Here is a 72,089-nt window from a genome sequence, read left to right as displayed (position 1 = left end):
TTATATACCTTCGTTATACCTTTCTTCCTATCGTCGCAAATATAAGATACAATGATACAATTTTAAAAAAAATTTATAATTCTATTATATAATCATTAAAAATTATTATCTTCTTGTGAAATATAATACATATAAGAAAATAGATGTAAATAAAAATTTAGAAGTAATACAAACAATATAAAACAATATATTTTATTAGATAATGAAAAAGATATATTTTATCATCCATTAACTATATTATTAAATTTTGTTGTAAATATATATTTATTTTTAAATACTGAATGAAATTAATTCGTATTACAATATGCGGTACAATATGTTTTAAATAATAATTCACATTGAGTCAAATACAATTTGATTCCTGATTTATTTTTTGTACACTGAGAAAAAAATACTGTTACTTCAATTAAATGTGGAATCCCGGGGTGCCAGAAACATAAATAGTTGATTCAATTGTATAAATAGTTGATTCAATATTTAAATAGTTGATTCAATATTTGAATTATTAAAACGACTACACTATAGTTGAATCAACTATTTATACAATTGAATCAACTATTTATGTTTCTGGCACCCCGGGATTCCACATTTAATTGAAGCAACAGTATTTTTTTCTCAGTGTAGTTATATATTTTAATTTCATTGCAATTAATCAGTTTACGAAAAAAGGTACATTAATTTCTTTTCCAAATTATTTCAATTTAACTTTTAAATTTACACTGTGTGTTATTTAATAACCTTATCTGTTTACTTTTTATAATTAGGAATATTCTAATTTTCTTCCTCTTTACAATAAATCGCAGCCGAGTTTCACGATGAATCGCTTTAAGTGGAAGCCGCTGCCTGATTAAAAGTTTTTCTTTACTTTTGCTTTGTCTTGTAATTTCTTACGGGTAGGCGAAGCTTTGAATCGAGGGCGATTTAAATTTTGCTATACAGCAGATTCATCTTCCATTAAAAGAATTCATGACGTACTTATAATACCTATTAGTACCTATTTAAATTGCAAAAATAAAGCAATATCCTTAGGATTGGGAAGTCGTCTTTTGTAAATAATAAGTACAAATCTTTAATGTAAAAATTATGGAAAGATGCAAAGAGAGAACGATTAAAAATCCCTCTGTGTGTGTGTATATACATATATCTCGAATATTTATTTTGAAAATAAAAATATTGAGATAAAATATTAAGATAAAAAGTTTAAAGATTTCTCGAGATGTAATAAATCTTTGTAAATATAATATATTTAGAGAGTAAATATATAATTGTTTCAATACTTCTCGTAAAAGTCAAATTCAGTAAATAGTAAGAACAAAAAATTACAGAAAATTTGATGATTTTTCTGTTAAAATTATTTTTGAAATAAAATAAGCTTATTCTATTGAGCTCGAATAAGTTTATGATTCGCTAATAAGTTTATTGTACAATGTTTATTATTTTGTACTTAATCAAAAGTATTTGTATGTTATAATATAATCAAAATTTGACAAGAGATTTTTTAATTTTTTCGTGTTCTTTTATGCCACGTTTGTTTATTACACTATTTTTATGTTTAATAACATTTTTATATTTTAAATTAGTACTTATTATCACAGAAAATAATTATTATCATTATAATATACGAAAGAATAGCTGAGAAATCTCTCGCCGGAATGCATTCGCCGATTGTTATTCGAGAAACGAGGAAGAATCTTCCTTTCCTCCACTCTAAATATTTCTGCCGTAAGAACCGGGAAGTCATTAACCTCCTTTCGCCTTTAATATGCTGCCACTGTGTCACCATTCCGCCGATGACGATGCAGTAATTAAAGATCGCTGCGAGTGAACGAGCATCTAGAGAATCCGCCCGATGTTTCATTATGTCAACTACTGATATACTGATACAGTCGTGCGATTATATAACATCCGGACGATATACCGCCGCTTTGTAATGTCGAGAAATAAAATAGGATAAAGTATTTTCATCTCATTACGCTGTTACGCAGTTACGCTGGTTTCCTTTTAAGAGACGACAAACGTGACTGATAATTATGATTTATATAATCCTCGAGTTACGATTCGCGAGTGATTATGCGCTTCTCGAAATTCTCGTGAGAGAAACTTTATTTATTATTTTCGCGTCTATATTATGTTTCTCCTCGTTGTTATTATTATTAATATATGTTAATTAATTTTAGAACGCATCCAAGCTAATATAGAGATATAGTTTTAAACAGTTGCAACTATGGCAGTAGGTAAATTATGTGCGACGGTGCATCCATTGAGAGGCTCGCACAAATTGATACATTTTCGCCATTCAAATTAAAATTGAAGAACTTTGCTCACAAGTACAAGTGCTCGGTGAAATGCTTTTATTAGACCTCTTGATATTGATCTATTCTAGTCATAGCTCTAGATATAACACGCTTAGAAATACTTGCTAAGAAATCTCTCTCTCTCTCTCTCTCTCTCTCTCTCTCTCTCGTGTTATAGCTACTACTATAGCTAAGGGCGATTGCATTATATAGGGGTTTATCCGCAAGTAAATCCTCTTAATGGCATCGCCTGTAACACACATATACCCACTGAATCATTTAGATAACTGAAAGTTCCGAGAGGCCTTCGCGTATTAATATCCATCGTCTCGTGCAAATACGTTAACAAGTATATATTTTAACGAGCGTATCGCGCATTCAAGTTTAAAGTGAAAGATTAGGTGTGTTAATCTTTGATCATTGGCTTTGGTGACATCCCACGTGAAATTTTCATGAAATTCAGATTGCATTATCGCATAAATTATTGATAAAATGTATATCGTGCATTAATGCAAAGAGGTGTTAAAGTAAATTAAACAAATTAATACCCTAAATTTCGTTCTTTCAAAGACAAGCGATTTATGGTTATATGCGATTAATGACAATCCTTTGATCTTCCTCGCCGACTAAAACAAGTTGATTAAAATAAATTATTCATTTTGGTAGAATTTATATCGGTCCATCGCGGAAAGTAGATCAGACAAATCGCACTCGACGCATATACAATTGCCTGTCGTTTTACAGAGGTATTGAGTGTCATCAAAAACCTCGATGTTATCAAAAATGATGCTGAATCGAACGGTGAGGCTTATTAAACTGTTATCATGTGTGGCAATCAAAATGGAGTTTTAATCCTCAATATCATCGACCAACATTATTCCTGCAATTAATATAAAATTCGCGCCCGGACCAATAAACGCCAATCATGGATATACGAAAATTAACAGTGATCCGTGCAAAACTGTCGCGAGACAATTTAGTGCGATTTAGACTAAATTGTGCGGAAAATGACGAAATGTTTGCAGGAATGCTCAAGAGACTTGATTTAGAAATTGAGGAGGATGAGTCTCATCCTAGAAAAAAATATCCACAATAATTATATGTGTATGTGAACACACAACTTATGTATAAAGAAATATATTTAATGTATGAAAAAGACCTTTGAAGAATACACTTAAGAACAACAATGATAAAATAAAAATAAAGAATTAATCAAAAGAAAGAAAGGAATTTAAGTATATACGTAGTAAATATACATGTACATACACATTTGAGTCATTTTTGGCAGAAGTGACATACAGAATGGTGCTATACAATTTATTATTTTCGCTAACAAAGAAATTGTCGCATCACAATTGTGTATCCGCTATTGTATAAATAAACTTGGACCAGCGATACAAGTAACGAAAATCACAATCACGTAACCTGAAATAAAAAATAATTTTCTAAAAAGATTTTGAAGAATACTGCACTATTTTTTTAATTACGCAACAAAATATCCATCAATAACATCTGTAATTAATTCAAAACTCACAGAATTTTAAAGAATTCTGAGATACTTTTGCAATATCCAACAATACCGGATATCAATCACCACAATTACGTAATTAAATCAAAATATGAGTACGTATCACGATGGTGATTTCTAAGGTGGGATAATCGATCTCCCTCTATTCGTGATGATAAAAAGAAAGAATAATTTATCCAACGATGCTCTCCTCACCACCGCGGACTCTCGAATGAAGTCCAAAACGAGCGAGGGATTATCCAAGAGAAACCGTTCTCCGTAAATAACGTAAATGGTGAATCAACCATCGACGCATTCACCGTCACCATGTTGAACGTAACGGCGATGTCGACAGGCCTACTCCGAGTAGAACCCACGTCTTCGTCGGTCCTCATCAACAACACCATTACCGCCTCCAGCACGACCATAACAGCAATCGCAAATGTATCGTCATCAGCGGAAAATCCGACGGTGGAAAATCTCCCCGAGAACGTAAACGTGCTGTTGGTGGCGATCAAGGGAATTATCATGGGTACCATCATCACCACGGCGGTATTGGGCAACATGCTGGTGATCGCCAGCGTGCGGAGGCATCGCAGATTACGCGTGGTCACCAATTGTTACGTGGTTAGTCTGGCAGCGGCCGATCTCCTGGTGGCAATGTGCGCCATGACCTTCAACGCCTCGGTGGAGCTCTCAGGAGGGAAATGGCTCTTTGGGCCGATCATGTGCGACCTGTGGAACTCGCTGGATGTTTACTTTAGCACCGCTAGCATCCTCCACCTTTGTTGTATCAGTGTGGACAGATACTACGCCATAGTGAGTCCGCTTGAGTACACGGTGATAATGAAGCAGAGTACTGTGGGATGTATGCTGGGTAGCGCTTGGGCCTTGCCGGCGCTGATAAGCTTCATTCCGATCTTCATGGGATGGTACACGACAAAAGAACACCTGGAGTACATGGTGAAGCATCCGGAGGTACGAAGGAGTTCTTTTTTTCCTTAGGCGTCTTTAAAAAGTGTTTAATTTACAAGTTATGAATATGGAAATCGTTGTTAGCCTTTTAACAATGTAATCTACCTTAATGTAAAAGATGGAATATTTTAAAATTTAAAAAAAATTTAAAAGATGAAAGACTTCTAATTTCAATAATAATAACGAATTAACTTTCTCATTCTTCTCAATAATTCTTTTCGTGCAATTTTTTTAAGTATCTACACTTTTTATTATGTTATTATTATATGTTATTAGCTTTTTAAAGATTAATTATTTATAGACTATTGTATCATTAGAATATTATTATCATGACTGAATCACTGAAGTAATTCGCGACATTCTCGGATATTTCAGAGCTGTGAGTTTCGAGTGAATTTACCATACGCGCTCATCAGTTCCTGCGTGTCCTTTTGGATCCCAGGCCTGGTGATGATTATCATGTATTACAAGATCTATAAAGAGGCGATTCGACAACGAAAAGCGCTCAGCCGGACATCCAGCAACATCGTCCTCAACAGCGTGCACCATCATCGCTCATCTACCCGGCACCATCATCATCAGCAGATGTTGCTGCAGGCCGCTGCCGATACCGGTGAGCTAGCCTTCCACACGGCACACTTCGCGGTGCCCACGGAGCTCCACGCCGTTAACGGTGAGTGGAACTCCGTCCATGTACGTGTGTTCAATTATATACTATCGATTATAAGAATGAATAGCAAAGGCCGAGATAAAAAAACTCGAGACTTTAACGAATTAACAAATATTTAAACACGTCGTGCGATATCTTAAACAAGCTTCTGATAATTTTAGAAAAATAATTTTTATTAGAAAGGCTACTTCGTGCACGAAAATATTTAAAACATTTCATACGGAATAGAAAATACGTAGTAAAGAATACTAGGTTTTTATTCAACAATCTGCTAGCTTGCTATATATATATATATATATATATATAGCAGTCTAAAAGCTACATATAACTGCTGTATATGTAATTATAAATTCAAATTCAAGTTCAAGGTGCAAATGTCTTGTCAGCACACAAATTTTCGAACTCGACTCGTGCGACGAAATGATAAGAATTAGCAAGCGACAGTTACACTTTGCGTCACTAGTTTAATGCAGTAATCAAGACTTGAAACGCATATTCTCGCATCGTGCGTCTGTTGGCGCGGTCGTATATTTCGACAGAAATGGTAAATGCTCACTCGCGTGAAATCCTCTTATCTTCTTAAGCTATTATACGAACGCGAATGTCCCCTTCACTCCCACGTATAGAATAGCGAGCAGAATCCGCTATTTCTACTGCAGTATCTATGGCGTATTTTGCGCGATTACGCAGCGAAACGCGTTCTATCACCCTATATAGAACCTCCCTAATAATATTCTCCGCGATCCATTTTGGCGGCGACATCAGTTTAGTCCTATATCCGATCGATAACGCGATTTGATAACAGTATGTTCTCGAGTACAATTATTGAGAGAGATATAATATATTATTATGCAATAATAATTTAAAATATTTACAAAATGTTTTCAATTTAAATTCTATAAATTAAATAATATATATTATTTTCATAGATTAGTGTCTAACAATAATAATCTCAATAATCTTTTAGTTTATAATCTTGTAACGAAAGTTGTAGAATTCTTCGAACAATTTTGTATCACTTTCTCCTTGGCACAAAAATTTTGGAAAACTAATTAAAGATATATGTAGATATAGCATTTTCTGACATTTTTCAGAACATGTACGTTTGGTCGCTTTGATCAACGTACAAGATTTATAAACTGATACGAAATCTTTAACACGATTCATTATGTGATGAGAGCGATTTGCAATTATCTATGATTGGCAATCGAAAACGGTAGCGAGCATTATTCACGCGGGAAAATAGGATTTCGTGGTCCATTAATAAAATCACCGTTTCAGCTATTCTCATCGTCAATGAGTGTCATAACATAACAGTTCGCGGAATAAATGGATTCGATAAAACCTCTACTAAACCTCCATACTTCAGAAATTTTCAAATTTCCAAAAATTAGTTAAAATTTGAATTAGACAGGAATTTCTTATTAAAGAATAACTTATCCTATTTTTTAAAGAATCTATTGTCTTTTTTGCGAAAACATTAAAAATAATAAGTTTATTAAGGAATTGTTAAATCGTTTTAACTTGAGAATTGTTTAATCATCTTAAATATTTTATAGTCTAATTTTATAATTTTTTATTTATTTCTTTTACATTATTAAAATATATTTCTTCAGAGTTAATAAAATTCTTATTAATTAAAGTAAAAATTTGAATCATAAGAGAGTAAAGTAAAAATCAGTAACAAATAATATATACTTGTTAATCTCATGCGCGATTTTAATAAGCTTGACATTTACTTGTATCAAAATTGATCAAAATTGATTTAAAATACAAATTTAAAACATTATAAAATTTGAATAGATAAATAACACGAAATATTCCTCTAATTAATGAAATCGCGTGCAATTTCGATAATTCGAATGGTCAGATGTGCACGTGTGCTTGTGCTTCAAAGAGATTGCATTCCGCGAATATGCAATACGCTGACATATGTATATGTTTTGAAAAATAATGCTGAAGTTGTTTATTGCTGCCAACATAAACACACGTGCAGACAGTCAAGCGTTTCCACACTTTTTCTACTGTCAAAACCATATTCTAATTGTAAGGCAATTGTATGCGTTGATGGAGGTACTTGCATTTCAGAGAGACTGAGAGAAAGAAAGAGAGAGAAAGAGAGAGAGAGAGAGAGAGAGAGAGAGAGAGAGAGAGAGAGAGAGAGAGAGAGAGAGAGAGAGAGAGAGAGAGAGAGAGAGAGAGAGAGAGAGAGAGAGAGAGAGAGAGAGAGAGAGAGAGAGAGAGAGAGAGAGAGAGAGAGAGAGAGAGAGAGAAAGATTCACGCCTTCCAAAATTCTAAAACTTTTAAAACATTCTTATATTAATTTCTTATTGAACTGGCTCACCGTTTTCATGCAACTATAGAATTTTATTTTATTTCTTCAGTTTTCACTTTTATTGTATTTTATTTTTTGAACGATTAAATATTGATTATATTTTAATATTTTTTACTACTAATATTAAAAAATTATATATGTGTACATAGATTATGATTATTCAAACAATATATAATTATTTATTTATAACACATAATTATTTAAAGAAATATACAAATTAGTAATTAACAGTATTTAACATTGAAGGGATTTCTTAATTGGATTTTTCAATTAATTTTAAAATAATTTTAGTTTAAAGTATTTTAAAAAATTCGGGTTTTTTTAAAATAAAATATAAAACTATTTGCTATTATTCAGTTGAAATTGTTTTGCCAACTGCAATCATTATTACACCAATTGGCGTGAGTTATCAGATGCTCTTCATTTTAAATTGTTAAAGCGAAATATCGGTCGATCGTTATATTATGTAGCCGCGAAATATCGGTGAAAGTTGCGCAATAATGTTGCCGTCCGCGAATTTTGTTACCGCAGTTGCGTATGCCTGTAGAAATTGTTGTTGAATTACAAGCGCCACGATTCAATAGAAAGCAAGACGGACAGACAAATTAAATATGTAGCTGTATTTTTCCTCCGCATTCTTATGAGTTTCCTAATTCATTTGATAAGAGTGTAATCTTTCATTTTCGTTACTTAAAATATTGAGTACTAATTTTTAGATATTCTAGGTAACTTTATTATTTTTATATATTTCGAGAATTTTTGCTTCGGGAAATTAGTTTATTTAGTTAAAATTATTCATATTTTAATGAATATATTGGATGTATGCATCTATACATATTTTAATAGATAAAGATAGAGAAAGGAGGAGGAAAGAGAGAGGCACAATGTTGTCTTCAGATTGAACTCCTGCGAAAGGAGTTTGAATACACAGAAGGAATACACGGGAGAGTAATCAACAGATTTGCATATGGCTCCGGTCCGTTTCATCGGGCGTTTTCATTAGCGTAGTTTTATCTGTCGACTCGGACAGTCTGAAAATTCAATTAAACCCCATCAAGTTAGCAGTGCGTCCGTGCCAGCAGTAGGTACCTTTCCCTTCTCACTCACGAGGAAGATAAAAATTTCGTTGAGCTATTTTCGTTGAGAAAAAAATAATTGATCATTCCTGGAAAAAAAGTATTTTAAAACTTGTACAAACGACTCGTTAATCGAGAAACGTGTCAGGATAAAAATTTAAAACGCAGTTAATTCTCAAAAAGCAGAGAGCAATCTATAAAATAAAATAAAATAATTTATTATTCAGATATGTGAAAAAAGCAATTTTATATTCCATACATTTTATTTGTACAGTTTTATATCTTTTTATATTATTTACTTTACTTTAATTCTCTCGACAATTATATAGAATAAAAAATTATACAATAAAATAAATATACGTATAATGAAATATATATAAAATAAAACTGCAAAATAATAAATATTGTAGATTTTGGAAATGAAATAAATGACATTGAAGAATCGCGAATCTCATACGAACAAAAATTATACTACCTTCACGAATCCGTTTTATTAAACGGAATTCTCAATGGGAGTTATTGCATCATACATTGCAACGCTGTATATATCGAGAACCTCATCTAATGGATCTAAGTAAGATCCACACACGGAAAGCGGAAGGTATCGTAAATATTATCGACGAGAAGAGAGAGCCAATATCCCGCCTGGCAATTTCCGAAATCGGAAGCTATTTCCCGGACAGAAACCCGAACTAAAACCACTGCTTCCTCTCTTCCCACGCTCTCTCTCTGCCTCTCTTTCTCTCTCTCATTCTCTCTCTCTCTCTCTCTCTCTCTCTCTCTCTCTCTCTCTCTCTCTCTCTCACACACACACACACACACACACACACACACATTTGCCGAGCAATATTGCGCGAACATTATGGAACAAGCCTCATTAAATTAGTTTCGGTGAGGTATTAATTAGGTCGCTAATGCGTTATTAAGGACGTCAATTGTCATGGTAATTTCTCCATCGGTGACGTAATATGCCGAAGTTCGATGAATCAAATGCAGTAAATTTAATTCAATTTTACGATCCAGTATTCGCGTTCTGATTGATAAGAAACAACAAATTTCACTTTTATTGCATTTTTGGTAAATCATTGGTAAAAGCTTAAAATATAAGTAAACAAGTTAGTTTTGTTGTGTTTTTTATCATTACTAATTATACAATTTGGAGCATATAAATTAAACATATTTATCTTATATATGTATATTTATGTTGCCAAATAATCTTTAGTGTTCTCATTATTTATTTATTTCCGTTATTTTAATTGTAAAAATTGAATGACTCTTATTCCTATTATTTTATTTGACTTCGTAATTTCTTTCGGTCTTAAAATTCTTTATTTTGAAAATGTATGAAGATATATACAACCTCACATTGCGACTTTCTGTGCTGAAAGCTTTGCGTTAGTAATTCAGGACTTAAAACGAGGTGAATCTCGCGAAAAGAACGAGCTGACGTAACGACGGGAATAAATTAGGGAAGTTGCGTAATAAATGTAAATACGCGTGATTATGCTAAGTAGACGTGCAAGAGAGAAGGTGAGAACTTAATTTTGCCACGAAGCAGAATTGCACTTTAATTCTGTCGCCGGCACGCGACTTGACCCTCGCCACGCGAGACTTAATTAGATAAACATAATTTGCCCACACGGTATGCACTATGCAGTTGCCTGCCGTTTCGAGTTAAATTTAACCTTTCCCCACGGACAAACACGCCGAGAATAGCAAAAATTTGTTTCATTCTTTGATTTATTTTAAATAGATCATTTTTAATAATTGTATTCTTCTTTAATTTCTGGCTCTTTTTATATAATTTTGTTTTAATTAACTTTTTAAAGATAATCTATGCCTCCGTATTTTATATATTTATCGAATATGAAATACATCTCGCTAAAAACGAGAATTTCCTCTGAAAAAAATATTTTACAAAAAAAAGAGAATTATTCAATAATCTTCAATAGTCTTCGTGAAAGACTATTTGAGGTAGCTGTAAAGAGGATGAAACAAACCATTGAGCAAATCCCTTCTCTGATCAAATAAACGGTGATTGTGTCAACTGTAGGAGATGCAAGCGGAGCTTGCAGGTTTGTGGTATTTGCAAACCGGATTAATACACGTCCAATTTCGCTTTTTGATGGAGAATTTGATTTACAATAGCGCTCTTGTGTTGCCTATAACCGACAACTATAATCCACCACTATGACCACACATCGCACTTGCTTGGAGATATCTTCAGGTGCTGTTTGGCGGTATACTTTCTCAATATTTACGCTCGTAAAGTGTCCGGTCGAGCGAAATCGATATCGCTGATTGTGGATAAATAACAAGGAAATCCCATATAATCTGTCGGGAAGTGTAATAAGAACGCCGTTATGATGCCTCGTAAATAATTTTTTTTTGTAATATATTATTTTATAGAATATTAACAGAGTAGATTAAATGATCTCCGCGATAACAGCTGTTCACGGCAGAAAGTAAGCACAGTGAAAGAACTAGTTAGAATTATGGAAAAGGGGCAACAAATGAAATTTAATTCTACTACACGTGACTTTTTTAAGAACGAAATTTTCGCGTATTTCTAAAACGAATTTTCAAAATTAAATAGAACTCGACAATTTAGTTGCCGACAAAACCAGGCGAAGACAAACGCAATTTCAATTCTACGAGGAGCATTTTAGTACACCCGTATATCTCGCCACACATTCTGTGAGTGGCACATATATATTAAACAATGTACATATGCCTGTGGGGTGTGTATCCCGTGTAACTGTGCCTTTTGGCAAGCTAGATTCCGCGATTCGGCACAGCGATAAGTTTTGCCTCGAATCACTTTACCGCGCGGTGAATGGAAGTCTGATTAGGAGTCTTCAAAACTTCCTTCACTTCAAACTTTCGGTGGACGATATACGTCGATATCGAGGAGAACGTATTAGGAACAAACGCGGTTGATTTGGCGATTTCCTTTGACGTCGAAGTTCGCGCAGATGCAAGGTGCGAGCAAGCAACATTCTACTGCTTGCAAGGCGTCACAGTAAACATACGATATTTAGCTCCTATGTTATGCTCTGTATTTATATTCCTGTAGTATTATATAATTTAAATTTTTAAATCTTCGTATATTACGCCGATTTATATATTTCCGCATATACTATGTGCATATATATATACCATTTGAGACATTTAGGATGACTTCCTCGTAGTAACGAAGAACAGTAATGAAGAAACGTATCGGAATTAATTTGTGACGTGCAGCAATTTGAGATTACATCACACAGACCCGAGAGAAAATTCAGCCTCTGTCTGCCTGGGCGCAACTGTGCACCACCAAGCACTTCTCAACTACCCACCCTCGATCGAAGCCCGGAGACCGATGCAAGCCGCGCGCGCGAGGTTAAGGGCGCTCGTGCATCAATGCCGCGCAGGCGGTTGCATGCCTGTAAAAAGCGGTAGTTTAGATAGAATCTCTAGAGGAGGTGATGGCGGTAAAAGCGGTGGCAAGGTCCACGTATAAACGACGCGTGCAATGAGCTCCGACAGTCGTGACCGAGACCGCGACCACTCTCTCCTCTTTTTGCTAGTTCGAAAAGAGTATAGTGTGTGCCTAGGAAATGATTAAAAATAGCTTTCCTTATGGAACTTTCTTAAACGCATTCAAAAATATTTGTAAAATATTTCTCTCTCTCTCTTTCTCTCTTTTCTTTTTGCAAGAAGGAAAGGACCAGCGATTCTTTCGATTGTGCCACGGCATTGTCACTATTGAAAAATTAATCAGTATCGATGGAAGTGGAATTGTATAGATTTGACCGGATACGCGCGCGCGCGATCTAAATACAGATTGACTCTCTGGAAGTTGATCGGGGAGATCTATTAATAATATCTAGGCAGCCCCGGATGAATAATTTCTCTGACAATATCCGTGATTACGGTTGCGAGCGAAATTCACCATTAAAACATTGTCAAGTTATAAGCAAATCTCATGTGACATATACAAACATAATGTATAAATATTGTAAATATTAAATTAGAATATAAAATATATGTATTTGTGTAGCATATTCAAAATTAGATAGATCACGTATGAGTGGAAGTCAAAATCAAAATCAAAATGCAAGTAATTTGTTACTAAAACACTCACTTACAATACTGCAGAATACTAGTTCTTAATTGAATACTAAATATTCGCGAAAATGTTTGTAGTTGCTTCAACAACGAATTTGCCTTTTTATGTAAATCACATTTGCACGTGTAGGTTCTAGCAATTTTTTTCGCGGGGAACAGGCAGGAGCTATTCGACGTGACAAACGACATGAAATAACACGGTCAGTACGGTACTTCCAATTTTCCAGTAGCCAGTCGGAAACTTGGCTACCGTACAGATGTCAGAGTACAGAGTTCCCTCCGAACGAGAGTAGTTATCGACGAACGAGCGTGTAGAACAATGCTGAAGTTGGCGTAAAAAAGGGAAGCAAAAAAGAAGAAAAGAAACAGCCAACAAGGTCTTCATACAATAGAATAATTTTTAACAAGTTTCTTCTTTAATCAGACAGAAGTTTAGCGAAAGACAATATCTTGCGGCAATAAATAATAATAACGGATATTTTTTTCTAATATATAATGTAACATGAAGATAATAGAATTAAAGAATTTATGAGAAATAGTTATTCTTTAAATAAAACAGATAATAATAACAGAATAATTATAATAGATACTGATAATAAGATTTGAAGATTGAATAAAATTCGAAATACATACCGTAAAAATGTATATTCTGAAATTTCTTGACTAAAGATGTGTTGCAATTTGGTTTTATCTCTTTATACTTTTCTAATTAATTCTTAATAATTGTCCTTTTTCTCATACTACGTGTATTGGATAATAGTTTTTTCCGTAAACGCGAATAACGAATACCGCGGAGAACCATCAGCGACAATACAGCAACGAAACGCAATATCGAGTTCTCATTCCGCAGTCTTTGTTCGCTTTCCGCGAATAAAGGGGAAACGAATTTGCTTGGCCGCTTTTATTTATTGTTTATACGAAAGAAAAAAAAGAACGATTAGGAAAGAGAAAGAATAAAATAGCAAAAATTTTGCTTCTTTTTAAGAGGCAGATTCGAGATTCGGGATAAATATTATTAAACAATATTTATTCGATAACATTTATATTTTCTTTCATTATTAAATAATCACGTCTCAAATTAAGCTCCCATGTAAAACTTTGTGTGTGTGCGTGGGTTGAGGAAAGTTACTTTTTCTTAAAACATTATTCGAAATTCCACGCCGTAATATTTGTGTTGATAGTTCGTAATCAATACGAGCAAAGATATAAAATAAATCACTGAACATTTTTCGTTTTTAGCATAAAAATCACAAAAAAGAAATATTCTTATTAAAAATCATTCAGCATTATAAAACCTCGACTCTTATTCTCATATGTGAACGCGAGGAAAATTCCTCTCTCTCATTGTTTGCGGACAAATAAACGTGTGAAATGTAAGATAAATGGTCGGAGGATGTTTCTAACCGCGGAACAAGAGATGAAGAAAAAGACAGAGCGAGGAGAAAGAAATAGAGAGACAAATGAGATGCGTTCCGTGTGCTCATATCCATCGCGTGCCAAGTTCAGCAGATCGTCATTGGTTGGTCTGTTTGCCAGCACGGTCAGCCAAGAAGAGAACTTGCAAAAATTGGCTCACGCAACCTTAACCTTCGACCGCGAAAGTGCTTTCGCGGCCATGGCTGTTGTGACGCGCCGAATTTATCGTTATTGTCGTTGCGAAATTCAGCATTTCCCTTTTCGGGATATGCATTTTGAGATAACGGCCGTGATTATCGGTATAAATCGCGCGGCCGTTTATTTCTGCAGTTAAAACCGCATGCAATTGTGAAATTCACGATAAATTCACAAGATTTATTTCATTAAAATAAAATTCGTAAAATCAAAACACCTTTTTTCTAATTTTATAGAGAATATGTATCTTTATTTTTTATTCCTATTTATAGAAAGCAAAATTTTTATTTTGTGTAAAAAAATAGAACAGCTATTTTTATATATAATTTAATGTATATAGAATAACGATTTTATTTTAATATAATTTGAAGAATTACTAAAATATTTTATAAGATATTCTAAAATTGAGAGAGAGAGAGAGAGAGAGAGAGAGAGAGAGAGAGAGAGAGAGAGAGAGAGAGAGAGAGAGAGAGAGAGAAAAAAAGAAAAAAAAACATAAAAAAAAAAAGAAAGAGAGAGAGAGAGAGAGAGAGAGAGAGAGAGAGAGAGAGAGAGAGAGAGAGAGAAATTACGAAAAAATTACTTAATTAAAATTACTCAATTAAAATTATTTAATTAAAATTCGAATTAAAAAAAAAGAAATCGTGCAATCCTATCCTATATTAAATATCTAAAAAAAAGGCACGTTAAATCGATACTCGCATCTCTCGAAGTCTTCTCGAAAGTCTTGAAGTTTATTGTTGACTCTTTTCCGCGATGCTGATTCTCTCGCTGCGCTAACTTCGTGAGCGGCTGTCATAGCATAATTTTGACAGTTGTGTATCTGTTGCTAATTAGCGCGCGCGTAGCGCGCGTCTGTGATGTCTATTAAGGTAGTCCTTTCGCAGCACCTAGTCAAGTAACAGTCCGTCATGAGGTAATTAAAAACAAACCTAAATCGAGTCCAACCGCACTACTATTGTAATATTTTTTTAATTAGTAAATAATTAAATATGATTAAATCGTGCGTGTAAAATCATATTTTATATTATTACAATATATAATTATTGGGATGTTGCAATATGTTTGTTTTCAATTACCTCATGACGGACTGTTACTTGACTAGGTGCTGCGAAAGGACTATACCTTAATATAAATAATACTACATTTTCCCGTAAAATTTAAATACCGAGTAAAAGCAGAAACACAAATATGCCGAAATTACTTTTGCAAGATATAAAAGTTGACCTACTTCTCTTCGTCCAAATCAAAGTGTGGAGTTTTGCGGATATTCTCGCGAGTGTTCTCGAGCGAATTTCGAATGACGAGAATCAAATAGTGCAATAGAATGAATCGATTGCGCTGATGATGGGTAAACACGGAGAGCGAACTACAATAGTAATTGCGAATGAAATCCCTTTGACGCTGTAACATTCAAAATTGTTCGTGTAAGGAACGAAACCATCGTTGACACAAATCATCGCGCTAACTAAATTGTTAAACAACTCATTATACGTTAAACAGATATCGTTAAATTATTATATTAAATAAATCACGTTAAACGAATCACTACGTTAAATAAATCGTTAAACTAAATGAACCTCTAGGTTAAACGAATATCATTCCTGTCTCATATCTCTCCTAAAGCAAAATCGCTGTAAAGAGGAAAAGTGGGTGGAAAAAATTTAAATTGCTCAAAAAGTCCATTCTTGAAATAGGCCTCATATGTTATAGCATATATTATACTACATATTAAAAGCTGCAGATCTCGAGTGGACATAAATTGCGGGATATCTGGTACGCCAATTAATGCATATGCATTAACGCACGGTTATTTCGCAAAATGTCGGCGTCGTTGACAGTTTCTGCACGTTCTATCGTTCTTCATTGTACATCGCGTCCCATTGTTCTTCTTTATCGTTCGAAAGCTAATTATAATCGGCCTTTGTTAAGCGCATAATACGGGAATCTGCGCGGGCACACCGCGCGCAGAATTTGCATAGTCGCAACACAAACCAAATTCATTTAAGCGGGCACATATATGCGCGCAAGCGCGCGAACTACGCGCTCGTTTGATCGATTTCCTTTTCGCGCCAAGTGTTTCAATAACGTAAATTTAAATCATGGATAAAATCAAGAGGATTCGAGTGTGCGTGTTTTGTTCCATTTATTGACGTTTTGAGTCTGCAAATCCACGGCAAATTTAGCAGTTTTGAGTAAACAGCGGAATAAACGCCGATGTAGTTATCGTTTTATTATCGCGCGATTCAACATCGGATATAATTGTTTGTTTACGCCCGTTCGTCATAATTCGCGATTATTTTAGCTCAGGGAATATTATATTGTACATATGTATACATATATTTATCAATCTGTATTATGGCTAAATAAACTCTGAGCTAATTGACGAGGAATTTGCACGAAGTTTATCGATTGACGGATAATTAATAATTTAATTAACAAAAATCAATATTTATTACTCATTAGTAAGATATTGATAAAATATAAAATGTAAAACAAGGAAAACACGCATCCATTTTAGACTATGATACATATCAAAATTCAGAAAAAAAATTTATGTATTATTTGTATGTGTGTTCTATATAATGTGTTTTAAGTATGTGTATATGTATGTGCGTATACTCTTATTTTTTTGTGTTAAAGAGAGAGAGCATATAATCATAAATAAGAATTTGTTATAGATTATGGACCGTCTAAAACATCTGTGTTTCAAAGCATAAAAAAATAACTTTCAAAATAAAAATAAAACTTTGAACACTACCCAACAGAATCTAGAATAAATATAATCTGTTTTTTTTTTCCGAATATGAAAAGTAAATAAAGTATTAAACAAAACAAATCAAAACAATAAAATAGTCAAGATTTATGTATAATCTTATATCTTTATTTTTGTTTTCAGTTGACATTTAATTAGCAATTTTATTTAAACTACAGTTATGGTGTGCGACACTTAATCTGTATTTTTAATCGACGGGATTTTATTGAGGCACTACAATTATATGTATAGATTTTTATTATTGAAAAGCGTATTTACGAGCGCAGCGGACAAACACCCTGAATGAAGCTTGATTAATAGCTACTGCTAATTGGTTCATTTGTTCAGAGATATCACTGTCTACACTGCAGGACATCCTGCGCTCTTTGATTTTCACTATTCACACATCTGATGGTAATTTATTTGTAACAGTTCGTTGCATTTGTTTGCAGAACGAAATTTTAACAAAACGGTTTTCTCTTACAATTAGTGGCTGATAAATAATTAATCAAAGTATTCTTACGATGCAAGATAAATGGAAAATAGAAATAAATGACGAAGTAAAATAGAATATATGACAAAGTAAAATAAAATAACTAAATAAGCATACAAATTAAAATGAAGTAAAATAAAATATTATAGTACTATTACTATTATAAAGTTCCAAAGTAATAGATATAAAATAATTATTAGATACTATTAAAAAAATAATCAGAATACATTAATTATCTTACATTAATAAAGAAATTAAAACGAAAAACATCATTCGAGGAACCACCGAAGATATTACGACACATCCTGTATATAGAACGTCATAACTGTGTTACACGATAAAAAAGAAGTTGTCGACTGTAATTTTTGTATGCTAAAGCAATGTAAGAAAGTTTTCAAAGTGCCTTCCGCAAATTCTGAATGATATAATGCAGGATGTTTCAAAGATATCCTAGTAGTAAGGTATTTCATTGCGCACACACAAAGTAAATAGCATCAAGCGGTAAGCACGGAATAGCGAATCGTAATCCACGTCGAAATATGCAAATGGTTTCTTCTTTGCTGTTACATTGCAAAGCGCAGTCGGCTGTCTGGCTTTTCCTTCGCTTCAATGTGCGGAAATCCTTTTGAGAAGGAAAAGCCCTTTGTATCTCATAATTTTAATCAGCATTCCCGTATCGAGTAAGTTAACTTTGATCAAAGTGCTTCGCGTCAACCTTCATCACAATTCTGAAAGATCGAAGAATATCTTATAAAGTGCAGAAATTTGCAAAATTGTCACGTGTTGTAAGTTATCTTTTCACCTAACTTGCAAGTTTTAATTTATTCCAAATTTTCTAAAAGTTCAGATCGTTGTTTTGATATTTATTTTTATTTATCATAAAATTAATCAATGAATTCGTGTATCGGAATGTTTCAAGGTTTTAACGTTAAAAGAGAGAGAGAGAAAGAGAGAGAGAGAGAGAGAGAGAGAGAGAGAGAGAGAGAGAGAGAGAGAGAGAGAGAGAGAGAGAGAGAGAGAGAGAGAGAGAGAGAGAGAGAGAGAGAGAGAGAGAGAGAGAGAGAGAGAGAGAGAGAGAGAGAGAGAGAGAGAGAGAGAGAGAGAGAGAGAGAGAGAGAGAGAGAGAGAGAGAGAGAGAGAGAGAGAGAGAGAGAGAGAGAGAGAGAGAGAGAGAGGGAGGAAGGGGGAGAGAACGAAAGTGACTTTGAAATATTTAGTAATATTCGACGGCACACATATCGAACATCGATAGAACGTTCATTTTAATGATACCTCAATTCAATGACTCATCAGTTTTTATGCGTAGGATGAGCTCAAAGATGAATTTTTCAGTCGGCTTGTCATGGTCGATTTAAGCTTCACGTGCCGCTTCATGTGCCGCACCATTATTCTTTCATGACACGTGCGTGAAGTATAAGGATTACATGTGCTTATATATATACTGATATCCGCCATTGCAAAAAATAAAAAAAAAATCGATTGTTGTAATTTCTTTACAGATTTTTTCTCGTAGATTATTGAATGGTAGTTTCTATGCTACAGCAAATACAATTTTAGCATTTAGAAATAATTATTTTGTTTCATATTTTTTTTATTTGACTGATTATTTTATAACATCTTTAAAATATTAAACATGGATTCTTTGATTTTGATTTTATTTCTCAATGAAAAGATACTATATAATTGTATAGAACTAATAAAAATATATAAAAAGTATGTTTATGTATTCATATATCTGCATATTACACATTTTTATCAAAAATGTGGATTGCAAAATAAATTTCTAAATAAATTTCCAAATAGATTCTAAATTAATCAAAGAATTCATAGATTAAAAGCCAGCTTTCTGATTGAAATTATACATTGTGAATGAAGGAAATAATGTAGAAATACACAAAAGAGCACACGAAACTGAGTCTTTGCACTCTAGCGCCTTTTATTTTCGAAACAAGTGAGGCCAGGCGCCATAATGGCGTTTCCATAATCATATTCGTTTCCTCGAGTTGGTGAAAACGCTTTCGTGCAGTGAATGTATATCCCTTCGCTTCTATACTGAAAGCTCTCCGAGAAGGAAAGCTTTAGAAAACCGGAAGCTCGTTATTCGCCCTTGACTGGATCGAACAAGAAGTTGTATTCTCGTCCACGGTCAAAGATCATTGCCTCTCTCTCTCTCTATCTCTCTCTCTCTTTCTCTCTAAATTATGCTCTAAATATTCTGTTATTTCTATTTTATGTCTGGATTTTATTAATTGTTGTATTGTCGCAGAACAATTCGTCTAGAGACAAGAAATGGAGGAAATTGTTCGGCCATTAGAATATTGCTTGTCAATTGCAATGTACATGTCATCTTCTTAGATCGACATATATAATAAAAAATTTTAAATATATAATATACGAATATAAAAATATAATAGAAAAATAAAAAAAAAGATATAGAAATGTAATTCTCTTCAAATTAATAATTTAAATATTTATAATTAATATAAAAATATTATATTATTTAATTATATAATAAAAAAGAGCAGTTAATACAGTTTAAATATTCTTAATCATTTTAAAAATTCCATCAAGTCATGTGAAGAACATTAAACGCTGCCCCTGAAGAAATACCTTGGAGATTACAGAGCTAGGTAGATCTTGAGATTTCGGTCCCGTGATCCTTGAGAGGATTTCTGATACACTGAAAATAGGACGACGTCCCAGTCTCGTAATCTCTGCGGGGTTTTCTTTCCCATCTACTATCAATCCCACTTTTTCTTTTCATACGTCTGCGGATAGGCTTTGTCTCGATGGCGTGTGCTCGGTTTCCAAAGGGGGTATAAATTGCCAGCTTAAAGATACGATCCTTGAAGCGAATAGGAAAGACCTAGTTTTGCTGTTAACCGAGACTTAGATAGGGTGAAAAAAAAAGAACAAAGTGAGACAGCGAGCTTTGAGCGAAATATTTATGAAGATTACTGATTGTTAATACATACATGTTGAAAAAGGATTTCCATTTCAAAGTTTAGAAAAATTGAGTTTTAGGAAATTTTCAAGGATTTTTAATGCTCGCTGTGTCCGAAACTGAGATTTTAATTTTACGTTTTGTGAAGAATTTTAATCACTCCTGATTTCAATTTGCATTTATTAATGTGTATGTGTATGTGTTCGTTAGCAATCAAAACAAACATTAATAGATATTATTAAGTTAATATTATCCGTATTATTTATTAATATTGTTGTTAATATTATTGTTCTAATATTAAATGGATATAGATACAAACAATTTATTAATTTTATCAATTTATTAATTTTTTACATTTCTCTCTCTCTCTCTCTCTCTCTCCCCCTCTCTCTGGCTCGTTCGTTCGAGATAAATCACATTTAGAACGCAGAAAAGGGGAGGACATTAAGGGCGAGATTATATATAAATATTAATTAAATTTCTTATTTGTATGATTAACATTTTATCCGAGACATTCATTTTGGAATAACAATTTATCATTTATTCATGTTTAACCTAGCCCACCACCTGCAAGCGATTGGATTACTTTGGTCTGAAAAAATATAATATAGTATTATAATGTAAAAATATTTAAAATATTTTATGACAGTAAAATTATAATTTCATTAAAATGTTGTTACACTAATTATAAAACAAATTCAACATTACGATATCATCACATATCAATGCTGAAGCTCTCTCTCTCTCTCTCTCTCTCTCTCTCTCTCTCTCTCTCTCTCTCTCTCTCTCTCTCTCTTCTCTCTCTCTCTCTCTCTCTCTCTCTCTTTCTCTCTCTCTTTTATTTTTCAAATTAATGTAAGACTTATGATTTTATGTGTGTATTTTTAAAATCAACATATAAGTACTTCTGTAATTTCAGAATGCAACTTTCTAAAATTGTAGATTTCTTAATTTTTATAGTGGGTATAAATATCAAAGAGAGAGAGAGAGAGAGAGAGAGAGAGAGAGAGAGAGAGAGAGAGAGAGAGAGAGAGAGAGAGAGAGAGAGAGAGAGAGAGAGAGAGAAAAAAGTGCGTGTAAAAACAAAACATCAAATCGCGTTTAGAAAATTAAGAAATTAAGAGTACCCATAATAAACTTCAACGTTATATATTGATTTCCACTGTCAAAAAATATTATTAAACTGATATTAATATAATAAAATTAAACTTAGAAGTAAACATAATATCAATTGCTTACGTCGATAGCTTCTTCGGTAACTACGGTTGCCATCGAGGTTGCCATCAATGCTGCAATCATCGCAAAGATGGTTATCAACTTTATAATCTTCATATCGAGCTCAAATTAAACAAGTTGCTGTATATTCACTTCACAGCGAAATGATTTTATATTAATTCGAAAACGTTTGACTTTATATATATAGGTATATTTATCAGATCGTGAATTATCTAATCTAGCACATGAAAAAACAAATTATTACTTCTGCATGGGAAAATGTTGGTTTATTATTATTCAAAGACATCAAACACATTGTTGCACCTAATAATGCACATAAAACATGACTTTTATATTGAATACATGTTTTGATGAACGTGTCCGCTTTCATATATATCTAAATTTATTTATTTCTTTATCAAAGTTCGTGCGGATTATATCAAACACGGAAGCAGTAATAATACATAGTTGTCTTAAACACACAATCGACAGACATGCAAAACACATAAACTTGTATATTCTTGGCGCACGAAATTTTTATCAAACAGTCGTTATAACTTTAATAGTTGCGTAGGGGCCTTTTAACTCTATTTTAAGACATTCAAAACGGCATATTATTTCCCAATGCTTTTAAAATCCAAAATAGACTTGGAATAGTATACGAACAGATTTGAAATATAGATTGCAATTATTATAGTTTAAGACTTTAAGATATAAGATTTAGTTTCGAGAGAAAAAAATTTCAAGAACCAGCAAATATTGTAATATAATAACATATATTCTTTACAACAATCTTATTTTCTGTTAAACTATACTCTTTATACATAATATTCATATTTTTGATATTTTTCTTCTGTTTTTATAAAGATCTATAAAATTCTTGATACAGTATATATATATATATATATATATATATATATATATACAGGGTGTCCCATTTTAACTTGGACAGCAAAATATCTCAAAAACTAAGCTCCACATACAAAAATGTTTCAGACAAAAGTTGTATGGTTTCAAGGGGGACATAAGATGGTACCATTGGTTTGACCTTGGATGGTCGTTTAAAGCTCACGTAAACGACACCTTTAATTTCTTAAATGGAAACCCCTATTTTTCAATGCATATTCTTGTAGCTAATCTCGAGAGCTTTTCAAAACACTATAATGAAGTATTTTTTCATTAAGAACTTTTGGAATTATGAGGCTTGAAAGTTCTAATATTTTGACATAAAATACAAAATATCTTGTAAAACATTAAGTTTTCGGTAATGTTACCTTAATACTTTTATGCACAGAATAATGAGACGAATCAATTGGTATGAAAAAAGGCACAGTTCCTTTAAGAAAAAATATGTAATTTGCAACACGCATTTGCATACTTTTTCTTAAAAGCAACTATGTCTTTTTTTCATACCAATTGATTCGTCTCATTATTCTGTGCATAAAAGTATTAAGGTAACATTACCGAAAACTTAATGTTTTACAAGATATTTTGTATTACACGTGCATGGAAAGTAGCACTTTCCGTGTGTGTTTTCTGTGCGGAAAGTAACGATTTGCCAACATCTACCTACAAAATATTCCACACGTCATATCCAAAGTCATAGTCAACGGGAAAACCGTGCGCTAAGACTCATAGCGCACGGGTTCAAGCCATACCTAACGGGTATCAACGCCATCTCGCAGCACACACAGAAAACAACTACCGAAAATACCGCCACTTCGCCTCTTCCCAACACACACCTAACCTAACAGCTACTCATATGTCACTCTACTGTACATACTTGTACGCATAACCTTCCCAAACGGTACGAGTACGGGCGCGTCCTCCCTTTCGTGTTCTCTTTCGTCAGCGCGGCCGAGTCGCGGAGTCGCCGAGTGCCGAGTCTGAAGCGCGAGTCTCGTATCGCGGACAACCGCGTGCAAACTCGCGCCGCTATTCGTTTTTCTCGCTCGGGCATCAGGGCATCAGACCCGTGAGGCCCGTCAGCCCGTGGCCATCGCCGCTGCCGCCGCCGTCGTCGACGCGACGACGACGACAACGACGACGACAAGGCCGACCTGGCCGACGAAGTCGATTTCGACAGGTAGTGGATAAACGTGACTGTGCGCTCGCGCTCGCGCTCGCTACGAGCCTACGCGATACGTGCTATTTGCTCCTGTAATAAATGTCGGTTAAAGTATGCGGGGGGAGGGGCTCCGCCCCTCCCCCCCACGCCCCCCTCCCCGCCTGCGCCCAACTCGGGGGGGCTTCGCCCCCCCGAACCCCCCGTATGTCATTTATCCCAACTCGGGGGGCTTCGCCCCCCCTCGTTGGGGGAAAAAACTCCCGATTGCTCGTGCGGGTAAACGCACTCGCCTTCGGCTCGTGCGACTACCCGCACTCGTCTAATATACGCACATTTCCACTCCCTTAACCCCCATCCCTACATGCACTTGTAATACAAAATAGTATGTGTTACACGTACGGAAGTTGGCTGTTAGTCACGAGCGCACTAGGCGCACTCGCCTTCGGCTCGTGCGCCTACCCGCGCTCGTGACCAACAGCCAACTTTCCGCACTTGTAACACAATATACTATTGTAATTTATGTCAAAATACTAGAACTTTCAAGCCTCATAATTCCAAAAGTTCTTAACGAAAAAATACTTTATTATAGTGTTTTGAAAAGCTCTCGAGATTAGCTACAAGAATATGCATTGAAAAATAGGGGTTTCCATTTAAGAAATTAAAGGTGTCGTTTATGTGAGCTTTAAACGACCATCCAAGGTCAAACCAATGGTACCATCTTATGTCCCCCTTGAAACCATACAACTTTTGTCTGAAACATTTTTGTATGTGGAGCTTAGTTTTTGAGATATTTTGCTGTCCAAGTTAAAATGGGACACCCTGTATATATAATGTTAAAATTATTGGGAGCACTTTAGAATAAATGGTCAACGATCTATACGAATACAGGATATAGAAGGTTTGGGATGTTTCCTGAATCACGTACAGAAATCTCTCGATTATGATTGGCTGAATAGTCATGAGTCATTTGTTATATACCACAAATTTCGAGTATCGACGCCTTTATTCTATGGCTGCTGTTCATAGTCTGATCTTATATTTAAGATTATCTTAAGTACGATCTTAAGACGCCATACGTTATCTATTTCTCGCTTTTTTTTAGGAGGAGGCAGCCCCTTCTTTCTATTATACGCCTATGATTGTATATACTATTATACGTTTCTTAGTTCATTAGAATTTCAAAATAAAATGGAAAGAGAATAACAAGTTTATGTGTTTTTTTTGCATCATATTTTGAAATATCTATCAAACTCTATGAAACCATTACTTTACAATTTACATTACATAATAATACATACAAAATGGAAACTAATTAAAATGCAATTGTATTAATCCTAGAATTCGTGATCTTGTTACGACAGAATGGCAATTAGATCATGTAGGAAAGATAGAAAATTAATTGGATATAAATGGCAATTAAAATTCATTATTTATATATATGTAATTAATGCTTTATTGATTCATTTTGATATCACAATTTTACAATTTTGCAATTATTTGTGTTCCATTATCCAAGTTTATTTTCCTGATAGTGATACTATTGTGTGCTGAAATATAAATGTACATTTATAAATAACTTATAATAATTCAAATAGATTATGTTAACTTAGAATGCTGTTATATACTAATTTTAAAACAGTTATAATAATATTATACGAACAATTTACGCATTTTAAATTTAACATATGAATACTTCTATAATTTCAGAATACCTATAAGTTCGTAAAATAATAAATTTTCAATTTTTATAATATCCATATCTAAAAAAGTTTATAAGTTTATTGTTGTCGCTTTTCCGCGATGCCGATTGGTTCTCTTGCTGCGCTTACTTCATTTGCAGCTGTCATTGTATATTTTGACAGTTGTGTGTATCAAGGAGTTAATAGTGTAATAGTAATTGCATAATGTTGAAGTTAAATAGCGCGCGCAAAGCGCGCGTCTGTAGTGTCTAGTATTATAAAATGCATACATGAAATTTATAAGCAATTTTTAAATATCGACATTCAGGTTTATTATAAATTAAAAATATGTTTAATTTGTAGTTTGACACATGTTCAACACGCATGTAATTGCAAATCTCTGTACTGGTGTAGGTACTCTGTAGTAATACAAATTGTGATGATCATCTTTATGTGGTCGCATATTTTTCAAACTATCACGCATCTCACGATGCTTGATAAATTTCGTCGTAAACTGAAAAAATAAAAAGTGTATGTTTTCTATTTTATTTATGTTCTTGATATACTTTTATCGCCAATGTATATAGATACAAGTTTCTCTATAAATTAGTTAGACCACGAAATCAAGTATGTCAGTCGCAAAATATACGTAGCGAGACGTAATACATTTTATTTTTTATTACAACGAGAAAGCGAACATGAAAGCTGTAATTTTATTATTCGCTTTAATTGCGATCTTGGTATTGCGCGGAGAGTATGTGACGTGCTATTAAAATCATTATTAGTACTTTAGAATGTCCACCAACCTGTTTCGCATAGTTTTCGTAGGAAAAGGACTTATATTTCTTTTTCCAAAAAAAAAAAAAAAAAAAAAAAGTTTACTCTTCAATAGTTTTTCTTCGACAAAACTTTTACACACCGCATTTCAACGATATTTTGATATTGTATTACGTTTTTCTCAGTACATATTATGTTGAGTATAAAATGTAGACTCTATTCCATCGGTAAGGTGTCCTTTCAACGAAATGCGGCTCGGAAATATGAGACAGCGCTATCCGGTTGGCGAGAAAGGTGAAGAAAAAAATGAAACCTAGCCATGCGAAATACGTGAATTTTCGCAGAATAGAGAAATATTGTAATTTGAAAAAAAAAAACAGACGGTTCTCTCTTTCTATTATTCTGACACTTGACACGTTTTAGTGAGAGTCTCAAGTAACCAAAGAAAAATAAAAAGAGCAAAAGAAAAAATATATATATATATTTACCGCAATTTATTACTTTTATTGTCGTTTATTATTATCACGTATTCTAGCTTTGTTATTTATTATGTCTTATATGTATGCCAAGAGAATAGTTTTTATACTGCTTCGAAAATTTCGAAGTAGTACGATCCTGAACAAGCTATCTGAAATCTCGTAACGGGGTCCACATGTTTCGGCGAGCGGATTACGGCGAATCACGTACACGACGTCACGAGAGACGTTATCCCACGGATAAGAACTATTCGGGTCTTGCCCTTTTAAGCGGGAAGGCGCAAGCCTTCAAGGCCAAAGGCCGAAAATAGCTTTAAACGGCATTGCAACAACTTTGCTAGTCGAGACTTGATGGAAAAGTCGATAGGCACATTATTAATATATAATCTAAGCCTTTACGACTCTACGGCGACTAACGCCAATTTTTCGTTTTCTGCACGCTGTTTACTACGTTTGCCTTCTTGTTATTTTTTCTAATTTGTTTATGCCGTTTACTGTATAATTTATTCAATATACTGATTATAAACAAATATACATATATATATATATATATATATATATATATATATATACATAAATTTTAAGTTAAAATTAGTATCTATATTTCAACTATTAGTCCTAAAAATAGAATAAGGGGACGTTATAATTCAAATGCATGAGTTTTCCCAATTTATAAAGAAATAAAAGAGACAGAATATATTTCATAATTTAAAATATAGTTTTAAAAAATATTGTAATTAAAATAAAAATTTAAATTAAAAAGAATTGACTTCTTTGTATCCTGAGTATTTAACATAAACACGCCACACACATCCAATACACATCCATGGATATTATCTACTTTGTTGCACATCTAAAGCAAAAGAGAAATGACATTTTCTCTATTAGCAAATGATATTTATAATCCGAACCGAGCTAGAAGTAACATTTTGTAGAACTATTTCAAACGTTTGAAAAACTCTTTCCATTCATCCCAATTTGTGGCATTTGATACCACATATACGGTATTCGGTGTATGCGCGATTGGTGGCAAAATGCAGAAAAGAAAAATAAAAGGGAATACTGTGGGCGATCTCATCGGAAGTCAGTTGGAATATCGAACCGAAAGGTAGCAGGGTCATTGGCGAACGTCCAGAATTGACGCGCGCGTGGTTCATATCTCGATGTGTGCACCCTCGTAATACGAGAGGGAACAGGATCGAATTGTGTGTGTCAACACAGAACTATAGATGACTTTGAGATAAACGCGGTAGAAATTAGGTCATCTAGGAGTGAGATTTAACGTTAAATCGCTAATCACGTTGCTCTTTCGCAGATTTTCTCTCTCTCTCTCTCTCTCTCTCTCTCTCTCTCTCTCTCTCTCTCTCTCTCTCTCTCTCTCTCGCTCTTTCTCTCTAAAAACCAGAACGATATCTGAGTAGTTTGGAAAGTTAAATATTTGGTCAAACATTTATCTAGTGTAAAGTTCATTAACTATGGTATAGTTATACTTATTAGGAAATATCTTCTTACTAATAACAATCTCATTAAACCTTAAGGCCCTTAAGCAATTCTTAGGCAATCCTTAGGCAATCATTATGTTTTATCCATTTTATGATAGAATATAATAATGTATGTAATATTTATTTTTATAAAATAATTTCAAGCATGAAATTTATATCTACGTTTTATTTTGAGTGAATTTAACTTGATTTTATATTTATTGAATAATTTTATCAACCATCAATATATAAAACAGGAATATTCTCGGCTTTTTCCAATTTTAACTAAATATTCTTTAATTTTAAAGAACACTACGTACAATTACGCCTACACAAATTCCGTCGATCGGATAAAATATTTTTGTTTCTATTAGACTGAGCTAATTGTTAAAAAAATTCAATTAACGAACGCTATTGGATGAAACCGCGAAGAGTCAGCCTCTCGAAACGAGTCAACATTGCAAGGGCGGATATTCCGTACTGGCATAAGAGTCATTACGAAATACATTGTGGACTTGAACAGTGAAATCGTTTCGCGTTTTTTTTCTTCTCTGGTTCAGAAAGCTGCGGAAGAAGCCGGTAGTCCTTCTTTCATGCTCGCAAAGTCAACCTTCGTAATCGTAGCCATGATTACGAAACATTAAGGAACACTTTTCCTATCGAGAGGAAGAAAAGTAATAACAGTCGATGGAACTTTTTTATCCGTTCCTGACCTCGTTGTGTGAATGCTTATTTCCTAAAAAGGAAGGATTTCGAACAAAACTTTCTTTCTCTCGTAAAAATTTTACATGGATTACTATAATCTATACGTATTCTAAATGATTAAACAATTGTAAAATATTCACAAAATTTCATTACATAAATAAAATTTATATATCTATTAATCCTATGTCGTATAAATTTATACCATTTTTGTATATATTTTTTCTTTCACACATCCAGATTTCATTAAAACATAATTTTAGGTTTACAGCCTTAAAGTTATAAAAGCATTAGGGATAAATGTTGGAACACATCACGAATTGCATGATCGGGCAATGATAATATAGAAACGTAACGGAGATAAGAGATACGGGGGAACTCAAACGGAACTATACAGAAATGAAACGTCAATTTTACTTTATGCTTCTCAGTAATCAGGCCGTTCCACCCTATTTGCTCGTGACGCATTTCTTCGTTTTTCGTTTCCGATATTCCCGCATTTCCATCCCCTCGTCGACCATCTTTACACAGTGTAAATAAATTTCAATACCGGACTTTAATAAGAAAATGCTCAAACACATCAACGTAATTTCGAATTGAATAAGTAGTAAGAACATAATTAATAATAAAGATTGCCAATCGATAGATAGATAAATTATTATTTCATTACAAAATGATTTTAAAATATTTGGCTAACGCTAAATTATCGTCATCTTGGAATTTAAAATAGCGTATCCTATTAATTGTAACAAAATACAGTATTACATTGCAGCATTGGAGAAAAGTCTTTAATTAAAAAATTGGCAGGTAGAATCCGCGAAATCCTTCTTACACATTACCGTGGCCTTCGTCTAGCGCGCTGCGGTTGCAGCTGTAACTATACAAGCTGCAGCTGTGTAGATTCGATTTAAAGCGATGGCGCAGCCGGGGAAGCAGTTGAGATATAGAAAATTCACGCGGCATACAGAGAAAGACCGGTGTTGGTTTTCGCTCTTATTATTCTCGCGTTAATCTTACCGCTCTTATTTTCTCGCGCACTTTTCTATTTCCCGATCGCTTCTCATGCACCTGCGCTATTAAATACCAAAAGGGCGTCGTTTGTAAGTTCCATTACGAGAAATTTCGCTCCCCGGAGAATTACGCGTTCTTCATGATATTTTTAGAGGGATTATCGAGAAATCTCATGCCATGGGCTACTCATGGGGGAATGCTTTTAACAAAGGACTTGCTCTAGGGATTTTCCCCTAAATCGAATCATAATAAGTCTGCCAAGATAGAGAAATGAAAAATCTAATGCGACATATTATTTACGACTGGAATAAAACTTTATTTTAAGACCCAGACACATATTTCATATTTATTATTAATTTATTGTTGACTAGTAGTCTATAAAAGTTATTTATAAAAATTGGAATACAGATGATTTTAAAAAATCGAGGAAATATCTTGATAATACAATAATTGAGTCTCCTTTCCATATAAAAACCTTTCTTTTTTACAAACATTGTTTTTCATTGTTACTGTCGATTTATGGGTTATAATCATTAATATATTTTATTTGCGCTATTTGTTTTATAATTATTTCTTGTTTCTATCTTTTATTACACACACGCCATCAACTTTCTTGATGAATCTATGTTACTTTCGTCCCATGTTATGTCCAGGGAAACTAACAATGGAAAACACTCCATGTGCGCACTGTGAAAAGCTATGTAGAAGTTGCAAATTGAAGCTGACAGAATCGTTCCACCGCGTGTACGAGCCACGGAGGGATTTTCTATTCTCGCATAGGGACATCTCACACGTTTTCTCCTCTCTCTATCGATTCAGTAAGCGGTCCGTAAGGAAGAAGCGGCCTTAAGGGCGCACGCTCAATGGCGATAACCTATTTACCTATGTAGACCCGCCGGGACACCACACCGGGTGACTCATTTTCATCGATCCGCCGGCATCTCATCGTTGTGCAACTTCCGCTTTTCTCTCTCTTTCTACTTTTTCCCTCAATAAGCTTGGGCACCAATTAAAAGCTATCTCCAGTGATAAACACGCGAATTGTGTACAGGTTGTTCCAGATATATACTTGTTTTTTCATTTACCGATGCTTTGACCAACTGAGATTAACTTTTCTTTAACTAAAATAGATAATAAATTTCTGAACTTATTTTATATTCAACGTTTAATATTTTTCGTTTTACACATAATGTTAAAAAAAATTCTAAAGTTAATGTCAAGATTAAGAAAATTCAGATTTTTTGTTCAAACTTAAAACAATGAAAAATATTTAATTATTAAATAAACTATTGTTTTTTTAAAGTAATTAAGAATAACATTTTTTATTGTTTTTTCACATCCATAAAGCGCGACTTTCAATTTGCGACTCAAAAAATTGCAGGCAGTTTTGTAATTCTGTTTAAAAAAAATCAATTTCAATTTCACGCAAGAATTTGTAAATAAAAACTGGCACAGTAAACCTTGACACTTTTTAATAAGATCAAATATTTGTCATACAAACAAAATTTACAAGGAAAGCATTTTCCTTGATTTTTTTTGGCTTTTAGAGAAACAGTTTTCATACTCTTTTCAGCTTTTATTGCTGGAATCAGTTTTTCATATCTTGCATTTTGGAAACTACTTTGAAAAATTATACACAAGAGTATTTATAACTGATAAATTTAACAGATAACAAACGTTATTTTATCTCGTAGCTGGCGTGTTTATTTTGGAGTTGCCTTAACTATGGCCTCGAAACTTTATCATTCGCGGCTCTCTATTTATCATGAAAATATCTATAGAGCAGGGTGGAGCTCGGATGCGCTTTTTGCTGCCTTTCCAGAGCGAACAGTGAATGGCGCGTTACTTATTAAGGCGAACTTTGGCGCGCGGATACAAAACCGTGTTGGTATATGAGACTGTGTGTGTGTTTATAATCATTGAATAAAGTTTGGCATACTTTAGCGGCATTCTTGGTCATGGAAGAAAAACTGTTACCGATACAATAGATATCCTTTTAGGGAGCACAAAAGCATGAAAAATCTTTTCTCAGCACTTTAATTGCATCTCCTTCTATGTCCACACTGTAAATACAAGACTGTTATTTCTATACGCATAAACGTCTAAAAATGACACATTTGACTGAAGCTCGTTTTACATGTTCTGTTGCGTGTTAAATTAACACGTTTAATTGTATTAAATTAAAAGTTAATACCTTCAACGGTGTTAAATGACGTGATTTAAAACGGCAAGAAATGTGTAAAAAGAGCTTCAGTTAAAATAACACACTTGGATTTGCAGTGCAGACATCTTGAGAGTCCATTTTTCTTATTAACGAGAAGCTCGCTCGAATCTTTCGAGGCGTCGCGAATTTATTTGACAACACTAAAGACTTTGCTTTCCTTGAGAGGCAATCTTATTTTAAACATCGTTATATCATGAAAATTAGTCCGTCGTTAATTCGCTGTTCCTGCACAGGATGGGAATAAGTTTATTATCCTGTAGCATTTGGAAGTTATAATAGACTTCTGTTTATCTTCACTATATAGATTATCTGTAATATTCTATTCTCTTGGCAAAGTGCCCCTGCAGATAGAATTATATTGATCTGCCAATTTATATTGGCAAGTACTCTTCTCTTGTTCTCGCAAGAAAAAAACTTTCTTGTCTTGATATTACGAAAAGCTTTGAATTTTGAACATACATTAGATCTTATTGCTTGCAAATGCCACAACAGAATGTAATACAATACACATATGTATATATGCACATACATATATTTCATTTTATCTATTATATTTCTATTTCTATTATTTCTGCTACAATTACAAAATACTAATATTTTTTACTACAAAATTTAATTCAGTGAAATTTTGATAATCGCGTAGATCCGGCCATTGATTTTCTTATTGTCATTACAATTCCTCTTCAATACAAGTTCTCGTGAAAGGGGATTTCATCTGTTTAAACTCTCGCGATTGTCCTACAAGAAATCCCATCAAGTAGAAAAAGCTCGTTTCCTTTTTTATCATTTGAGAATTCTATTGTCATGAACTAAGTATAAGTTATTTCTTTATGACGAGGAGGAATAAGAACATTTTCATTAAGCCGTAATGAGCAACGATGGAATTTGGGCTCTCGCAAGGGTTCGTTTCTTGCAAGATAGCGATTCGCGCGGATTGAGTCTCTCTCACGTGACAACTCGTCGACAACTCTCAACTGAAATAAACATTCCTTCGCTTTTCTTTCTTATAAGAAGAGGTGAATTTCTCTATGTCAAAGGAAAATGATGCGAATGAAACAAATCACTTGTACGAGGTAACTTCGTGTTTTCAGGGCGTTTTTTCTACAAAAAGAAATAATGCTTTATATTCATCTTCCAAACTTGCCCCTTGGAGAAAGAACGAGAAAGTAACTTCTACTTTCTATTATACACTTTATACAATAGAATCAATTGAATCCAACGGCATTCGCATAGCATTCTCTCCGCTGAATAGGAGTAGCGACAACTTGTTAACATAAAGTTTAAAATTTCAGCGACGTTTAATAGTTTAATAGTGCCTTGTAAAATTGCAAATATTCCTATAACTTCTAAACTTAACGTTACAGAAACTAAGATATGTTCCGAAATAAATCTATAACGCATGTGTATACGATATATCTGTGATACAGACTGCACACACAATCGATAACGTGCATAAACAGCCGTCCTGCGGAACATCCTAATTTGCATTATGACATCATTTTATCGAATTAATTAGTGCCGTTACATCGCGCATCGCCGCACTGCTTCAAAGTGCAACCGACAAAGCTCAAATATTAAACTATGCCTGCGATACGCCCCTTTTGGAATGTTTTCACTATATTACGTACGTACGTCACGGCATTTTGCCCCCATCGTCAAGCGGGCAATAATTATCATTAAATTAATTGTATAAAGCAAAATAATTATTGGAATATTATAATAAATAAAACAAGTATATTATATACATAATTTCTTAAGTAATTATTTTCTTTTTTAGAGCTCCTTTTAAGAATTACCAATCTTTGTTGTGATTTTATATAGTTTCAAAACCAAATAGAACTAAAATTAGAAATCTATTCAGATTGAAATTGCAGATTAACATAAAATTTAATGGCGAATCTCAAAACATCGACACTGCAATTAATTGCAACACGGATCCTTTAAATCTTACTGTTCGATATGTGATTGTAATTTCGTGTTTTATTTTTAACGTTAATTATATTCAGTTTCTTCATTAAAAAATTGTAAAAGACTTTTGCAAACTGTTTTTAAAAAATTAAATTTGATACAAGATAAAGGCAAATTTAATAGAAAATTATAATTAACGTAAATGAGCATAACAATATAAGAACATGTGAATATGCATGTGTACACACACTCATAAATTATTTAATATATAATTATTTCAATGAAAAAAAATCTTAGCAAAAACACGTAGAACTACGTCTACTGCACAGTATGGGCACAGCAACAACTGTGCCGCAATCAACACGTAGCACTACGTCAACTGTCAATAATGATGATTGGCGTGATCAAGGAAGGCCAAGGCCCACACCGGGATGTAGCGCCGAGTTCATCATCAGTGACAGTTGACGTAGTTCTACGTGTTTGCGGCACAGTTGTTACTGTGCCTGTTTGATTTATATTTTTGTTTATTTTTTAAGCAACAACGTAGAACTACGTCAACTGTCACTGATGATGAACTCGGCGCTACATCCCGGTGTGGGCCTTGGCCTTCCTTGATCACGTCAATCATCATCATTGACAGTTGACGTAGTGCTACGTGTTGATTGCGGCACAGTTGTTGCTGTGCCCATACTGTGCAGTAGACGTAGTTCTACGTGTTTGCGGCACAGTTGTTTACTGTGCTAGTTTGATTTTTTCAAACATAAATTTATTTTAAAGAAATAAAACAATAAATGTTTTTCTATATTTACTTTTATGTCAGAAAACATAAGATACTCATATAATTCAAGTTAGAATGCCCACGCTACTTGAATAATAAAGCTTACAGAATGCTCGCATGTTAATCTTTGTCCAAACTCGCTGTACACTTTATGATGTTTTTTTTTTAAAGAATTGTATGATCGTTGTGTTTGTGAATGAGTGTGTGTGTGTGTGTGTGTGTGTCTTAAAGCATATTTGTGTTTGTGAATGAGTGTGTGTGTGTGTGTGTGTGTGTGTGTGTATGTATTTGTGTGTGTGTGTATTTGTGTGTGTGTTTTTGTTTGTGTGCACGCGCGGGCAAGTGTATATAGGGGTGTGCGTGCGTACATGCATATTTATGCAAAATTAAATATTTTTCTTCAAAACCATGCTTAATATTTTGTCAATCCTCTTTATTATTCTTATCGCTGAACTCTAAATTTTAATTTGTGTGTGTGTGTGTGTGTGTGTGTGTGTGTGTGTGTGTGTGTGTGTGTGTGTGTGCGCGCGCGCGCGCGCGTATATGCTACTATATCTAAACGGTAAAAATAAAGAGTTCGGACTCGTTTTATCATAAATAGGAACTTCTTACGCTTTAAAATGAGATGTCAACATTTATTTTTATCAACGTCGCCTAAACTTCTTAAAGCGTATTTGTGTTTGTGAATTAGTGTGTGTGTGTGTGTTTTTGTTTGTGTGCACGCACACAACCATGCTTAATATTTTGTAAATCCTCTTTATTATTGTTATCGCTGTATTCTATATTTTGATTTGAGAGTATGTGTGTGTGTGTGTGTGTGTGTGTGTGTGTGTGTGTGTTTATGCGTGTATGTAAGGGTGTACGTACGTGAATACATGTGTGCGCAAAATTAAATATTTTATCTTAAAAACCATTCTTATTATATGTATAAATTAATTTAAGAATATTTTATGTATAAAATAGCCGAGAAGGTAATAAAGCTATTTCTCTCTCTCTCTCTCTCTCTCTCTCTCTCTCTCTCTCTCTCTCTCTCTCTCTCTCTCTCTCTCTCTCTCTCTCTCTCTCTCTCTCTCTCTCTCTCTCTCTCTCTCTCTCTCTCTCTCTCCTCTCTCTCTCTCTCTCTCTCTCTCTCGGGAGTTCTTAAGCTTTAAATTGAGATGTCAATGATTACTCTACGATTATTAGTTTCGAAGATATAAACGTTCAAAGTGTGACATGTTTTCGTTGCATCTACAAGAAATTTAACTAAACTTTCTAACGCTACTGTATCTAAACGGTAAAAAATAGAGAGTTCGGACTTGTTTTATCATAAATGGGACTTCTTAAGCTTTAAAATGAGATGTCAATGATTACTCTACGATTATTAGTTTCGAAGATATAAACGTTCAAAGTGTGACATGTTTTCGTTGCATAGTCGCGTTTAATTGTTTCATCCGTGGGTACCCTCCCTACCGCGGAGAAAGACGTAGTTCTACGTCAAAAAATTATTTCATTTATAAAATGTTAGATTAATTTGCTTTGAGTCAACGCAATCGGCAGTAATTTGATAATTGTTTACATGCCTTGCAAGCGGAAGTGATGATCGAATTATGCCGCCAGCAACTCATACTCGTATTAAATAAACGTGAAATTCAGCCGTCATATTCCTGGTAGAGATGCGGGATATAAATATGTCGTTAATTAACAGCTAAATTACTGCGCAATCCAAATATTTCAGTTATGAAATGCAGATAAATTTATAGAATGGCATTTTTGCTAATTTAATAAATATATTTTTGTATTATTACATTTTATACATTTTTATGTATTTTATATTTTCTTTCTTTCTATTTTTCTCTTTCTTTCTCCCCCTTCTCTCTCTCTCTCTCTCTCTCTCTCTCTCTCTCTCTCTCTCTCTCTCTCTCTCTCTCTCTTTGATATTTATACCTAAGTACTATAAAAATTAAAAAATCTACAATTTTAGAAAGTTGCATTCTGAAATTACAGAAGTATAATACTTATATGTTGATTTTAAAAATACACACATAAAATCATAGGTCTTACATTAATTTGAAAAATAAAAGAGAGAGAGAGAAAGAGAGAGAGAGCTTCAGCATTGATATGTGATGATATCATAATGTTGAATTTGTTTTATAATTAGTGTAACAACATTTTAATGAAATTATAATTTTACTGTCATAAAATATTTTTAATATTTTTATATTATATTATATTATAATATAATATTATATTTTTTCAGCCCACAGACCATCCTTTCCTGCGAAAGGATTCTTAAATGTGATTTATCTCGAACGAACGAGCCAGAGAGAGGGAGAGAGAGAAAGAGAAATGTAAAAAATTAATAAACTGATAAAATTAATAAATTATTTGTATCTATATTCATTTAATATTAGAATAATATTAACAGCAATATTAATAAATAATACGGATAATATTAACTTAATAATATTTATTAATGTTTGTTTTGATTGCTAATGAACACATACAAATTTAAATTATATATATATTGTAGCCAAGGGTTCACTCTTTACAATGGTATACTATATTTCACTAAAATGATTTATTTTGTTGTTAAAAATCGGCCCCTACTGTAATAAAATAATATAAGTTTCTTCATAACAATCTTATCTTATTTTCTATTAAATTGTAATCTTTATACACAATCTTCTTACGTTGTGTATGTTTTCTTCTAATTTTGTCAAGATCTATAAGTTTCGTACTAAAGTATAACGTTATAGTCATTAATAATACTTTACAATATTGCCAATCATATTTACATCGTATGGTTTCCTCGAAAAAAATATCATTCTTCTTTTTTCTTCTCTTTTAATATTTTCTTTGATGAAATTGTTTATTTTAATGTGGTTCTTCCTCAACAAAACTTTTGCAAGTCGCATTTGAATTTGTGATTTTATAACAGTAGAATAGAAATTAGAAGATGGACAGAAGGGAAAATTAAAGGTGGCAATTTTGATTTACTCTCTCTCCCTTCCTCCCTCCCTCCTCTCTTTCGCCCCCTCTCTCTTTCTTTCTCTCTCTCTCTCTCTCTCTCTCTCTGTCTATCTACTGTTTGTCTGGCCCAGCTAAAGGTAATCTTTAATCAACAATCTCACGAAATTGACGGCAAACGGTCGTTAATACGGCTCTTCACAATTCAATATTACCGCCATCGATGCTCGCGTAATTACACATTTCGGCGAATTAATCAAACAAGATCCAACTCGACACAATGAGCGATCGCTTAGGCGATGTTCCTGAATTCTATTTAACGGACATAGTCGAACTCGAAATCAAACTTCAGCGTTCCGCAGGCTTCAAGCAACGATATTAATGCCGGCTATTTCCGTCGATTAAAGCGCGACAAATGTTCTTCAATAATTAATACAATTTATTGATTTATTATTGTTTACATATGCGATTCATAAAAAACTTTATTCCGTTTTCTTCTAAAATATCAGTATCAAAGAGTTATGGAGTCATGAAAAATAGAATTCTTTGTAAGGTATCGATTGATAGCAAAATGCAAAATGTGCTAGTCCTATTGATATTGCATTCTTTGCCGTAAAGATATTATCAAAATAAAAAGATATTTAACGCAAAAAACTTGGAGCTAACATCCCATCATTATATTATCTTTATATTATATCATTATATAATATTATTGATGTGTGTACTTGGCACATTTTTTGAAAAGGTAATTTTTGAACAGTAAAACATTTAACACATAAGAACGAATATTATCGTTTCCAGAACGTGTTTACTTCGTTAACCCACGCTGCATCGAACGATGCATAAAATGGTTTCTATTTTATACATGGACTTTAAAAAATTAATATGAACTATACGTGTAGGTATATACAGATGTGTGTGTACGTCTGCGTGCTAGGTACATATATTTATTTATTTATCAAAATCCCTGGATTATATCTATAAGGGAAGAATGAATAATAAAGAGGTGACAGAGTCTGATTATTCGAGTGGACGATTGTAACATTTGTACAATACATAAACTTTGTTGGTTTATTTTGTGTGTAAAATTTGTAGGAAATAATCGTGTCTTCCACGGTTATAGCGCGTGTTGCGATAAAAGTCACTCAGCAGCATTATAAATGAATGATATTTGAAGCAAACGTGTGAAATATAAAAAGTAATTGTATTATTTTATCATTACACATTTTTTCAGAATACATTATATACATTCAAGTTATTATAAATATTGATTGATTTTCCGATGTCGTTGTGCTTTCACTGCCTATTCATATTAAAAGTTTTATGTTTGTAAAATTTTAATACGGAATATTTAATAAACACAATGTGAAAAAAAGTTATATATCTCTCCAGTTTTCTTCATCGTTTTGAGTTTATATTTTTTAGCTTAAAATTCTTTTTATAGCTTTTTATAGCTTTCATGATTGAAATTGCACAACGAATAACAATTTTCATGATTAGTAAATTTTTAAATACAGAGTTTATAATTGCACTTAAGTGCACAAACATTACTTCTTTATAAAAATTCTTTATAAAAATTATCAAAATATATATCGTTATGTTTATGTGAAAATCATAATATCTGCTAAAATAAAACTTAATATTTAAGAAAAGTTGTAGAATAAAATTTATATATAATATAAAATTATAGAGAGAATACATATATTGTTTATAAATATACATATATAAACAATATATATAGTTATATATTAATTTTGACAAAAAAATACATAAGCAAACACTTATTGTTAAACATAACAATATGCACATACATATAGAAGAATACTGTCACAGCTCAACTTTCGAGATTTTGAGTTAAGCCCATAAAAAGTACCTATATATCCTTAAAATGTTACCTACTTGCTATAATGTCACAAGTCTATATGCAAAATTCGCTTCATGGAGCAGAAATGTTATATTTTTTAACCGGTTATGTTGCGATCACTGGACGAATATAGTGTCATACATAAGTGAATTGACAAGCAAATCACACCAGACCTCTTCAAGAAACAGTATAAATTTTATTATAACAAAATATTATAATTGTAATTGCGTTAGTTATCTCATAATTTAAAGAAACTGAATTAAATTTGCTTTTCCTCACTTCTTAAAATTATGAATTTTTCAGTTGTGACAGTATTCTTTTAAGAGTGTGATATGTAGAATAAAATGACAATATATTATCGTACTTATAATCATTATATTTATTTATTTATCAGTATATCATAGACACAATTAATTATTTATAACGCAGCGCAAAAACCTTGAAGGATAAATAGCATGATTGTTTACTTTCTTAGCTTCGGCGAAAGCTTCAGCCACAGCGTTAGCCACTCGTTAATTGGTTAACTTATGATGAAGGAACGGTAGAGAAAACATTCCCGACTAAAAAGAAAGAAGAAAAATATCAAATGATAGGTTTTAGTTTACGATAAAGCAATATTTTACATCGATGTAAAATTGTATAAATTGACAAATTGACCAAACTTACGAGAAGAAGTAGAGCAAATATAGGAGCAATAGGTTCAGGTTCGGCCAGAGCTTCGGCGAAAGCTGCGGCCATAGCTTCAGCTTCGGCCTTAGGTGAAGGATGAGCCAAGGGACTAGCCCATGTCAATGCGCCGCTTAGACCTACGACGATTACCGCGATGAACAAAAATTTCGGAACTTTCATTGTGCTGTACTTTAACTTCGCATCACACTTCTGCTGTTTTATACCCTGCGACTAGCCGATCTAGCCGATTATCACCAGGAAATATTTCGCTCGGAAATAAAAAATTGTGAGGCGCAGTTTAAAGTTATATATATTTTTATTATTCATAAAGCTATAACTTCCGATATTTTTATATTGATACATAAGCTAGCCTTGAAATAATGCAAATTATGTTTGCGCATGAAATGCCGAAATGTCACGCTGTGCTTCAAAGAGTTAAAAAAATGAAATTGACCTTTGTCTTATAGTTATAGAGATCCTCAAGTAAGAGATTGGACACTATTCATCCGCCATATTATTCAGGACACCTATGGCGCGTTTTAAAAAAAATGTTTAAATCAGTTTAGTATCTATATAGTTTATTAACATACAAAAAATGCATTTAATTAAAAATTTATATGTGTTTATATTAATAGTTTAAAGAAAATCTGATTTTTGGAAAAATTTAAAAATAAACACGTTATAATAATGTGTTCAAACAGCGCGGAATATATATAACCACTATATCAAAATTATTTATCTTCAAATTTATATTTTAAAAAAAGCAAAAGCATTTAAAACGTTGACAGAAAGCATTAGTTAGATTATATCTTATATATTTAATTGACATATTAACCTCTTAACCTATACTAGCCTCCTCAAAATTTTTGTTCATTTTTTAATGAAAGAACTTTTATTACTTGCTACAAATTATTAGTAATATATCTGGACTCGTGAAAATGTCAACTATACAAACGGCGATGCGAGTCAGGCGCGGGACGTGGTGCGCAATAAAAATTAAAACGTGTATTTACAAGTAACGAACGTTTCGGCTCTTCCTTTGAGCCATCTTCAGCTTTTATTAATACAAAAGGAAATCTATTCCTGCAGAGCTCGAGGTAGCAAGCTCCCTTCCTGGAGAGATAAATTATTACTTGTTACACGGAAAAAAAGACTTGGTTGAGATAAGAGAAAAAATGGTCGCCTCGACCAAGTCTTGGTCGAGGCGACCATTTTTTCTCTTATCTCAACCAAGTCTTTTTTTCAGTGTAGCATAAAGTTGGTATCATACAAGTACGATTTCTTGAATAATTGTACGTTGTTTGCACTGAAGTCACAAATCTCGCAAGCGCCAAGCAGAAACGTTAATATTATCATTAATAAATTTGATCAATTTCTTTACACTAAACATAATTCTCAACCTATATTGGCATTATTATTACAATTTTGATTTAATTCGCTAGATTCTAAATATTTTTATTTTGTTAAATAATTATAATTGTAATGTTTTGATTTAATACTTTATAATTTTAAAGAAAATAAAAATAAAAATATAAATAAATAACCACGCTCGTATAAATATAAAAATTAAAAAGAAAAAGGCCAATAATCGAGCATTAATAGATGTTGTAATTACGAATACTTGTACACAATTTATGTTAAGCTAAATATGATATTTTATACTACGGCTGAAGAAGACTCGGTGAAGTCGAAACGTTCCGTTCTTTGTATATAATGTTAATTAATTATATGGTTTAACATCTATTAATGCTCGATCATTGGCCTTTTTCTTTTTAATTTAAAGAAAATAATTTATTATTTAAGTATGTTATAAATATTTAATAATGATAACTTAAATTTCCCTCGTAGTTATCCTGAACAATATGGCGGATTAAAGTACCAATCAAAAGTTGTCTAAACGGTATCCAATCTCTTACTTGAGGATTTCTATCTTATCGTAGCCTATAGCGCAATCTATGATGAAACGAATAGTGCCTTCTTATGTCTCCTTTGATTTCAAAAAAGTTTCGTCTCAACCATTTTTTCATAGAATCCATATTTTATGAGATATTTGTGAGATATGTCATTAATGTTAGAAACGATTCACCCTGTATACAGGGTATTGGAAGAAGGTGGTATCAAATTTTAGGAGCATTACTACTCGTGAAAACAAACCGAAAAGTCTTAATAAATATTACTCTAAAAACTATTTATTTCCGAGTTATAAAGCACTCGATGAATTCTCCATTCATTTCACGCGTATAATGCATTGTATAATGTATTACACGTGACCGCTCGTATACTCGTCCTTCATAAGCTTCTATGGTTGACGATTAATGAGTATCGTCGAAATTTGGAAGATATTCCTCTTCTAAGCAGACAACAAATGGTTCATTCGTAATGGTGCCCTTGCCCATTTCCTCATGATTGTTTTAGACAAAATTTAAGCAATTGTTTTTAAGGTAGTCGACTCGCTACGTGCTAGTCATGTGACTGTTTGTAGGTTTTCACGTTCAGAAATATATTTCAGGCAATTTTTGCTAAGGAAAAAATAATTTTATGAATTATGGTGTAAAATTTCATACGTGACAAAGTATGTTACTTTTTCCAAATTCTGTGATTTTTCTCATTTGACTCCGTTTTGATCAGCTGATCATGCGAGTCGTCGAGAAAGGTTACAAGTGAGAAAAATACTTGGCAACGTCGCATTTTACGTCAATTACTGAGAAAGGGTTTCAAAACGTATGACAGGGGTGTCAATCACTATCCAATTCGGCTAAGAAAGACGAGCCCCATAACCTGCAACTACAGTGATTAGCCAGCGGCGTTGCCAAGTCTTCCCAACCTAACCTCGACCAAAAAATGTCTGCTCGATTACCGCATTTTCACTAAAATAAACTAAAAAATTAGCAGCGAAATCTCCGGTAAACTATATATTTTATGGTTGCATCGGATTCTTCGAAATCTAATGTACAAAAAGCAATGTTTTTTCTCACTTCATCTAATCGAAAAATGCGAAAATATGTGATTGAAACCGTGTTAGAGCCTTCTTTTTCTGGCCGTCTGGTATGAAGTAATGCAAAATTTGTGATTTTCGAGATCGATTTTCTAGAGTAAATAGTCGGTAAGGAGCCACAGAAAAAATCGACTGCAAAGCTGATCAAATAATTTGATATAAAATCCAAAATCGAAAACTTTATCTAATACATGCCCTGACGAGGCGACTACCTTAAGAAAAGTGGATAAGACGTGGCGCTCCAGTGCTACCTTCCTCACCGGATTTAAATCCGTTAGACTTTTATTTATGGGGACATTTAAAGAGTATGGGGTACGCCATATCAGTTGACACATTGAATGAGAACTAATACAAAAAATTAAAAACTCTTGGCTGCGGTCCACTTGACGATACAAATGCTTTGAAGCGTTCTTCCTCTTCTCCTTCTTTCTTCACTGAAAGAAAGGAGAAGAGGAATACTTCGAAGCATTTGTAAGCGTCAAGTAGACCGCAGCCCTTGTCAACAAATGCAAAATAAACCTGAAATTTTTGAACGTGTTTGATCTTCAATGAGAAAATGTGCTGAATTCGAACTGAACGGAGGGCACATCTAACATCTGCTGCAGAAAATGCTTTATAACTCGGAAATAAATGATTTTTGAAGTAATGCTTACTTTTCGGTTTGTTTTCACGAGTATTATATACTCCTAAAATTTACCACCTTTTTTCAACATATATACGTACAATATACATATATGGTTAGATATTAAATGCTGTAATTTGGACAAAAAATATATAAGCAAACACTTATTGTTAGACAAGAATATTCATATTTATTTAAGTAGTACATCGCACCCTTAGAAGAATACTATCACAGTTCAAAAAACTTCGATTTTGAGTTAAGCCCATAAAAAGTACCTACGCTTAAAATGTTACCTAATGTGCTATAATACTGTCACAAGCCTATATACGAAATTCGCTACACGGACGGAGCAGAAGTCGTTATTTTTTTAAACCGGTTACGTTGCGGTTACTGGATAAATAGTATTATAAGTGAATTGACAAGTAAATCATTCCAGACCTCTTGAAGAAACAGTATAAATTTTATCATAACAAAATATCATAATTGTAATTGCGTTAATTATCTTATAATTTAAAAAAATTTGCTTTTCCTCTCTCCTCAAAAGTATGAATTTTTCAGTTGTGGCAGTATTCTTTTAAGAGTACATGTAGAAGAAAATGTAGACAATATTATCATACTTATAATCAGTATATTTATTTATTTATTTATTCGTACATCATAGATATAAATAATTATTTATATAACGCAGCAGCGCAAAGCCTTGAAGCATGATTGTTTACTTTCTTAAATTGTCAACCTTCTTAATTTTTATTTTAACCAGTTATTCTTTCTTAGCCTGACTTTATGGTGTCGTAAAGGTGGCTTGCAAGAACACCTGCAGCCTACAAAGAAAGAAGAAACATATCAAATGATAGGTTTTAGTTCATGATAAAGCAATATTTTACATCAATGTAAAATTGTATAAATTGACAAATTAACCAAGCTTACGACATTAGCTACAAATCCTTCAGGAGTTGCATCTCCAACTAGGGTCGCAATTTGGCCCGCATCTGCTAAGGCTCTTTCGAAGATACCTTTGGCGACCTCATGAGCAGGTTCAGCCACAGCTAAAGGATGAGCCAAGGGACTAGCCCATGTCAATGCGCCGCTTAGACCTACGACGATTACCGCGATGAACAAAAATTTCGGAACTTTCATTGTGCTGTACTCTAACTTCGCATCACACTTCTGCTGTTTTATACCCTGCGACTAGCCGATTATCACCAGGAAATATTTTGCTCGGGGATAAAAAATTGTGAGGCGCAGTTTAAAGTTAGATATATTTTTATTATTCATAAAGCTATAACTTCCGATATTTTTATATTGATACATAAGCTATCCTTGAAATAATGCGAATTATGGTTGCGCATGAAATGCCGAAATGTCACGCTGTGCTTCATAAAGTTAAAAAAATGAAGTTGACTTTTGTCTTATAGTTATAGAGATCCTCGAGTAAGAGATTGGACACCATTCATCCACCATATTATTCAGGACACCTATGGCGCGTTTAAAAAAAATGTTTAAATCAGTTTAGTATCTATATAGTTTATTAATAAACAAAAAATAAATTTAATTAAAAATTCATAGTTCAAAGAAAATCTTATTTTTGGAAAAATTTAAAAATAAACACGTTATAATAATGTGTTCAAACAGCGCGGAATATATATAACTACTATATCAAAATTATTTATCTTCCTATTTATATTTTTAAAGAAGCGAAAGCATTTAAAACATTGACAGAAAGCATTAGTTAGAGATTATATCTTATATATATAATTAACCTATTAACCTCTTAACCTATACCTAACCTACTAGCTTCCTCAAAATTTTTGTTTATTTTTTAATGAAAGAACTTTAATTACTTGCTATAAATTATTACTTGTTAGCATAAAGTTGGTATCATACAAGTACGATTTCTTGAATAATTGTACGTTGTTTGCATTGAACTTATAAATCTCGCAAGAGCCAAGCAGAAACGTTAATATTATCATTAATAAAGATAAATTTCTTTACACTAAACATAATTTTCAACCTATATTGGCATTATTATTACAATTTTGATGCAGTATCTACCTCAGTATCTACCTTAATTCGCTAGAGTTTAAATATTTTCATTTTGTTAAATAATTATAACTGTAATGTTTTGATATAATACTTTATAATTTAAAAAAAATAATTTTTTATTTAAGTATATAAATATTTAATAATGATAACTTAAATTTACCTCGTAGTTGTCCTGAACAATATGGCTGATCAAAGTACCAATCAAAAGTTGTCTAAACGGTATCCAATCTCTTACTTGAGGATTTCTATCTTATAGTAGAGTCCCTCTAATAAGAGTCGCGACACGTAGCAGCAACTTTTGATTGGTTCGCATTTTCGGCAAAAGTACGTAAAACAGAAAGAGAAAGCGATATCAAGTAACATACATTCATATCGCTTTCTCTTTCTCTCTTATTTTGCCGAAACTCAAGATGTCGCGACTCTTAAGCCCCTTGCACAATAGGCGATAGCGATAGCGATAGCGACAGCGACAAGGTTGCCGACAAAGCTATACCTTTGTCGGCAACTTTGTCGCTGTCGCTATCGCTATCGCTATCGCCTATTGTGCAAGGGGCTTTATTAGAGGGACTCTATCTTATAGTAGCCTATAGCGCCATCTATGATGAAACGAATAGTGCCATCTTATGTCTCCTTTAATTTCAAAAAAGTTTCGCCTCAACCATTTTTTCATAGAATCCATATTTTATGAGATATTTGTGAGATATTTGTCATTAATGTTATAAACGATTCACCCTGTGTACAGGGTATTGGAAAAAGGTGGTATCAAATTTTAGGAGCATTACTACTCGTGAAAACAAACCGAAAAGTCTTAATAAATATTACTCTAAAAACTATTTATTTCCGAGTTATAAAGCACTCGATGAATTCTCCATTCATTTCACACGTATAATGCATTGTATAATGTATTACACGTGACCGCTCGTATACTCGTCCTTCATAAGCTTCTATGGTTGACGATTAATGAGTATCGTCGAACTTTTGGAAGATATTCCTCTTCTACCCAGACAACAAATGGTTCATTCGTGATGGTGCCCTTGCGCATTTCCTTATGATTGTTTTAGACAACATTTGAGCAATTATTTTTAAGAAAAGTGGATAGGACGTGGCGCTCCAGTGTGTGCTACCTTGCTCACCGGACTTAGTAGTAGTAGTAGTAGTAGTAAGTGGGTGGTTCCACTTGAGCCCCCGACGGTACCTAGATCCTAATGATCCTTTGTACCTCCCCACTCTTTTTTATTTGCTAAGTGTTTTGGGGCCAGCCCTTAGCCTAGTACCAGGTTTATCAGGTCTGTCACCCTAGCACTTTTCCAAATCTTGGTGTCTTTAGGTACTTGCGAAACGGAAGTGATGATCGAATTATGCCGCCAGCAACTCATACTCGTATTAAATAAACAAATAAACGTGAAATTCAGTCGTCATATTACTGGTGGAGATGCGGGATATAAATATGTCGTTAATTAGCAGCTAAATTACTGCGCAATCCAGAATCCAGATATTTCAGTTATGAAATGCAGATAAATTCATAGAATGGCATTTTTGCTAATTTAATAAATATATTTTTGTATTTTTACATTTTATACATTTTTATGTATTTTACATTTTCTTTCTCTCTATTTTTCTCTTTCTTTCTCCCCCTTCTCTCCTTTTCTCTTTCTCTTTTCAATGATTGGTAAAAATTCTCTTTGTATTAATTTCTTATTTTTTACTATAGATTTATATCTGGAAATTTTATCAAAACAAATTAAAGAATCAACTATTCTATTTAAGAAAATTAAATTTTTAACAGTTATTTTTAGTAAAGTTTTTTATTTAAAGCATTTAAATTTAAATTTAATATTTAAAAGCTTCAGATATTCAGAATATCTGAAAAATAAGGGCTTAATTAGAGAAATAAATTCTTAATTCTTAAACAAGTTGAAATTTTTTTTATATGAAGAAAATCCAAGGTAAAAGAACCTAAAAAAAATTTTTCTTTATTAACCTATTTAGACTCTTTTGATGAAATAAAAAAATGATTTATCGTATTTTAAAATACCTATGGAATTTTCATAGGTATTTTAAAATATTACCTATGGAAGATAGAAAAATAAAAACAACATTATAATACATAGTACAATTAAAATTTACAATTTTGTGCTTAAGCTACATATTATTTTATTGATACGTTTATTTCGGTATCATAATTTTACGATTTAACATTTATTCAACATAAAATATTAAAATAATTTTATGTTGAATTCAAGCTTTGACGTATATGTGCGAGTGTGTCCGCTTATACATATATCTAAATATTTATTTCTTTATCAAAATTCATGTGGATTATATCAAATAAACTGAGGACGAGCGTGGCCTAGTACTCCTAGTAGACAGCGCACTGATCTATTGAGCCAAAGGTCCCGGGTTCGATTCCCGGTAGAGCTAGAAAAATTAGATTCGTTCGTTCTCCTCTCGGAAGGCAATGGCAAACCACCGAGAGTATGTTTTGCTAAGAGAACTTATCTAAAAAATCTAGCCGTTCGGGATCGGCGTTAAACTGTAGGTCCCATACACAATGTGTATAATCCACGTGCGCAACACATGTATATGAAGAGAAGTCACCACGCTCGGACACGAGTAATAGGACTGAGGATGGATGGATATCAAATAAGGAAGAAATAATAACACACACCTTCGACGAAATGGTAACATTAAACACAATCGAGATATGCAGATCACATAAATTTATACTGCCTTGACGTGACATTTTTATCAAACAGTCGTTGTAATTTTAATAGTTATATGCGGTGCATTGCAATAGAAGTCTCTCAACTGTATTTCTAAGAATCAAGAATCTGCATCCAAAACGGCATATTATTTTCTAATACTTTTAAAACCCAAAATAAATTTGCAATAATATACAAATAGATTTTAAATGTAGATTAATTAATATGTAAAATTTACCGCAAAAAAATATTCGAAAGTACTGTAATAAAATAATATAAGTTTCTTCGTAACAATCTTATCTTATTTTCTATTAAATTGTAATCTTTATACACAATCTTCTTACGTTGTGTCCGTTTTCTTCTAATTTTTTGTCAAGATCTATAAGTTTCGTACTAAAGTATAACGTTATAGTCATTAATAATACTTTAGAATATTGCCAATCATATTTTTACACCGTATGGTTTTCTTGAAAAAAAATATTATTCTTCTTTTTTTCTTCTCTTTTAATATTTTCTTTGATGAAAAATGTTTATTTTTATGTGGTTCTTCCTCGACAAAACTTTTGCAAGTCGCATTTGAATTTGTGATTTTATAACAGTAGAATAGAAATTAGAAGATGGACAGAAAGGAAAATTAAAGGTGGCAATTTTTATTTTCTCTCTCCCTTCCTCCCTTCCTCCTCTCTTCCCCCTCCTCTCTCTCTCTCTGTCTATCTACTGTCTGTCTGTCTTAGCTAAAGGTAATCTTTAATCAACAATCTCACGAAATTGACGGCAAACGGTCGTTAATACGGCTCTTCACAATTCAATATTACCGCCATTGATGCTCGCGTAATTACACATTTCGGCGAATTAATCAAACAAGATCCAACTCGACACAATGAGCGATCGCTTAGGCGATGTTCCTGGATTCTATTTAACGGACATAGTCGAACTCGAAATCAAACTTCAGCGTTCCGCATCCTGCAAGCAACGATATTAATGCCGGGTATTTCCGTCGATTAAAGCGCGACAAATGTTCTTCAATAATTAATAGAATTTATTGATTAATTATTGTTTACATATGCGATTCATAAAAAAACTTTATACCGTTTTCTTCTAAAATAACAGTATCAAAGAGTGATGGAGTCATGAAAAATAGAAATCTTTGTAAGGTATCGATTGATAGCAAAATGCAAAATGTGCTAGTCCTATTGATATTGCATTCTTTGTCGTAAAGATCTTATCAAAATAAAAAGATATTTAACGCAAAAAACTTGGAGTTAACATCCCATCATTATATTATCTTTATATTATATCATCATATAATATTATTGATGTGTGTACTTGGCACATTTTTTGAAAAGGTAATTTTTGAACAGTAAAACATTTAACACATAAGAACGAATATTATCGTTTCCAGAACGTGTTTACTTCGTTAACCCACGCTGCATCGAACGATGCATAAAATGGTTTCTATTTTATACATGGACTTTAAAAAATTAATATGAACTATACGTGTAGGTATATACAGATGTGTGTGTACGTCTGCGTGCTAGGTACATATATTTATTTATTTATCAAAATCCCTGGATTATATCTATAAGGGAAGAATGAATAATAGAGAGGTGACAGAGTCTGATTATTCGAGTGGATGATTGTAACATTTGTACAATACATAAACTTTGTTGGTTTATTTTGTGTGTAAAATTTGTAGGAAATAATCGTGTCTTCCACGGTTATAGCGCGTGTTGCGATAAAGTCACTCAGCAGCATTATAAATGAATGATATTTGAAGCAAACGTGTGAAATATAAAAAGTAAAATTGTATTATTTTATCATTACACATTTTTTCAGAATACATTATATACATTCAAGTTATTATAAATATTGATTGATTTTCCGATGTCGTTGTGCTTTCACTGCCTATTCATATTAAAAGTTTTATGTTTGTAAAATTTTAATACGGAATATTTAATAAACACAATGTGAAAAAAAGTTATATATCTCTCCAGTTTTCTTCATCGTTTTGAGTTTATATTTTTTAGCTTAAAATTCTTTTTATAGCTTTTTATAGCTTTCATGATTGAAATTGCACAACGAATAACAATTTTCATGATTAGTAAATTTTTAAATACAGAGTTTATAATTGCACTTAAGTGCACAAACATTACTTCTTTATAAAAATTCTTTATAAAAATCATCAAAATATATATCGTTATGTTTATGTGAAAATCATAATATCTGCTAAAATAAAACTTAATATTTAAGAAAAGTTGTAGAATAAAATTTATATATAATATAAAATTATAGAGAGAATACATATATTGTTTATACATATACATATATAAACAATATATATAGTTATATATTAATTTGGACAAAAAAATACATAAGCAAACACTTATTGTTAAACATAACAATATGCACATACATATAGAAGAATACTGTCACAGCTCAACTTTCGAGATTTTGAGTTAAGCCCATAAAAAGTACCTATATATCCTTAAAATGTTACCTACTTGCTATAATGTCACAAGTCTATATGCAAAATTCGCTACATGGAGCAGAAATGTTATATTTTTTAACCGGTTATGTTGCGATCACGGGACGAATATAATGTCATACATAAGTGAATTAACAAGTAAATCACACCAGACCTCTTCAAGAAACAGTATAAATTTTATCATAACAAAATATCATTATTGTAATTGCGTTAATTATCTTATAATTAAAAAAAATTAATTAAATTTGTTTTTCCTCTCTCCTCAAAAGTATTAATTTTTCGGTTGTGACAGTATTCTTTTAAAAGTACATGTAGAAAAAAATGTAGACAATATTATCATAATTATAATCATTATATTTATTTATTTATTTATTCGTATATCATAGATATAAATAATTATTTATATAACACAGCGCAAAGACCTTGAAGCATGATTGTTCACTTTTTTAAATTGTCAACCTTCTTAATTTTTAGCCAGTTTATCCAGATATAGCCTCCCCTAATTTAGTCAAAGCGTACGCTGCAGCAGGAAATCCTAACCCCTACAAAGAAAGAAGAAAAATATCAAATGATAGGTTTTAGTTTACGATAAAGCAATATTTTACATTGATGTAAAATTGTATAAATTGACAAATTGACCAAGCTTACGACAATAAGCATAGCTCCTAAAGGAGCAAGAGGTTTAGCTTCGGCGAAAGCTTCGGCCATAGCTTTAGCCACAGCTTCAGCTTCGGCCGTAGGTGAAGGATGAGCCAAGGGACTAGCCCATGTCAATGCGCCGCTTAGACCTACGATGATTACCGCAATGAACAAAAATTTCGGAACTTTCATTATGTTGTACTCTAACTTCGCATCACACTTCTGCTGTTTTATACCCTGCGACTAGCCGATTATCACCAGGAAATATTTTGCTCGGGGATAAAAAATTGTGAGGCGCAGTTTAAAGTTAGATATATTTTTATTATTCATAAAGCTATAACTTCCGATATTTTTATATTGATACATAAGCTATCCTTGAAATAATGCGAATTATGGTTGCGCATGAAATGCCGAAATGTCACGCTGTGCTTCAAAGATTTAAAAAAATGAAGTTGACCTTTGTCTTATAGTTATAGAGATCCTCAAGTAAGAGATTGGACACCATACATCCGCCATATTATTCAGGACACCTATGGCGCGTTTTCAAAAAAATGTTTAAATCAGTTTAGTATCTATATAGTTTATTAATAAACAAAAAATGAATTTAATTAAAAATTCATAGTTCAAAGAAAATCTGATTTTTGGAAAAATTTAAAAATAAACACGTTATAATAATGTGTTCAAACAGCGCGGAATATATATAACCACTATATCAAAATTATTTATTTTCCTATTTATATTTTTAAAGAAGCGAAAGCATTTAAAACATTGACAGAAAGCATTAGTTAGAGAGAGTATATCTTATATATATAATTAACCTATTAACCTCTTAACCTATACTAGCCTCCTCAAAATTTTTGTTTATTTTTTAATGAAAGAACTTTAATTACTTGCTATAAATTATTACTTGTTAGCATAGCTAACATTAGCTATAATTTGGACAAAAAATATATAAGCAAACACTTATTGTTAGACAAGAATATTCATATTTATTTAAGTAGTACATCGCACCCTTAGAAGAATACTGTCACAGTTCAAAAAACTTCGATTTTGAGTTAAGCCCATAAAAAGTGCCTAACGCTTAAAATGTTACCTATGTGCTGTAAATGTTACCTAATACTGTCGCAAGCCTGTATACGAAATTCGCTACACGGAGCAGAAGAGTGTCGTAATTTTTTTAAACCGGTTACGTTGCGGTCACTGGATAAATAGTATCATAAGTGAATTGACAAGTAAATCACACCAGATCTCTTCAAGAAACAGTATAAGTTTCATTATAACAAAATATTATAATTGTAATTGCGTTAATTATCTTATAATTTAAAAAAATTTGTTTTTCCTCTCTCCTCAAAAGTATGAATTTTTCAGTTGTGGCAGTATTCTTTTAAGAGTACATGTAGAAGAAAATGTAGACAATATTATCATACTTATAATCAGTATATTTATTTATTTATTTATTCGTACATCATAGATATAAATAATTATTTATATAACGCAGCAGCACAAAGCCTTGAAGCATGATTGTTTACTTTCTTAGCTTCGGCTATATCTTCAGCGAAAGCCATAGTGTTAGCCTTTCGTTATGGCATGCTGAATGAACGGTAGAGTCAGTAATCCCGACTAAAAAGAAAGAAGAAAAATATCAAATGATAGGTTTTAGTTTACGATAAAGCAATATTTTACATTGATGTAAAATTGTATAAATTGACAAATTGACCAAGCTTACGAGAAGAAGTAGAGGAGGAAAAGGTTCAGGTTTGGCTAAAGCTTCGGCGAAAGCTTCGGCCATAGCTTTAGCCGCAGCTTCAGCTTCGGCCTTAGGTTCAGCCACGGCTAAAGGATGAGCCAAGGGACTAGCCCATGTCAATGCACCGCTTAGACCTACGACAATTACCGCGACAAACAAAAATTTCGGAATCTTCATTGTGTTGTACTCTAATTTTGCATCACACGTTCGCTGTTTTATACTCTGCGGTTAGCCGTTTATTACCAGGAAATATATCGCTCGGATAAGAAATCGTGAGGCGCAGTTAAAAGTTAGATATGTTTTTATTATTGATAAAGCTCTCTCTCTCTCTCTCTCTCTCTCTCTCTCTCTCTCTCTCTCTCTCTCTCTCTCTCTCTCTCTCTCTCTCTCTCTCTCTCTCTCTCTCTCTCTCTATAACTTCCGATATTTTATATTGATATACATAAGCTATCCTTGAAATAATGCGAATTACTGCCGCATGGTTGCGCATGAAATGCCGATTTGTCCCGACTAGAAATTAAGGTAGGGTCCAAATGAGCGCCATATAATGTTTACCCGATTTACTTGTCGGGACTTGATACTACTGCCTTATCGAGACCCGAATAAGTATGTAAGGCTGTTTCCCTAAAAGGTCCTTATAGGCTATCATAATATTTTTAATATAAAAAATAAAGTATTTCCTAAAGTATTCACTTTTCGATTACTTTACCTTGATACTTTTATACGTAGAATAATGAAAGGAATCGATTGCTGTAAAAAAACAGATACAATTTTTAAAAAATGTTATTGCATTTTGTAGACGCATTCAATTTATTATTTAAAATAACAAATGTAAAAATTGATATTATTATTCGATTTCTTTCATTATTCTATCTATAAAAGTATCAAGATAAATTCATCGAAAAGTCATATACTTTTTGAGATATTTCATATTTTATATTAAAAATATCATAACAAATTTTCTTTTTAGCGGATTTTTATGAAACTCAATACTCAGGCGTTTTTTGGGTCGTTAATTACGAATCTGGAGTTAGAATTACAAAATTGGAAATGTCAAATCCAAGATGTCGGATTAAAATTACAAAAGCAACCAATTTCTATGCAACTTTGTATTTGGAGGTTTTTTTGGGTCACTGATTACGAATATGAGGCTAAGATTACAAAATTAAAAATAGCGGATCAAAATTGCAAAAATCAACCAATTTTTGTGAAACTTGGTACTTGCAGTATTTTTAGATTGCTGACTACTATGTCGAAATGTTCTTTACATTTTAAATATTCCAGACCAATTATTTCGCGACCATAATTTCTATCCAAAATAAGCACTTTACCCTAAAAAATTAGATGATAAATACACAATAACAATTAATGTTGAAAGTCAATCGCGTTTGGGAACGTAAAGATTGTGAAAAAGTAGTAAATTATAATTTTTCTTTCCGTGGTGGGGTCATCAGCCCTACGTCCAACCTGGAGGACCGAGTGGCGATCAAAACATGGTCGCAAATAGGGAGTACACCTAGCAGTTGCCAGCTATATGTGTGGACCAACGGCTTAATGTCTCTCTTTCGAAAGACAGAGTCTAGTTTTACCATACGAGAGTCCCCTCGTTTAAATTCTCGAATCTCGTGCAGAGAAGTGCAGTTAAACATATGAAAATTCCTGTGATCAGGTGGACTCAAACTCAGTTCTTCGTGATTACGAGTCTAACTATTGCCACGCTGGATGTAATATCAAAATTACAAAATTTAAAATGGCAGATTTCAATATCCGAAAAAGTCGCAGGAGCCAAATTCCAACAAAATCGACTTTTCAAATCTTGATCCGCTATATCTGCAGTCATTAGTTTTCTCACATACGTAATCAGCAATTAAAAGAACTCCCAAGTACCGCGTTTCATAAAAATCAGTTGATTGCAATTTTTACCTGCCATATTGGATCCGACATCTCGGATTTCAAAATATTCAAATCTTGACTTCAGATTCGAAATCAGCGATCTCAAAAACCCCCGGATACTTAGTTTTGAAATGTCATTTATAGAGACAATTTTTTGACTGCAGGACGTTTTACAGAAAACAATTTTTTTATTAGAACTTTAGCATTGAGCTGCTGATAAATAGTGTCATAAGTGAATTGACAAGTGAATCACAGATCTCTTCAAGAAACAGTATAAGTTTCATTATAATAAAATATTATAATTGTAATTGCGTTAGTTATCTCATAATTCAAAAAAATGGAATCAAATTTGCTTTTTCTCTCTCCTTAAAATTATGAATTTTTCAGTTGTGACCGTATTCTTAAGAGTATATGTAGAAGAAAATGTTGACAATATTATCATACTTATAATCATTATATTTATTTATTTATTTATTCGTATATCATAGATATAAATAATTATTTATATAACGCAGCGCTAAGACCTTGAAGCACGATTGTTTACTTTCCTATGGCCTTCTCTATGGCCTTTTGAATGAACGGTAGTAATATCGTTCCCGCCTAAAAAGAAAGAAGAAAAATATCAAATGATAGGTTTTAGTTTACAATAAAGCAATATTTTACATCGATGTAAAATTGTATAAATTGACAAATTGACCAAGCTTACAAAAACAAGTAGAGGAGGAATAGGTTCAGCCTCGGCCACAGCTGTAGCCGCAGCTTCAGCTTCGGCCTTAGGTTCAGCCACGGCTAAAGGATGAGCCAAGGGACTAGCCCATGTCAATGCGCCGCTTAGACCTACGACGATTACCGCGATGAACAAAAATTTCGGAACTTTCATTGTGCTGTACTGTAACTTCGCATATCACACTTCTGTTGTTTTATACTCTGCGACTAGCCGATTATTACCAGGAAATATATCGCTCGGATAAGAAATCGTGAGGCGCAGTTAGATATATTTTTATTATTGAGAAAGCTATAACTTTCGATGGTTAAATTCTAATTGACATTTTATGCTAAATCGTGATGAGTAAAAATTTTGAAACTTGCATATTTTGGCTTTGTACTATAGTACTATACTGTTGATAAGATATATTTTATAACTCACGACAAATCAATTATTATCAGTGAAAACAATATTTATAAGCCAGATAAGAAATTGATGGGAGAAGTTAAATTTAATATACATATACACTTTTATTACTCATGAATGTACGATTTTACATGATATAGAATGACACATAGAGCGCTCTAAAACACGTGTCATAGAATAACACATTGAGTGCTCTAAAACGATATTGACTAGTATTTTTAATTATCCGAATAAAATGTGGATTTTTCTTCAAAAAGAAAAAATCTGATATAAAAAATCTTACTGTGAGATAGACGAAAAGATTCATAGGACAAAAGGTAAAATCAATTTCCGTGATATGGAATACGGACACGGCACGTGTCACCACCGGTTTAGGACCCTACTGTGAAAGGTGGACGGTATCGGAAAAATGACAGTATTCTAACCGGGCAGTCACACACACAATCGGAGAACAGATAACGAATGTAAATTACGACGCCATGTTTCCAAGTCAGTTTGCATCTCGCGTCTTCAGGAAAATAATTCAAAGGATTACTTTTTTAAAACTGAATTTTGTCTATTCATCAATGGGATTTATTTGATAGGAATATTTAAAAAATTACACCATGCAAATATATATAGCTCCTCCTTCCCAAATTAATCATATGATAGATACTCATTATCTTTACATTTATATATTTTTAGTCTTAATTATTATCCATATTTTTATTTATTACTTAGTTTTATTTTTTAAATTTATTTTCATTTTTCTTTAAAATTAAAATTTTATTTTAATTCTTTTCAATTTGGTTTAGTTTTATTTTAATTTTTTAAATTTAGCTGTGCTCTTAGATATTGGATATTGAAAATTCGAAAGACAGGGTAAACATATATGATAGCATCCAATTTAACTTTGTCGAGGAAAAGATTGTTTCAATTTTCGACAAGTAATATTAAAAAATCGCTTGTTTTCTAAATACCATATCTTTGAAAATCCCGAATTCAAAAAGAGGGAACTTCAAAGATATGGTATTTAGGAAACAACAGTCTTGATATACATATATGATATATATCAATACGAATATATATCAAGATAACACTTATAATTTCACGCAAAGCTCTTTCGCAATCACACGACGTGCGTAGTTCGAGAGGATCGAGAAAACTTCTCGCTTACTACCGTCGTCGAAATTAGATCGGAACTTCTTACTTACTACGCAGATGTAAGTTCCTCGCAGAGGGCAAAAAGCTAGAACGAGGTGGCAATTCAAGAGGTCGCGGTCGGTGTAATCTTCAATCAAAGTAAAGCCTCACTTACCGCATTTCACTAATATAAATGACTTTTTCAAAATTAATTTTTCGTTGTTTCGACGAGTTAATTCGAATTTCAGATTCTATCACATTGATTTATTAAAATTAAATTCGTATGTTAAAATTTCATATTAATCTTGAACGAATTTCAACGCGAGGGGACCTTGAAGAGGCGCACGAAACTGGCTCACCCGTCGTTGCGTGCAGTCGCTCCTGCTTTTCGCGTGATCGCCGCCTTTCGAGCAGCGCGCGCCCTCGAGGAGGAAGCGATACCCTCGAAGAGGCGATTTCGAGAAAACGAGAGCGTGCAGTTACAGCAAAATCGCGCGCGAACGCGAAGGGAAACACGTGCGCGGCCTCGGTGCTTTCGCGCGAAGGCCGCTCGTCGTTATTACGTGCCCCGCGAACCGATCGATCTCACGCATACGAAGTCGAACAGTGGTATGTAAGAAGAATTCCTCTCTCTTTTTTTACCTCTCTCTCTTTCTCTTACAATTTTTGACTTATAATATAATTATACGTGATGGTTGTCAATCAAATCTTTTGCATATGTATATGTTATAACATACAAAATATAATATGCTAATAATTCATAAGTAACATTTGTGTTTCCTGTGAGCATAATATATAACACTCTTTCCAATAGGTATTGATATTGTAACGGTCTTACAATTTCTCTTTATTCAAGTAATCAATCCAGTACGATATGTGCATTATATATATTGATGGAAGAAACATTTTATTAATGAATCAATGAATATTTTATATATGTTTCCTTGTGTGCTTCTGAATTCACAGATAAACGTGACGTAAACTTTTGTTCCCACCTCCTTTCATTCGGTACATACGGTGATGCGAGAGTTGCGAAATGTGGCATCGATTGAGGCGGGAATTGTTAGCGAGCGTGTGCAGTTATTGAGATAAATTAGTATAATATGCCGCTAAGGTTGCAGCAATAAAACGTCATTTCTTTTCTCGAGATCGCGGATCAAGGTTTCCTTAATCGTCATTCTTCTGCGCGTTCACTATACAAATCATTCACTGAAAGATTTTCACTTCTCATATCAAGCTTCTTTTAAATAATATACTCTGTCCCTCCTTTATAAAGTCTTTTTATAAAAGAGTCTACTTTTATAAAGAACTTAACTTTATTAGTGCGCTATAATTATTTATGTCTAAAACTGCATTTATATGTGCAATCCAAAGCGACCTAACTGCTGTCATTCGTGGTAAAAATAAAATTCATGAATTATGCATTCCTTAGCAGACCGCCCGCTTTCTATATATTATAATTAGCATCAGCCGCTGCACCCTTCTCATGTTATGTCATGTATGCAAATATTTGCACGGCGCAAAGACAATGCAACTCCATGCATATCCGAGCTCGAGCATCCGGATATGCGACCTTATATCATCCGGACAATAGAATCGTCCGGAGAAGTAGTTAGCGAATGCAAAACAATAGATCTGTTCGTTTTACTCTTGCATTTCCCTGCACTTTTCTATATTTGAAACATTAAGCAAATTGAAATAATAGTGAAAATTAAATATTTTGAAATTTCTCAATTAAGTCTCTCCACTTTCTCGAAAAGGGAAAAACAAAATTAAAAATGTATTGAAAAAATATCAATGTATGTATATGTGTACATATGTGTATATATGTGTATATGTATATGTGTATACATGGTTAAAGAGCGCATGCATGAAGGGGTTAATATTATATATTATTATTAACTCACTTTACGTTATATTATGTCGTACCTACATTGTATGTTTTCGTATAAAATTGCTTAATTAACTGTATAAATTGCTTAAATAACTGCAGGTACTGGAGTCAAAGGTCGAACTGACGTTCTACGGTTGCATTACTTTAGGGTAGGAACTTTGTATGTCAAATTGATTTCATGTAAAATTGTTCACATATATCTCATATTGTTATTTCGCACATATATTGCATATATTTTTCCTTATTCTATCTGAGTAAATGTGGGTGTTTCAAGTCAAAGGTCAAGTTATCGATATCCCGCATTTGTATCCCTTACTCTACGACGCGTTGAAATACACAACGGAAGGGCGGCACTATGCGAGAAAGAAAGAGAGAGAATTAAATGAGAAAGAGAGAGAGAGAGAGAGAGAGAGAGAGAGAGAGAGAGAGAGAGAGAGAGAGAGAGAGAGAGAGAGAGAGAGAGAGAGAGAGAGAGAGAGAGAGAGAGAGAGAGAGAGAGAGAGAGAAAACGAGAGTGTTCGAGGGGGAGAGAAACACGGCGCCGTGGCGAACGTCGCGACGCTCAGTCTACCGGCGTCGTCCGAACATGTACGATCCGTCAAGGCGTTACTACTCGCCGCCGCTCGAAATCGCCGCCGCCGCCGCCGCCGCCGCCGACGACGACGACGATAACGGGGACGACGACGGTCTCGTCGCGACCTTGCCCGCGAAAGATCGATCCGGCAGCATGTCGCGGATTAGAGCGGAACACCGATGTCCTAGGACTGATCCTACCAACGTTCCGCTAACTAACAGTGCAGTTTAAACCTTTGAAGAATTGTGCTTGATAAATCTCTGCCCCCCATTGTTTACGGAAGACTTTAGAGAAATACTCAAGTGCCCAAACAGGCACTGAGATTCAATCGAGATCGAAAACTCGATACAAGTGGTACTCAATAGTGTTCAGTAGAAAATTTAGTAAAAAGAAGTTATTTAATTGGAAGAAAATTTAATCTTATTTTGTTTGCACTGCAATTAAATGTTGTAATTTGTTTTCATATTAATTACCATAATACAATATCATAAATTAATGAGAAACAAAAATTAATTACTTAAAATTTCATTAAGGTTTTTCTTCAACCATTCAGAAGTCTGAATTATTTAAAATTTAATCAAGTCTCATTCATAAAATTAATGTTTACTTGCTTGTACGGAGACTGTTCCGCTTCTTGCTAGATGCTTGTATATACGCAGCTAAAGTGTTGCGGTTAAACGGCAATACTGAGCCTCATATTGGAATGATCAATAATAATAATAATAATAATAATAATAATAATAATAAAGTCCCGTTGACTGCGAGTAGTGCTGACTGATGTTGGCGGAATTGATCTTAGATCGCAGACCAATCGATCTGAGATCGAGACCGCGAATGCGAAGATTGGCGATTTCTTCTAATGCGTGCAAAGAGTATCGTTCTTATAAGGGTGATTTAATTCAAATCATTTTATGCCTTCTCAATGGTAACGGAGAAAGTGAAAGGGTTTTGATTAATTGCTTCACTGTTTATGAAACAAATCGGTTCGTTATCGGCACTGATAACTCTTATCAGGCTTATTGCGAACCATCCTCTTTTGCAGAGGTGGTTAAAAAGCAGGGAAGAGCGCTTGCGCCTCCAGTAGCGTCCTTGGACGCGGTTACTTGGAGCAGCGTCTAGACATCAAGACGCGCTTTTAATTTCTTCGTGTCTTTAAAATGGATAGATGGAGTGACGGTTAAAATAGCGAGTGATCTGTTGGTTTTTCCTCTCTTCAAGGCTGCCAATTCATCGATCTTTTTACCGCGTCGAGGCATCGAGATAAACTTAATCTTCAGGATTTTAACGGGGAGAGAATTATATCCCAGCGATTAACGTCCGAAACTTTCATGACAAACTTCTATGACAGTTTAACGAAAATTTTAATTCTTGCTATACACAGGCAGTGAAATAAGCTTAATCCTCTGAACCTAATTTTTGAGGTGTATTATGGCATTTTGATTGATATCCGATTAATACGTTGATAATATTATAACAATAACAAATTTTAGCTTATATACGCGCGCGCGTCAATTTTCTTCATACTGACTAATCTTTAATTTATTGATACTTGACTATTGTTATCAATATTAATTTTATTGGTAACTTGATAGTAAACTTTTGTACTTTTATAATTTAAAAAAATTTCATGTTTTTTATATTGTATGTAAAAATGTATTTTCTAAACTTTTTATATATTTTTCAAAAATATCTTCATATATCTAACTTCTAACTCTTTCTTCTGTCCTGTATTTCTGTATTTCTAAAAATATGCTTTAGCTCCGCATGCGTAAAACGCGTTGGCCGCAGTTCAATCGTCATTCCTATTTACGTTTAGACGAATTGGCACTCAAACTGACAACCTCGCGTTACAGTATTACTGATGTACCAGGCTTTCAGTGTCATTTAATCTGGCTGTAAACCGGAAACCACATCGGCATTCTCATTATTCATTCTCTGAAGATTAATTTTGCTCTCTCGACGTTAAATTATGTTCCGTGAATTTTGACATTTTCTCTATGAATATATCCGGCTTTTTTCAGATCCCCAGATTTATCGAATATACTCGACTTATAATATTTATACGAAATAAAAACTTTCCCTCTTGACCTAAATGTTCAAAATTTTAAATCACGTGCACGCAATTCGCAAACAATAAATCTCTTAAAATACAAATTATATCTCGCTAAATATAAATTATTTACAACAGAAAGAACAAATAAAATTTCATAAAAAATCTAGCCGTAAATTAAATGTATATGCAGAAATAAGGATATAATTCACAAAAATAAAATTAATTGTGAATCTGATAGTGGACAATTAATAGTACAGAATTATCAAAATTGTTCGCAGTTTTCGAGTTCTGTTACGCGAAAATAATTTATTTTAAAATTATGTAATCTGACATTTTACAACGACATCTCTCACAGAAACAAAACGTAAATTGTCGAGCGAGAAACACGCTCACATCAATTGAATCGTCGACGACATGTGTCGATATTTTTCAAATTTTAATTTCTAGCCTTCTAGAGAGAGAGAAGGGATCTATTGACACATTGACGTGCGGAGCGCGAATGTGTGTCTGTCGATCTTTCAAAACTTTATTTGCTTCCACGTTCTCTCAGATGCCAGGCGTGGAGGACAAAGAAATCAATTCGCCACTCGAGAGGTTAACTCAAAGCCGCTATATATGTATATCGAATAGATCGAGTAGAAAATATTACAAGGAGAATTATGACAATCGCGATTAGAGATAAAGAACATAACATTTAAGACATAAAAATAGATGGTGGAATATGTTTTAATTAAAAAGCAAATGAACATGTTATTTCTAATAAAATACAAAATTAGAAATCTTGAATAATGTTCAATTGAAAAATGAAATAAAAATTTCAAACATTCAACAAGTAAAACGAAAGAGAAAAACAACATTATTTTTTATCAAGCTTATATGTGCAAATTCTATAGTAATTAATTTTTGACACAGAAAATATGTGATAAAAATAAATTAATAATAAATTAATTAATAAAGTTAATAAATATATCAATAAAATTTTATGAATATTCAAAATAAAATAAATATTTGCGAGATTATTTATGAGAAGATAATTTTATTCATTTCAGAATATTTAACATCATGAAATGAAAAATTGAGAATCATTATAATCCTTTTCTATTTTTCTTTCTATCATCTTCTCCTAAATATTTCAATTTTGTATCCGTTTTCGGTAACAAAATTTACCGTTAATTTCTTCAGTTATTCTATTTTTAATGACAAAAGCAACACTGATACTTCATTGTGTATGTGTACACACACTCATATACACAGCGCGTAATTGCTAATGGGCTAGCTAGAGCTAGAGTCATCTCTATGAATATTACAGTATGTAAATCCAGGCCTCTCTTGAACTTGTTCTACTGTCAACTTCTCCTTACCCTGACCCCCTCTCGGTTGCCTTACCATCCGCGTTTCTATCGCCCAGAGGAGGCCGAACATCCTCAAAGCCCATGGTTATTAATATTTAACGCTTAATAAGGAAATATCTCCCTCTAGAGTTGCCGTGAAACTTGAGATATCATCTCTCGGCAAGGAAACGGGGCCTAATTTGCCCATCAACTAAGAAAGTTAAAATTATAGGGTCTTGCATTGCGAAATCTCATGACACTTTAACATCTCTATATGTAAAAGTTAATAATCACATACATAAAAATTTTTAAATAATAAATTTCTATATATAATAAAACATTCACACACACACACACACACACACACACACACACACACACACACACACATACACACACACACACACACACACACACACACACACACACACACACACACACACACACACACACACACACACACACACACACACACACACACACACACACACACATATATATACGTGTAAGATGTATAGTATTGTAGATAATTATTTCTCAAATTATAAATTTTGTTATTCTTAGAATTCTAAAAATATATCTTTTATAAAAAAGTTCTTTTATATATATTTTAGAGAAAAACTTCTTTATTATTATATAAAATTGTAACATTAATCCGTGCGTCATTCAGAATTATGAATGTAGAATAAGAGGCAAATATTTTTCTCACAATTTTCAAATTAAATTCTCGTCAGAGGCAAGTTTAATGCGAGGAGCCCGAAAATTTCATAAGTTCGCGTAATGAAAAAGTGGTACATATAAGCTGCATCTTGAAAAACCCACATTAAAATAGATTACGTACATTTGTATTCCTACTTTATATTCGAAATTTCAACTACTTTCAACATAAGTATTCTACATCTGTTGTACGCATTATACACATTTGTGTGTGTATCATTATTAAAATTTCAAAAAGTACCGCCGTGACGTAAATATCTTTACTAACAGAAACGAGATGTAAATTCGCCTCCGTGCTGTTTGCAAAATTAAAATGAGTCACTACTCTTTCTTTTCTCTTCGAGCCAATGCGGTGTCTTAATCATCTCGAGGCGTGTATATAGAGAATATAAAAACTCAATCTTCACGGAAACAACATTAGTTATCAATCACCACGTATTTATTAATCGCAGAAAATATTTTAATATGTACATATTATAAGGAAAGAAAAAAATTATCTAGCGTATTTGTTTCTTCCTGATTTTTTATTTTATTAATGATATATATTGGAAACAATTTAGTTTCGCCGTGACAGCATCGCCAAGATATGGCCGTAACTAGGATCATGTGATTACGATAAATCGAGCAACCGAAATTGCAGCAATTACCCGGGGAATCTCCTGCAGTTTCGCTCAAGTTTTGTCTTTCCGATACCGTGGGAGGAAGTTTCTCGCGAGGAAAGTTGTGCTGATAGGTCGATGTCTACGTCAATTTTGGCTATAAATATTAATGAACTGTCGGCAGTTGGAAACTGTCGCCTTCCGAATTTTGAGCGAAAATTTGATAGATTACCTAATTAGTCGTAGATCATTAACTTTGCGGCGAAGTTAAGTTGTTGTGATAGACGTTGTCATGTATTTATAATAGGGTGAGATTCAAAAGATGTATCTAAATTTCTTGCTTATTTCTATGCATGTCTGTGAAAAATACTAATGTACCAAATATTAATCCAAGTCAGTGAAAATATTTCAGAAATAGTTAAAAGGATACAAAAATATAACAAGTTTATATTAAATATTAAATACCAATTAATCAACTGAAAAATCACACTAATTTGTTAGATTAAAATAAAAATTAATCGAAAGGTATTAAATTAGATTGATAATCTACTTTAATCGAAATCAGCATTAACGCATCGATAAAAGCGAGATTAATGAGAAAGTCGTGATTATTTTTTAAGTAAATATATCAGTAACAGAGTGTCATATTTATGTATTTTGAACCGTCAATACTCGATTCGTCAGTCCGTCGCTATAAAGAAGTTGGAGGACCCTAAATTATATACATGTGTAATCACATGAATATAAAACGTGGCGGTTCCAAGAAAACGATGGAGAAATCGTTGATGAGACGTTTTTGTGGTCGTTAATAACATAGTCAGATATATGTACAGATAATACACTCGCGGCCAAAAGAGGCACACATAACGGCCAGTACGATTGTAATTTCGATGTTCGCCATCACGATTGGTAACTGGGGAACGAAAGAAAAGTTTCTGTTAAAAAAAATCCGCCATTATGTCTGCACTGGATTTATTACCTTATTTCTTACTCCTTGTAACATTGCGATAATTAACCGGTATTTTTATCATTATCAGATGCACAAAAAGAATAATTAAAAATAATGATAATTGAGACATCATTTAATTTCTATTTTATCTTATGAATTTATATATATATATATATATATATATATATATAATTCAACGTTTTATTTATACATTTATTTTAATTAAATTACCTAGTATTCCAAAACATATTTACGACATTGTTTACCAGATTTACCTATGTGAATATTTTCTCATTATAATTAATCCAATTAAATTGTAATATTTCGTTTAATTAGTTTATTTCAAAGCATGACATTTTTCTCTTTATAATAATTTTTATAACTCATACTCTGTTGTAATTATTTCCGTATTTTAAATCGATCTTAAAAAAAATTAGCTTATTTTTTAATCAAATAACATTTCTTCTTTTAAAAACAGATAATGCACATTATCGAACGAACAATGAACGATCAAATTTACAAAGTACAAAAAAGACTTTCACGAACAACGTAAGCGTTATAGAGAGATTTGCTTTAAAGTACAAAAATACGAAATTACATCGCCACTTAAAATGGGTGTAATTTAATATTATTATGGAAAGTGATTGTGATAACTGGAAGACTCTTGGATAACAGTGGACAGACACGATTGGATTGGAAATGATGAAAGTGATATTCTCGTGTACAATATAAAGCTTTAACTCTCGTCTTAGAAACGAGATACTTAAATCGCCATCGTAGCGCCATGATCCAGAAACGTTATAAAAAATCGGCAAACTTGTCGATGGATATTGATAGATGAACATTTAATATGATATTGCGATTTTCGATCTGGGATGGAAGTCAGTGAGCCTCCGGATGAGGAGGTCTACCCAATACTCAATCTTTCTTCGAGCCTCGAGAGTGTTCCCCTTTATCCAAACAATCTGAGTGTTATCGTCGAATCAAGAAACATCACTCTAATTGCCCTTAAGGGCGTCATAATGATCAGCATCATCGTCACCGCTCTGTTAGGCAATGCTCTGGTGATCGCCAGTGTCCAAAGACACCGGAAGTTACGAGTGCCCACCAATCGCTACGTGGTCTCCTTAGCGATGGCGGATCTCCTCGTGGCGGTGTGCGCCATGACGTTCAATGCTTCCGTCGAGCTTTCCGGGGGTAAATGGCTGCTAGGAAGTATCATGTGCGACGTGTGGAACTCGATGGACGTTTACTTCAGCACCGCCAGTATTCTCCATCTTTGTTGTATCAGCGTCGACAGGTATTACGCGATAGTAAGACCGCTGGAATACCCGGCCATTATGAGAACTGTGACAGTTACTGCCATGTTGAGTAGTGCTTGGACACTGCCGGCTCTGATTAGCTTTATACCTATCTTCATGGGCTGGTACACCACACAGCAACACCTGGACTTCCGTCGGAAGAATCCACAGGTAGATTAGCCAACACCGCTTCGATTAAAAAATTTATATGGATTCAAAAATTAAACAATTTAGGAATTAGTTTTTTCAATTTAAGGACGCAAGAATTAACCGAGATTTTTAAAAGATTTGATTTGTTTGATTTGATAAAATCTTCTCTTTGCTCGAGTCTTTGCTAATATAATAATCATCATTACAATTTACTAGTTTATGTAATTACACAGTTCATTAATCTCATCTCGATATCCCGACACCATATTTTCCATCATTTCTTTTCTTATGATCTGCTATTTATGATTAATTCTTTTTTCAAGTCATTAATCCAGATAATCGTAAAATTACTTTTCTACTGAAAACTATACTAAACTAAACATAGAATCTTTCATGAATATAATATTTAATATTTAATATTTTAGTAATATTTTCAATAAAAGACAAACAAGGTGATGAAAGAATTTATTTCTCAAGAGTCTTAAATCAATATTTAAAAGTAGTGATTGTACCTATTACAAAACTTTTGCAAGATTAAAAATACTGTACGTATACGCTACCAAAATTTCTATATAGAAAATGTCCCGTGGATTTAACACGTTTTGGAATTATAAACTTTAATCCATATTACTTCCTTCATCAAAAATAGCGCGGACACCAGTTCTGTGTTTACCGTCACAAAATTTGAAATAAAATTTTGGTATCACTCAATCTCTCAAAGCAAATCAATACATTGTTTCAGGACTCTCTTTCTGAAGGCTTCGCTTATCGAAGCGTTAGTTTTCTACCTACTATCATTCACTCTTTCATAGATTATATCAAAAACGATTTTTCATTTCGATATTCTTGTAACTCCTATTGTCCTCCTATGCGTGTTGTTACTTTATTGTCATTTCCCGATCCAATTGTTTGGCGACTATGCTCAATCAATACTTGTAACACTGTCTTTTATATCTAGAAGAGAGATAATTCACAATCAGATAGATAAATATCCATAAAAAATAATCAATATTTCTCGAAAAAATTTTTTACTTGGAATATATTTGCTTTCGTTGCAACAGTACGTTGTTTACAACGTAAAATATTTTATTATGTACATTTTAAATAAAAAATAATGTTAAATTATTTATAAAAAAGAAAAGGACAAAAAACTTACAGAGAAAATGCTAATAATTATTTGAATAATAATAAAATTATTGGAATAGCAACAAAATAATAATAAAAGCATGTAATTTTTTGTCGGAAATATAAAGTGTTATCTTCCGCAATAATTAATTTTGATGTGTAATTGCATCGTTGATATCTCGACTATGTGAATTTGTTGCGTTTAGCAGAGATACAAATTGCGATATATAAACGATATTATAAACGATGTAATTTATATCTATATACTATTACGTTCACGTCAGTCTTGTGTGAGCTATCGATTTTTAATCGACGGAGCACTGTCGGAAAACTGCCAGCGATAAGACTCATTTATCACGAGCAACGTTTTTCTTAGCCATCGCAGTTACTTACAACGTTTCTAATTCCCTCGTAGTAATTACTGGTTTCGAATTTAATTGATCTTCACCATAGAATCAAATTAATCGCTGTATTTAATAAAATAAATTAATTCTCATATTTTACAACTGAGCTATATTAATACTGTCCTCATACCAACGGCGACATAAATTAAGTACCTGCGATTAATATCTTACTCATAATAATTAATATTCCTTAACAGCTATCAATGTAGGTGGTTTACAATGTTATACCCCTTATCAACCTAGGATTTAATGGATTTCCAGATGTGGCATCAAATTAATTTCAGCATTTATCTTTCCTTCAATAATATTTTTTTAATGATTAGCTCTTAATCTCCGTCGTTACGGAAAGACTATAATACTTCAGTTTGTATCAATCCCTTAATTACAGCGAGATTATAATTTCATATCGTAATTTGTATCTCGCTAATACCACGTTGGCTTTTCAAAGTCAATTAGATACAAAGCCAATAATTGTGTTAAATATGTATAAAACGGATGCTAGTTTCATCGGTAATTATCGTGTAATTAGCGCAAATTACCTCATGTTACCCTTGGCAAAAGCAATTTGTTAGCGTTGGCGTTTGCCCAACGCTAAATAAATCAGCTATGACGCCATATTCTTTAATGATGAGAGAAGGACAAAAAATTGAGGACTTTTAAAAGAAAAAGGAACGAAGGAGAAAAACTATAAAGATTATATTCTCTTCACACTACAAATCCAAGTGTGTTATTTTAACTGCGAAGCTCTTCTTATACATTTCTTGCCGTTTTAAATCACGTCATTTTAACATGGTTGAACGTATTAACTTTTAATTTAATACGATTAAACATGTTAATTTAACACGCAACAAAACATATATGTAAACGAGTTTCAGGCAAATGTGTCATTTTTAAAGTTTATACGTGTAGAAATAACACACTTGACTTATACAGTGAAATTTCAGTATAAATATTATACCTTTGAATTTTTGATACTTTAATAGTTATTTTAGACTTTTAATATCACAGTTTCGACGATCTACAATTTTACTCAGAGACAACTATTATTAAAGCGGCTATTAAAAGAACGATAAAATAATGACGGTTATCCCTCCTCTCGATCATTTAATCCTACATTCATGAAGATCGTATGTCGAATCTCCCGCTTTTCCATTTTTTAACAGGTTCAAAAACCATTCTTCCTGGTCTATTTAGGTCATTTTAAGTGATGTTGTAGTACCGTATAAAACCGTATGTAATCATAAAGTCGAATTGCAAATTTATGCAAAATATTCTGAAATTTCTCTACACTTTAAGATTATTTAGAAGTTTCTCACATATATTACTTTGTAAAACTCGTTCTCGATGGTTTATAATTTGTGAGTGGGCGAGGGAACACATTCATGATTATCCTACGCGTTTCGTGCGACTGAAGCGTTCCGGCTTCTGCGATCTCCAGATTTGCATGTTCGTGGTGAACCTCCCGTACGCGGTGATCAGTTCCTGCGTGTCCTTCTGGATCCCGGGTGTCGTGATGATCATTATGTACTGCAAGATCTACAAAGAGGCGATCAGACAGAGAGCGGCCCTCAGTAGAGCGTCCAGCAGCACGGTATTGAATAACGTCCATGTGCGTCGCTCCTCCAGCGGCTCCAGACATCACTCTAGGACGTCGCATCAGCTGCTGTTGCATCCGAGCGACGCCAGCGATTACGGAAGACCGCCCTCTTACAGAGCTTCAGCGGCGGAGCTCAACGTCGAGAACGGTGAGTGCAAGACGGACCAGACGAGTAAAAACTTGAAGCAAATAAATTAAACACAGAGAGTTAAAATAAAATAGCAAAGAGAAAAATAGAGAAAAAATGAGATAAAAAGTAAATTAAGTATAAGATATAAAAAATATCATAAAATACTAAACAATGGCGAAGAAACCTTGCGAATTTTGGGAGGGTGAGAGGGGGAGGCACGTCCTCCTGTATCAAGGTGCACGGAAAAGCATCGAAGCGGGAATGGTGTCCCTCAATTATCGGTGAAATTGAGCGGTGGCGAATTCAATTGCGTTTCCCTTCCATCAGTCGTCTCTCGTCAAAAGGCCTTAATGCATGCATTGTTCAGCCGACGTGCACAAAGCGAAGATTCGTACTTGTCGCCCGCGGCCACTCGCCTTTTTTCTCGCTACGCTTGATACGTCGAAAAGACAACCGTGTAATCATACGATTCGGGAGAAATTCGCTCGGATTTCGTAGCAAATGACACGCAGCGCAAATATGCACGGTGGGAACGTTCATACGTCGGCATTTTAACGACACAAAGAGCATAATAAAATTCTCCCGACAAGTGAGTTATACCTTTTCAGTGCACACATTTCATTATAACAGTAATAAATTCTATCATTTTCATGCGTGCAGGACAGCTTAAAGGTTCAATAATAAAATTACCCGTCGCATTAAAATTTTTAATATCCTTCCTCTCTTTGATCAAAACTTTTAGTTTTAATTACGATTAGACAGATAATATTACAAGAAGTATTTATATGTATTATATGTGCTTGCGATTATTTTATGTTAATATTTTAAAAAAACAAAATGTAAAGAATTTAAAAATTATCGCTTTCTTAAAATTGTTCAGAATATATTTAAAACGTATAAAAAGTGTGAAAAAATAAAACGTTGTATTAAATAATTCATTTTTAGCGTTTCGGAAGATATAATCACTATAATATTAAACGCACCTTGATCCGCGTGTGTGACCTTATAGCCTTCTAATCTATATTTTTATCGGAAGACTTTCATGAATACAACTGTGTGTGTAAAAAATCGAGGCTGCATGCGAAGAAATAATAATGTTGGAATGCCTTTATATTGAAATTTGGTAATGAATAAGGTAATGCGCGCTACACGCGGTAACGAGAAATCATTTTTTTTGCATTGAATCGACGATTTAAAAGCATGTTTTATAACGAAACTAAATTTAACGATACCTCTTTCCAAAGTACGCGCGAGTCGGAAAACGTTTCATTAAGTTTTTAAATCGTAAATAGCTGAAAATCTCGTAAGCTGCA

At 33.1% G+C, this 72,089-nt stretch overlaps 2 protein-coding genes and 5 long non-coding RNA genes across 7 annotated transcripts in view; 2 read left to right on the top strand and 5 right to left on the bottom strand.

Moving 5' to 3' along the window:
- The window catches only part of LOC139778991 (octopamine receptor beta-3R-like), a 13,273-nt gene extending 7,708 nt beyond the window's left edge, over positions 1-5,565 (top strand). Inside the window, exons 2-3 of the mRNA XM_071717182.1 lie at positions 3,039-4,779; positions 5,152-5,565. Of these exons, the coding sequence (XP_071573283.1) occupies positions 4,129-4,779; positions 5,152-5,565 (1,065 nt within the window). The 5' untranslated portion in view covers positions 3,039-4,128. The remainder of the gene's footprint in view (positions 1-3,038; positions 4,780-5,151) is intronic.
- An 11,876-nt stretch (positions 5,566-17,441) lies between these two features.
- LOC139778988 (uncharacterized) lies at positions 17,442-22,170 on the bottom strand. The gene is made up of 3 exons (XR_011719757.1): positions 22,011-22,170; positions 20,438-21,363; positions 17,442-18,555 (listed from the first exon to the last, which is right to left on the bottom strand). It is a non-coding gene; the product is annotated as an uncharacterized lncRNA (long non-coding RNA).
- Positions 22,171-44,797: 22,627 nt separating this feature from the next.
- LOC139778986 (uncharacterized) lies at positions 44,798-45,364 on the bottom strand. The gene is made up of 2 exons (XR_011719755.1): positions 45,117-45,364; positions 44,798-45,010 (listed from the first exon to the last, which is right to left on the bottom strand). It is a non-coding gene; the product is annotated as an uncharacterized lncRNA (long non-coding RNA).
- Positions 45,365-51,752: 6,388 nt separating this feature from the next.
- On the bottom strand, positions 51,753-52,310 carry LOC139778990 (uncharacterized). The gene is made up of 2 exons (XR_011719758.1): positions 52,068-52,310; positions 51,753-51,961 (listed from the first exon to the last, which is right to left on the bottom strand). It is a non-coding gene; the product is annotated as an uncharacterized lncRNA (long non-coding RNA).
- A 1,166-nt stretch (positions 52,311-53,476) lies between these two features.
- On the bottom strand, positions 53,477-54,131 carry LOC139778983 (uncharacterized). Its single transcript, XR_011719754.1, has 2 exons — positions 53,785-54,131; positions 53,477-53,678 (listed from the first exon to the last, which is right to left on the bottom strand). It is a non-coding gene; the product is annotated as an uncharacterized lncRNA (long non-coding RNA).
- A 2,008-nt stretch (positions 54,132-56,139) lies between these two features.
- On the bottom strand, positions 56,140-56,619 carry LOC139778987 (uncharacterized). Its single transcript, XR_011719756.1, has 2 exons — positions 56,405-56,619; positions 56,140-56,298 (listed from the first exon to the last, which is right to left on the bottom strand). It is a non-coding gene; the product is annotated as an uncharacterized lncRNA (long non-coding RNA).
- A 5,378-nt stretch (positions 56,620-61,997) lies between these two features.
- LOC139778985 (octopamine receptor beta-3R-like) lies at positions 61,998-70,794 on the top strand (the record flags this gene model as incomplete). The annotated part of the gene is made up of 3 exons (XM_071717178.1): positions 61,998-63,067; positions 66,548-67,541; positions 70,488-70,794. Coding segments are annotated over exons 2-3 (904 nt in total), but the record flags the coding sequence as incomplete, so codon positions are not given.
- Between the last annotated feature and the right edge of the window lie 1,295 nt (positions 70,795-72,089).

The sequence above is a fragment of the Temnothorax nylanderi genome, unplaced genomic scaffold, assembly GCF_030848795.1.
Source record: "Temnothorax nylanderi isolate EJ_2023f unplaced genomic scaffold, tnyl_v1.0 TNYL_tig0204_pilon, whole genome shotgun sequence".
NCBI classification, from domain to species: Eukaryota; Metazoa; Arthropoda; class Insecta; order Hymenoptera; family Formicidae; genus Temnothorax; species Temnothorax nylanderi.
This window is presented reverse-complemented; position numbering and strand designations above follow the sequence as displayed.